Raw genomic sequence first — 72,089 nt, forward strand, 5'->3', positions numbered from 1 at the left:
ATTTCGCTTCACATTACTATTTTTCGTGATAGTTGTTTCGAACGCGACTGCGATCTTGATATAACAGTCATTATATTATTATCCGGCTGTTATTTGAATCCCTGAACAATTTAAGATTTATCAATAGTTATCATTATTTTAGATAATTTTATTTTTATAGTTTACTTATTTTATTAATTTAATCATGTCAAATAAATAAGAAAGTAAAAAGTGAATAACAAATAAAAATAAAATTACTGTCAAAATACGTACATCTCCTATTAAATGCTAGCCGATCAAATATAGTAAAATAAACCTTTTCAGTCCATATAATCACAACTTTTATAAAATTCAGGGTAAGTTATGTATTTAGTCATCCAATTATTACTTTGGTTCTATTTTGGTCACTCATATTTTTTTGCATCATATCTAATTTTACATTTTGATTCAATTTTGGTCACCTTTGTTTAAAAAAACAGAACTACTGATGTAACAAATTTTCTCATTTTTCAGTGATGATGTGATATTATTTTGTGGTAACACATCATTATCAAGTTATAGTTCTTAATAGTGGATGACCAAAACAGAACTAAAGCATAACTTTAGGTATAATTTTGAAAAAAATAGTTAAGTGACTAAAAATGAAATAAAGTGATAGTTGAGTGATTAAATATTAGGGATGGCAACGGGTCATGTTTTTGTTCAATCCAACCCGACCCAAAAATATGTATACTCCATCTGAACCCGACTCGACCTGAAAAATATATATCCTCTACCGACTCCGACTCGAATTTTTAGAGTATAAATAAGGGCTTAATTAAAAATAATAATTTAAAAAAAAAATCACATTATTATCCTCAGATGAGGTCCTCACCCTCTACTCGAACTCGACCCCACCCCTTAAAAAATTCAACCTGACCTAACTTGAACTCGATTTTTTTAAAAATACCCTATAAGATCGATTCGAGTCAAAACCCACCGAGTTAAATCGTCATCCTACTAAATATGTAGTTTACCGAAAATTTTATTATCAATTTTATCCGGCATCTAAAAGAAAAGATCTGCAAAATCAAATGGGCTAATACCCAAATAGTCCAATTGGCCTGGACTCAATGTTAATTGGGCCCAAATGATGAAGGTGGCGGCTTTATTTATTTGTAAATCAGTTAACGATAAGCCTGTCATCCTCCTCCTCCAACCTTTCCATCTCTTTGTGCTTCATCTTCTTCCAAATGGCAACAATGAGTTTCAGTTTGGTGGGTGCATTTAGGGATCTTTCTTTGTCATCAAGCTCCAATTCGTCGTTTTTGAAAGGCGAAGTGGGTAGCTCGATTCCCAAAACGGCAACCGTTTCCTTCCCGACCAAATCCCCGTTCCCTCTCACCATCGAATCGGCGCACAAAAAGGGAGCCGGTAGCACTAAAAACGGCCGCGATTCCAAGGGTCAACGGCTCGGCGTCAAAATCTACGGCGACCAGGTGGCCAAACCCGGCGCTATCATCGTCAGGCAACGTGGAACCAAGGTTCAATTTTTCTTTCGCTTATTTAATTGTGTTTTTCGGTTTTTTATAGGGAATTTTTAGCTTCAAATTGCTGGAAAAAAGGTTATTTCTTGATTTTCTTTAGAACTAAAAGAGAAGAGAACAAATTAATTCTGTAATTATTACTTCTGAGACTCTCATTTGAGGAGAAAACGAGTTCGAGCATAAAGACAAGTCAAAAGCTTACAAATTAGGTTAAACAATGGCTTTAATTTGACATAATTTGCTTCTCCTACTATCATGAATGTTATGTCTTAGTCTAAAAATCTCTGAGACTGTAAAAAGAAACTAGTTGACAAATAGAACACTTTTGATGGTGTTGATGATTTGGGCTAAGGAATCAAGTTGAAAATAGTAAAGGGACAGAAACCATAATTTGATCTATAAATCACAACATTCCTAGCTTGATTTGAGTAACCATTGGGAAGTTTTTTGTTGCTTGTTTCAGTTTCATTCAGGGAAAAATGTGGGGCTTGGAAAGGATCATACAATCTTTTCATTGATTGATGGGCTTGTGAAATTTGAGAAGTTTGGACCTGACAAGCAGAAGGTTTCGAATTCATATCCATTCATGTCATATCATAGCATTCCTCAAGCTTTGTATGAATTCTGGGTTTTATTTGATCTGCAGATTAGTGTCTACCCACGAGTCCTTCAGCCTGAGAATCCTAACAGCTACAGAGCAAGGAAGAGGGAGTACTTCAGGATGCGCCGCGAACGGATGAAGGCGAAAAAGGAAGGAATTCTACTTAGACCAGAACTTGTGCTCGCTTCCGCCGATGATGATGCTACCGATGGTAATCCTGTTTGCTGATCGACTCTGTGAAACTATATCTATCTTGTACCTTGTCTTTGTTTTGCAATCAGAACTTACAGATTGGTGCCAGGAAAGTGTACAAACTTGATGTGTCCAATTTGGCAATTTTAATGTCCAGTTTCATTTGTCATCTTTCTCTGTTCCTGGCAACTGGTTTTAGTTTCCCTCTCTTGAGATGATGATGTTTAGTAACTATTGATTAGAGGTGTTCATGATCAGCTCAACGAATTGATTATATCGGGTTGTGTAATTTTGAACACCCCTGCATAATCACATTGGTATCATTTACATAGAATCACCTTATGGAATGAAACTGACACTTTGAACTTAAGAAATGTTCTTTAAATATTATTAATACAAGCAGTGAACCAGGTTACAGAGCAAAGAACTGGTTTTAGAATAGGCTTACAGTATTCGTGGAAGAACCCTCCTATATCACTCGATCTTGTCCTCGACATCAAGTGCAAGATCTCTTCCTTGACATTAAGTGTGAGATTTTCCGTAAAGACGAGCAAAAACAGTCTTAGTACGGTACACAAGTATCATGCTTAAACCAGCTGCAATGATGCAGAATCCTGACATTATCATGGAACTCAGAAAGAAGCATATAGAGCCTTCGCACTTTGGCGGTTCATCTACGCCAAACATTCCGGATAAAATCGACCCCGGAATCCGTGGCTGCATATGATGTTGATGAGCTTGTTTCTCGGCTTCTCGGTCATAGATACTGCTGGCAATTAGACTTGAGAAGATAAGTGTACCTGCCGGATTCGCCAGATTGAGGAAATTGTAGAGAGCCCCAAACTTTTTCAAGCCAAATAACTCAGAGGCAGTAGCTGGCACAATTGCCCAGTGAGCACCGTAGCAAAGCCCGATCAACATAGTACCAATATACATTGCTCCAGGCCATCCCATGGCAAAGAAGACATGGCCAACGGCCATAACGAGCTGCGCAGCAGCGATGGCTGCCGGTCTTGGATAAGCATGATCCCTATACAGTAATGTCATGCCGAAAATGAATCAAAATCAGTATTGAAATTGAAGCATGGAGCTATCAGCATACAGGGACAAATAATTTCAGTCTGTATACCTCACGATGATCTCCGAGAAGGAACCTCCGCCGACCCGACCGAGAAAGTTCCAAATGCTAATTACAGACACATATATATGAGCATTATCATACCCCAAAGATTGGCTCATCTGACCAAGATTATCTATCACTGTCAACCCTGATCCTGAACCCAATAGAAGAGATAACATGATAAGCCAAAAGTCTGCTGTGATCAAAGCCTGCATCAAGGTAAAGTCCTCCCCGGCCCTAGGACCTCGAGTCCTCTTGGCACCTACTTCCTCGGGCATTTCATCTGCAACCTCACTGCATACTACTTCATGTTCTCGAGCATTCCGATCAGAGTTTCCATCTTCTCGCTGCTCGGTCTTAGGTAGAAGAACCTCTTGGTCAGGATCACTAGGCTCTTTGCGAAAACTTAACATGATGGGAATGAAAATAAGAACAAACAAAATCACAGTAAAAGCTGTTACTAAACTGTGGTTCAAGGTACCAACATCTTCAAGAATCATGATCCCCATCAAGTAAGCAGCCAAGAGGAGGCACACACTATAAATAACTGCAAAACTCAAACCATCTGATGGGTACACTTGTTTGTGACCTTCAACAGATCTGATAATGAACATAAAAGCAACAACCACCATTGATGGTCCAAGTGCAAGCATGAGTATCAAAGATGATTGATCTCGGAAATTAATGGTAGTGTATATCTGAGTCAAAACTGCACCACTCAAAGCAGAAAATCCCTTTAGAATTCCCACCACTGGACCCCTGCTCTTGGGGAAATTTTGCACACAGGAAACCAGAACAGCCGTGTTGAAGTAGGTCTGGCCATTGGCTCCCACAAATAACAAGGCGCACATCTGCATACCGAGACTGCTTATTGAAGATATTGGAATAAAATGCTATTTTTTTTAATTAAACTGGATTATTAAAAGATAATATATATTTAGAATTTTATTAGCTAAATGACAATGAACGCAGACACTCGCCCACACCTGTCGACACCCTACAACTACAGCTACTTGAATTTGAAACCTATAGGAAAAACTTGTCACTGGGCTAGAGTTTCATCTAGCTGATCCGTGCAGCTTAGATGCTTTCTCGATTGAATTGATGTTTAAGTCGGCCTTCACCATGTCCTTGTAATGAGGACTTAAGCTCATCAAGTGATGAAACTCACTAAAGTTGAACAATATGCGGAAGCGAACACTACCAGGGCTATGAAAACCGCCAAGAGAAGCAACAAAACAAAGAAATTAAGAAACATAGAACAAATAGAAAGCTTACAGTAAATGCTTGAAATTTTACTTAAAAAGTGGTACTATCTATGAATTGGTACTATCTACCATAACTTCTTCCCTACAGTAACGCTATACGAATCCAAATGCTCAAAAAAAAAAAAAGGTAAGAATCTTGTAGATTCAAAGAATTAAACAAAGGAAAAGCAATCAATAGGAAAAAAAAAAGAACTTTGAGATGATACTCACAGCCCACAGAGGCAAAACTGGAGCTCTCCCAGAAACAATCAACCAAAGGCCACCATAACCAACAAGATTGTGCAAAGCACCGACGAACAGAACACCCCAAAAAGGCAAAATCTCAGACAAGCTCCCGGCTAAAAACCCAACACAGGCTCCAAGATCTTTGGCCACACCCAACCGGGAAAGCTGCCTTTGATTATAATTCAAAGCAGCTTTGATCACAGGCGATATGCTACCAAATAGAAATCCAGGTCCAGTGAAGGATTGTATCCACATCGCAACAACAAAAACCAGCCATCTGTTGTTCATAAAAGCCTGAAACTTTTCTTTCAGTCCACCCATTTTGCAGCTCTGTGAAAACAGGGTTGATGCTTCTCAGCTTTAGAATGGTGGGCATATGGAAAATAATATTATACTGGAATATAATGTATTTTTGTCGTCAGCGATGACAATGTGCGGTTCCTACTCTTTGGCAAAGTTTGCTGACAACTAGAGACGAGCCAGGTTTATACGTTTGGTTCCTACAAAGTGACCCTCTGATTATATATTACTTTCTTGAGTAATTTAATTATTAAAAATTATAAAATGATTAATTAATTATTTATTATATTTTAAATTCTTTTACTCTCGTTAGATGGATGTTAATTTTTGTCTGAGATATGATAAAATCTAATCCTAAAGCTCAAATGATTATCATATATCAGAGAATAGATTAACATGTAGCTCAGATTGCTTTCATATTTTAACAAAAAGACGAGTATGAAATATAATGAATAATCGGATGATTAATTTTGTAACTTTTAATAGTCGATGGACTTAACAAAACAACGTCTTATAGTCAGAAGACTATTTTATAAATTTTAATAGTCGAAGAACTCAATAAAATAATGACTTATAGTCGGAGAACCATTTTTTTTATTTTATCTTATTTTATAATCATTCTAAACTATTTAGAAAAGAGTTAAGGGCTTAATTGTTAATTAAAAAATAAAACATAGTTTTAAACTTATTTAATTCTAAAATCAATAAATATAAAATATTAAAAAATAATAATTTATTGTTTAATTTTAAAATTAACAATAAAATAAGAAATTTGAAATAAAAATTGAGGGTCAGTGTTTGATATAATGTCAAATTTTTCTTCTTAAAAATCTAAGTATTCAATTAAATGTTTGATTAATTGTTTACGGGAGAACGTTTAATTTCTTTTATTTAATTAACATCATTCAATAAAATAATTTTATTTAATTAATATCATATAATAAAATAATTTTATATAAATAATACCATTTAATTAGAAATAATACGTGTAATTATCTTATTGATTAAAAGATGAAGAAAATATTAATTGAAACTCTAAAAATCTCAAATTAAGGTATGTTGGAAAGTAAGTCCAATGTTTAACCACTATACTAAATTAAGATATAATATATTTTGGATAAAAATAATATTTAGATTAAATTATTTTTAAATTAATTACAGATATTTATAATATATAATAATTAAAATTATTATTATAAAATATTATAAGAATATATTTAAGTTATAATTAATATAATTATATATATATATAATTAATAATTTTTAGGAGATTAAATAAATAATTAAAATATTTGTTGTCAGTTAATTCCAATGATATTAGTTAAATAAAAATCAGCCAATATATTTATTAGTATGACGATAATTAAATAAAAAATATTTATTGATGCACTATTCGAACAATTTTTTTCCAACTGCATTATTGCAAAAAATCAGCCAATATATTTATTAGTATGATGATAATTAAATAAAAAATATTTATTGATGCGATATTGTATCACATAAGTAACTGAATATATGTGAATGATATCAATAATAAATATTAGGCAAAAGGATACTTAAGTCCCTCGTACTTTTCAAAAGGAACAAATGTGGCCCTCCACTTTTTTTTTGCACCCAATGTGGCCCTCCAAGTTAGAAAAAACTCAATTTAGTCCTTTGACCAACGTTTTCTGTCTTTGACTAACGGCTCCGTTAATTAGTGCTGACGTGGAACGTGAACCAAACTAACATCCTATTTTTTTCCTCTTAATTTGGCTCTCTAACCGAAGAAAATAACTCAATCTAGCCCTCCAACTCAAGAAAATAACTCAAACCTCCTATTTTTTTCTCTTCTATTTTGGTCACTAAACTTTAAAAGTTTTCAATTTAATCACTCAACTTTTGAATTACTGTTGTTTTAATCATCATGATTTATTCTATTAATATTTATGTATGATGTGTCATTTATTATTCTTATTTTATTAATATATGATTAAAATAATATTAATTAAATTAAAATTTTAAAATTATATTGAAACTGAGCTTGACGGTGTAAGGATGGAAATTTAACATGAGCTTGACGGTTTTTGACTTGATCCAATTAATTTCAAAATTTTAATATATATTCAGATTAGTTCAAGTCTTTTTAAGGATGAGGCGGATTGATTCCGAGTTTAAGGTTAAATTTTTTAGACTCGATCTGATATAATATTATAATTATCTTTCATATATTTGAAGATAATTACAATAATACTCCTTTATATATATATATATTTTCGATTGCACCTTTATTTTATTTAATAAAAATAACTTATACGAGCGTTAAATAGGAGATTTTTTTTAAAATTAAGCTCGAGTGGATCAAAAACTCAATGACCATCTCTACTCTCACCTACCTCATGGTTAGGTACATGTTGAGAGGTAGCCATTGCTAGAGAAGCTATCACATGAAAATCCCTAGCCCCTAATTTTGATTCTTTTGCAATTAGCCCATGAAATCTATATTATGATCATTGACAAGTTCAAGTCACCAATTAATTGAGTGACAATTCAATACCAAATTTATTGAAATGGCTTGTTTCTTAAATAATAATTATATTTTTATATTTTTATCTAATTTTTAAATAAAAAATTAAAAAATATTCATTCAAGAATGAAATTCATGCTTATTATAATTTTTTTACCATGCAATTTAAACATTTTAAATATTATATAAAAATATATTTAAATTTTTATTAAAATTATATTAATTGAAAATCTGAATTATAAAAAACTCTACCCTTACCATCTTAGAGTAATATAAGATTTTCTACAACTATACTACACCACAAGCTTAATAGTATAAATATTAGGGTAAACTATGCATTTAGTACCTAAACTATAAGTTTTGGTATATTTCAGTATCTAAACTTTCAATTTTTTCAGAACCATACCTAATGTTTAGTTTTCATTTTCATTTCAATATCCCGCCATTAAAAACTTAAGCTATCAGTTTTGATATTTGGGTAAACTATGCATTTAGTACCTAAGCTATCAGTTTTGGTATATTTTAGTATTTAAACTTTCATTTTTTTCAGAACCACGACGAACGTTTAGTTTTCATTTTCATTTCAATATCATGCCATTAAAAACTTAATGCGTTTATGACTTAAGCTATCAATTTTGGTCCGTATTAGTGTCCAAACTTTCATTTTAAAAAACTTAGCGTTGAATTTTTAACAAGGGTACTAAAATGAAATAAAAAACTAAAATTTTTAACGGCGAGTTATTAAAACAAAATAAAAGCTAAACTTTAGTTGTAGTTTTGAAAAAATTGAAAGTTTAAGTATTAAAACGGGCTAAAACTGATAGTTTAAGTACTAAACGCGTAGTTTACTCTAAATATTTTTCCATTTACCTACTTTTTCATATTGAATAGAAAATTCATACCTAGTTGAGTAAGCTGCCCGTCCTCTTGATGTTACATTTTACCCAATTTCTTATGATAAAAACAAAATTTGTTTATTTATTCATTAAATTATATAGTTGATTTTATTCAGATTATTGAATAATTTTTTATTAATTAATTAAGTCATTAGCGTTTTGTTTTGGTATTAATCAAATTGTCAGTTGATAACTGATTAGCAAAATAACTGACGTATTAATTTTTAAATTATATAATAATATGTTTAGTCTTTATTATTTACATATTCTATTAATTTAATTTTAATTTTAATCTTAAATAAATCAATAAATTTATTATTTTAAGTTTAAAATTACATCTATTTAATATATTGACAGTTTATGAGTGTATAAACCCAGATCGATCCAGATTAATCAGGAAAAAGCGTTGAAACTGGAGGACAACATAAACAAATATAAATTGTTTGAGGTAAATAATATGATATGTCCTCAAACTATGATATTGATTTTAATTTGATCTTTAAACTTCAAACATTTCAATTTCATCCCTAAATTACGACTCTTATTCTAAATTAATCCTCAAACTTTTGAACATTTAAACTTCATTCCCAAACTATGTCTTATTCTAAATTGGTCCCCAAACTTTTGAATCTTCTAATTTCATCCTCAAATTTAGCCAAATATATAATCAATTTCAACCATTGTTAACCTAAATTTTATTTATTTTCAAAAATATGATAATATAACTTGGTTTAATGATTTTATTGAAAAAGTATGTGGTTAATATATACGTATAATGAGAGATGGATGAGTCTTCCAATGAGGATTTTCTCTTACAATCCGGACCGACCCGTGTCGCACACATAGCTTTGGTGGATGAGTCTTCCAAAGAGGATTTTCTTCATACACAAGTACTCAAACTCGAAACATATTTCAAACTTAACGATATTAAGTTGCTTACCACTTAACCAACCTCGTTCGTATCAACTAAACAAATTATTTGCATTTAACCGAGTTTCCCTGACACCACCATTATAATCACTATTTCAACATAATCTTCATTTTTACACAGTTGAACGTTTCTCTTACAATGACAAACAGCCATGAAAAGTAAAACAACAGTGAATGGCATAATTAAGAGGCCTACCATTTGTAGGGATTAGTTAACATGTATGTGAACACCGATGGCCATGATCAAGATGGTGTATATGCAGAAATAAATGACTGCATGAACCAAGATGGCTATCCCACTCGTGCACATGTTCCCGAACTCCACCACCCTTATCCTCGACGGCAACTGGAACATCATCCCCGGCGACAGCACGATGAACAATGCCACCGCGACCACCACCGGTCCCCAATCCGCATTCATTTCTCTATTTCTCCCCCACCTCCCCTCTCTCGATCGAAATTCTCTTATAGTGTCTGGTTTCTAGGGTTTAGGGTTTTCTTGGTGGCTAAGGAGGTTGATTAAACTTTGTGACAAAGAAGAGATAAGGTCATGAGGTATGCAAATGTTAGTGGGTTTTGCTTTACGGAAAACGAACCAAATTCTTTTGCTTCCATTAACTTGTAATAATTGCTTCATTTTCATGGCTTCTTTTGGTTTGCTTTATTGCCTCTTTTTCTCTAAAGATTTATGTATACGTAATCGAAGAGATAAATGGAATACGTCTGCACGAGGAAAGTTGAGCTCTTTGCTTTATTAAATTAAAATGGTTCAGTTTGACTGAGGATTTTTCTTGTTCACCCTTGATTATGAAGTACATTGCTATATCTGGAAAGACAGTTTACAGGTAAAGGCCTCACAGAAAAAAGTGACACTTCAAAAAGACCATGAATATATCTCCGGTTACCGAAAAATTCACATCAACTCCTCCAGTTGCCTACTTTCGGACCAGCTCTTCACTCCAACTGAACCACCATTCTTGCATAGGATATGAAATTAGGTAATCGTTCAAGTTTCAGTCGGATCCTATCATGTCAAATCAAATCGGATACAGATCGTGTCAGGTCAATTGGATGGTTCAACTCGGATCAGATCGTGTCCTACTCAAATTAGTTCGGGTCATTTTCAGGTTGATTTGACATCGGATTCAGTTCGGCTTTGGATCAGGTTGATTTTAGTTCGGATTGATGTCAGTTCAGGTCAAACGGTTTGAGTCGGAAGTAGTTAAATACTTTTAATTCTGGTTCGGATGAACTTCAGTCGGATCTCGTTCAGATCAGGTCACATCATTGACAGACAAAATTCATGTCGGATCTTTCTGGATATGGATTGAGTTCAGGTCGGGTCATTTTTGGGTTAATTATTTTTTATATTTCATGAACGAAAAATTGTAATTGTATATGATTTGGAGTAAATTACAAAAAATATAAATAATTATAGGTTAATTTTAATAAAAATATAATTTTAAGGACTAAATTGAATAAACATAAAATTACAAATAATAATTTAAATAAATTAAACAAAACACGAGGATGAGAGATCAAATCGAAGTAATTATAAAATTTTAAGTTGAAATTAATATAAAAATGGACAAAATTGAATACATTTAAAAAGATGGTGAAAAGTTTAAAGGGTTTGGAGATTATGATATAATTTATAGAGTTTGAAATGAAGTTTATTATTTGATTTATTGGGTTTGAAGTAAGATATAAAAATATAAATAAGTATGGGCCAATTTCATATAAAAAATATAATTTTAAGGACTAAATTGAACAAATATGAAATTATAAGTTAAGATTTAAATAAATTAAACAACATACATGGATCAAATCGAACTAATTGTAACACGTGAAGCTGAAATTAATATAAAAATGGACCGAATTGCATTCATTTCAAAAGTTGAGTAACAAAAGTTTATAAGGTTTTGGATTTTATAATATAAGTTTAAGGACTAAATTGATTAAATAAGAATTACAAACTATAATTTAAATAAATTATACAACATTCTAACTATGTATTTTGTAATACAAATAGGCTTCTATTAATAAAATGTACTTGTATTTATTTCAATATATACATATGCTTTTATATATATATATATAAAAGCATATGTATATATTGAAATAAATACAAGTACATTTTATTAATAGAAGCCTATTTGTATTACAAAATACATAGTTAGAATGTATACATGACAATATATATATATATCTCATTAAAAATAAGTGACTAAAATAAAATATTTTAAAATTAAGATTCACATTTAATGACTATAGTTAGAATGTATACATGACTAAATTGCATTGAATTGAAAATTCAATAATAAATTTACAATTAAACCATGATTGAAGTGAGAAGTCAAAAACCAAATAACAAAATAGAAAATCATTAATTGTTGGAGGAGAGCAGGCCTAATAAACCGAAAACATTTTATTGGACACTAAAACCAATACCACGAATTACCACTTCTAAATTCCCAAAAAAATAATTTTCCCTCTAATTTTTTTTCTTTTAATCAATTTTCCCTTTAAAAAAATATTTATTTTAAAATTTTCAATCTCAAATAAATTAATCTTATATATATATATATATTAAAATTTAAGTTAAATTATATTTAAATTATTAATTAATTATTACATAAAATTAAATTAACTTATAAATATTTATTAATTTTATATAATCTAATAAAATAATATTCAATAAATAAATTATTTATTGAAATTAAATAATTTATTATTATTAAGATATATAATATAAGGATTATAATGAATATAGAAAGTAAATTATTAATTTAAATTATCATAACTAACAATTTGTTTTATCTTTTTAAAATGTGATCATATTAATTATCATAGTTTATTATAAATTCAAGATCTCACAACTTCATCAATTGTAACTTATAAGTTAGGTAAATATCACACCAGTTTAATAACAAGTCGGATCATTTACAGATTGAGTTAATTACAGGTCAAGTTCATAGCAGGCCAGGTTGCTAACAGGTAGAGGAATACCAGTTATTTACCAGGTTATTCTCGGGTTCAAGTTCATTTCAGTTAGATGCATGTCGAGTTCAGTTATCATATTATCAGTTCAATTTAGGTTCATGTCATTCTCAAATCGGGTGTAGGTCGGGTTCATATCTACAATTTCCAGGTCCAACTCGGGTTCAGGTAAACACCAGTTCGGACTCGAGTCAGTTTCGGATCAATACCGCTCAGGTCACAAACAGTTTTGACTCGAGTTGGTTTTAATCAGTTTTATAGGCCGGATCCACTTTTTACGATCCTATTCTTGCATACAGGGATGAACCTAGGCAAGGCGAGTGGGGAGGTCGCCCCATAAAAATTTGGATAAATTATGCATTTAGTACTTAAATGATCAGTTTCGGTTCGTTTTAGTACCTAAACTTTCAATCTCTTCAAAATCATACCTAAAGTTTAGTTTTTGTTTTATTTTAGTACCCTACAGTTAAAAACTTTAGTTTTTGTTTCATTTTAGTAACCCGTTCAAAATTTAACGTTAAGTTTTGAAAACATTGAAAGTTTAGGTATTAAAACATAATAAAATTGATAGCTTATGTATTAAATGCGTTAAGTTTTTCACGACAAGAATTAAAATGAAACAAAAACTAAACTTGACGTATGATTTAGAAAAAAATGAAAGCACGAGTACTAAAACAAACCAAAAATGATACTTTAGGTACTAAGCACATTAAATTTTTAATGGCGGATACCAAAATGAAATAAAAACTAAACTTTAGGTATGATTTTGAATTTTTTTTAAAGTTTAGGTACTAAAATAGATCAAAACTGATAGTTTAGGTACTAAATGCATAGTTTACTAAAAGTTTCAAATTTCTATATATTTTAGATTTTGTTTTTATTTTCTATTGAAAATTTGTTTTGGTACACCTAAAATATGATCGTTTGTTCTTCCAAGGGATCCATTGCCTACTTTCAAACTACCTCCAATAAATTCATGCTTATAAATGCCTGAAAAGAGGAGAGGGTTAATAAAAGATTACTTAAAAGTTAAAAAGGTGTCCAACGTATGTTTTTTTTTCAGTTTAGTGTCTAACGTTTTTTCGTTCCAGTTTGGTGTCTAACGTTTCATTTCGTAACTCAGTTTGGGTCAGGCCTTGACGGACCGTTAAGCGACACATGTCACAACATGGTAATTTTAAAAATTTTATAATTAAAAATTAAAAGTATATATATATATATATATAAAAGAAAACACAAATTTTGAAATAAACCCAAAACTTTGGAAACCTTCATTTCAACCTCTAAAACAACATTGACCACCACCTTTTACCATCGACGAAGACCTGACCTCCCCTCCCCTCGGCGACCAAACCCCCCATGAAATTGAGATTGATTGACATTTGATCGATGATGAATCAACATTTTATAACCCACAAACCCTAGGATGAAAAATCGCAATCCTACACAATTTCGATGGTTGATCAGTCACAATTTCATAGGGGTTTAGGTCGCCGGGGGAGGGGAGGTCGGGTGGACCTTTGTTGACAGCAAAAGGCGGTGGTCGACATAGGTTTAGTGATTGAAATGAAGGTTTTCAAAGTTTTGAGTTTATTTCAAAATTTGTGTTTTCTTTTTAATATATATATATATATATATATATATATAATTTTAATTTTTTAATTTTAAATAAAATTTTTAAAATTACTAAGTTATGACACGTGTCACTTAACAATCAAACTTAATGATCTATCACGACCTGACCCAAACTGAGTTACGAAATTAAACGTTAGTCACTAAACTAGAACGAAAAAATGTTAGACCCCAAACTAAAAAAAAAAGGCATACGTTAGGCACTTTTTTGACGTTTAAGCCATAAGAGATTTATTGGTTTTTGCCTGAGTTGGATTAGTTTAGGCTTTTATGGGAAGCGTCAACTATCGGTCAACGCTTGTCCCATCAAACTCTGTCAAGTAAATCGATTTAATATGTCATATTAACCTTCTGTCGATAGGGTAATAGTTATTAGCGATCGAGTGATTAATTTATTATAAAACGATAATATTAATAACATTTTCATCACTTTTAAAACTTCAATATTTGAATAATAAACTTATTCATACTTTACTCACTATTTATATAGCTTACCTTAAATTCTACTTAATTCAATAAATGGCTTTTTTAAGCTTTAGTTATAAAACAATTGCTTAAATTATATATATTTTTAAACAGGTTTCCAATTTTTTTTAAATCATTCAGGTTTTTTATGTTACAAACGCTACCACTTTAGGTGCATGGGCTGTAACTACTGTTAAAATCTACTGTTAAGTGACATGTCACATTCCAGTAATTTTAAAAATTTTATTTAAAAGTAAAAAAAATAAGTTATATTAAAAACACACAAAATTTGAAATGACCCCAAAAATTTTAAAACCCTCATTTCAACACCTAAATCTACGCCGCTCGCCGCCCTTTGCCATTGATGAAGCTTCACCAACCTCACCTCCCCCGACGATCAATAACCCTAACAACCAATCAGCAACAAATATGGCGACAAATGACTAGGAAGATGGCATGGTGATCGCGTGTAAACATATAGTGCTATGGCACGCCAATCTGTGCAATTATGCACAATCGATGCAAGTAATACTGTGATGAGTGAATATCGTCTTCACAGGGATTAGAGGTATTTTAAAAGCAAATTATAGCAAATAAGGGTTGTCACAAACTAAATTTAAAACTAAATATCTAAGTATAATAGTATAAACAAATGAAAGTATAGTTGCGACAGATGGTATATATAAAGGAATTATGGAATGCTGCGGCAAAAATGGAGTGAAATTATTGTGGTGAAAGATTGATTGAATTGTAAATGTATGCTGAGACAAGAATTTAAACAAAATGAAAAAGTATGCTAAAGCAGGAAAATAATTGAACATTGGAAAATGAGATAAGGCTGACAACCTCACACAATCAAGCTTCTATGGAGGTAAATGGTATGGATTTGCTATGGCAATAATATTCTATGCTAAGGATGATCTCTGTTTTTATGAGTATGCTGCCCAACATGATTTTCTAAAAATGCTCCTCCACTCTCTCAAGCAAGGAACTTGATAAAACTAATGCTACGACAATACCTCTCAGTGTAAATTGCTACACTAGCCTATCGACTAAGTCATATCCCTTTTAGTCGAATAAAACCCTCTCTTTATCTCTAAGGTGAGTAAGAACCTCCCCATCCCGGTTTGACTCCCTTGTTCACGTAGATCTAACCTAGCTCTCTCGATACTAGGTATCTATACTTAGAAAATGACAATCTCTCAAAAGCTCTTACAAGACTACAACGCATAAAGTTAAAAACAGTGAGGAAAACAACATTTAAAATGTAAAAACATCCATTCATCCATTAACACAAAATAAAATCATCCAACACAAATCCAACACCAAATAAATAAGTTCATGGTGTGGCTAAGTTCATCTAAGAATATACAAGTTTAGTACAAGCCCAAATAAGATAGAAAAATAAAGCACAAAGAGAAAAAAAAACTCCTAAAATGAGTTGTTTCCGTGATTTAGCTCAATCACCATGCACCACCTTAGGAAGCTAGCCTCTCTCAAGATCTAGCTGTTACCTCCCTTGAAGCTCGACTATGGAGGACACCGTAAAAAGGGGATGAAAAGGAATAAGAAGATGGAAATGAGCAACCTCCTTTCTCTAGGTTACCTCCTAAAGCTTTCCAAAAGCCCTTCTTAAAATGTAGGACACCTTAGGTATTTATAGAGGGAATATTTCTAGGGTTTTAGGCCCAAAATTCCCTTTGTACTCTAAGTGACACCCTTATCACGTGAATGGATAGTTATTTGTGGCAGGTAGTCACAAATTTGAAGCAGGGGTGGTGAGGCATGTGTGGCTAGACGACAGCTAAACAAAGATATTTTTGCTATTTTGTCTTTTCTGCTCCAGATCTGCTAGCCATCTTTTGCTACGGCAAGTCTTTCAGCTTTCCATCTCCAGATTGCTACAACAGTAATTTCTCCAACATGCCTCAGTAGCCACGTTTTCTCCTTAAGTTTTCATCGTCTGCTCAACACAACAAAAACAAGATTTTTCCCTCAGCAACACCGATTTTCAATAAATTCGTGCTACAATAATATTTTACCACCAAATGCAACCATATGACCTAAATGCAATATAAATGCTATGATATGGGCTTTAAAACAAACAATAACCTAAGTAAAAAGGCACAAAATACAACCTTTTTACGGGGTTATCATAGGGACAACGTTGGCAATTGTGGTTGTGACCGAAAAAGGCGACGAGGGCGGGTTAGGATTAGGGATTTAGGTTTATTTTTGTAATTTAAGAGAAATTACGATTATATATATATATATATATATATATATATATATATATATATATATATATATATATATATATATATATATATATATATATATATTATTTTTAAAAAAAAATCAAAATTACCAGAATGTGACACATGCCCCTTAACGGAAAAAATTAACGACAGTTACGGCCCAGACACCTAAAATGGTAACTTTGTAACATTAGGCACCATGATTATTCAAAAAAAAGTTTGAACACTTACTTTTGAAAAACCGATATAGTTTGGGTACTTATTTTATAATAATCATTTTAAAACTGAAATAGGGTATATAAAATCAAATTACCTTCACATGAATTACCACAGCAATCTTCAATGGAAGTCCTTCACTTCTATACATCCACAAAATGAAAATCTTCAAGAACATAGAAAATGTCAAAAAGGAATCTTTATTGCAACTACTGCAATTTTTTTTTTACTCTTTGAAAAGTCTAGCACTGGATCTTAACTGAGCACTAATCCTAATTAACAGGGTAATTATAAAGGCTTCTCCATTATCGTCTAGTGAGTTTCTTGAAGCTTAACTTGTTCAGAGTTGTTTGGTTCAAGCTTGAAACGTTCTTGAACCAAAGAAATGTAAGTTGCAGCTTTGATGTCAACAGCTTCGTCACCAGCAACCCCAAAGAAGGTGTCGATTTGGCTTAAATTTTCTCTCTTCTTATCAGCAGGTACGAAAAACGAAACCTGCTTCGGTTGCGAAACGTTGTAGTCCCGGTGAACCCGAAGGCTGAACGGAGCTGTCGTGGCGGAAGCCTGGTTCGGCATCACACTCGTGGCTGAACCAGGCTTCGCTGCTCGGTACAACGGGGTCAGCTTCGCCTTGAGGAACCCTCGGCGCTTCCTGATGGACTCCATCTTAATACCTCTGTATCGTTGCTATTCAGATCAATTGATCAAATGATGTGTACTATCGCAGCATAAGAGTAGGGTGACTATATATAAGCATAATGTTAAAATTTATTCTTAATATTTTGATAAAATAATTACTTTAATTGTTTTTTTCTTTTTGAAGAACATTAATATCTTAGGTTTCATTTTGGAGGGAAATGCCTCTGGTTGGATTGAATCCGTTAATTTACTAGCACCCAATATTTCCCGTTGATGTGACAAATTCTATATGTCCAAAGTAATGATATGATATGTATCACATTATCACCTGTGTAGATGTGACATGTGTCACAAAATCACTTATATACATATGGCTTCTGAAATATTATCACTTTAAATTCATAAAACTTAAAACGTCAATGATAAGCGTTTACCGTTAATCGACCAACGTTTTTTTATCTCATCAGAAACAATTTTACCTCGAAATAAACGGCGAATCAAAATACTCAAAAAAGAAAAAGTTAAAACGATTATTTTATCAAACATTATAAGTATTTTTTTTTTTGTCATACTACATCATATATATATATATATATATATATATAAGATTCCGTTGTAAAATATCTTTTATAATTATTAGAGGGAATCAGCATAAAGGGAAAAAGTAGTGGATTCTAGCAAGTAAGAAAATATTCCTTGTCCCTGATTTGTTCATGTTATGGCCTTTTAGGGGCCCCTTTTAATCTATGGTAGATGATAGTTCTTCTCCTTTATCTCTTTTTTTTATTTATTTGGATAAGCGAATACGAATCTTCAAAGAATGTGTGGAGGGTCATAATCGATTATTAGACGACGATTCATCGGTACTTATATACTCTGTCTCCATAGGGAGGAAGAGGAGAGAATGTGTGGAAGGTCGGTCATGCTCTAGTATTGATTAAGATGATTTATAGTAACCTTTATTGTTGGTATCAGATGTAAAACTACGATAATAATCATGATTGCTGGTCTCTTAGTACATACGACCGACTGACACTAGATTTAACTCTGATGAATCATGTGAGTTTGTTAAAGATAAACATATCAAAAAAGTATAAAGTTCATGAGACTCTTTGTCCGAAGACGTTCTCCCGATACTTAACTATGAAGAAATTCTCCGAAATCTTACGTACGAGGAGTGATTTTGTAAAGAAGATCCGAAGAAAGTATAGCACAATTAATTACCGTAATGACCTTTCGACATGGGATATATGCTCTATGCAGACATGGACTAAACAGTGAAATAAAAGTTTCCACGTTTTTGGAAGTACATGTATGGATAAGGTATACATACATTCTATCTTTTAACTTGATTGAGGCACCTAAGCAACTTGCAGTGGGGCTTAGATTCTTCATCTTTAACCTATAGATATGTACCTTTTTTTTTTCACTTCCTTTCTGGTTTGTTTGGTATAAGAGAAAATCTAACTTTGAAATCTTGTCTTCATGAAAAAGAAACTCACATTGCTGTTAAATTGTATCTCTTAAAAATTAAAATAACTTGTTATGCCTTCTAGTAGGGTTAATGACTTAATGTCACGACATGGATCGGGTTGGGTCGGGTTTCCGGTCAACTTGATCCGACTCGGCCCGAAAATTATATACCCTCCACTCGACCGAACCCGACCCAAAAATCATACACTCTCCACCTGATCCAAACCCGACCCGTTCTTTTGAGATAAAATCCGAACCCGATCCGATCCAAAATAATATATTTATAAAAATATTACTTTTATTCAATAAAAATAGGGATTTAATTAAAAAATAATATATAAAGGGGTCTTATTGCAATTATCCGTAAATATACAAGTTAAAATTTCATTTTTGGGGTCAGGGAGGATCGAATATTTTTCACCTGAAATTCGAACCCGACTCGACCCAAACATAATCTCTAACGGTTTGAGTCGGGTCAGAACCCGTCAGGTTCGAGTCGTGTCGTTTCATGTTCAAAACAATAAAAACTTATTAACTAATTAATCTAAAATATTGAAAGGAAAAAAGTTTAATTTAATTTATGGCTTAATACAAAAGTAAGTGTTCAAATAATATCTTTTGCTAACATTAGGTGCTTAAAGAATTTTTTACTTAAAAGTATGTGTTTAACGTTCTCAACATTATAAATTTGAGTGTCTACGTCGTAAAAAACCATTAATTAACACATGTCACATTGATGTTAATTTAAGGATGGATCGAGGAAGTTTTAAAATTACCTATATTTTAGATTTTTTATCTATTTTCTATTGTAAATATATTTTTACTCCCGAAAATTTCTAAATTTATGCCGTTTTTAAAATTTTTAAAATTCACTTTCTAATATAAAATTCTACGACCGTGAATACATTTACCGGAGATACATAGATATCCGCAGAAAAGTACAAAGACATATATGTATATGATAAAGGTGTGGCGGGCGACGGAAAATTTTGTCCAAGCTAAAGAGATTGGAGCTTCATCAACCGAGGATTGTTTTGAGCCCCAAAATTAAAAAAAAAACTCTATAAAATCAAATCGAATCGAGACTCATCAGATTCGGATATTTTGACCACCGCTGGTATTTGTAGACTAATGGCGATTTTACTTGAACTGATCTCAATTTCACACGTATTTAAGGGAATTTTATTTATGTGTAAACTCCCTTACCCATTGAATATGGTAATAGGGTTTTGTTGTTGTTATTTATGTGTAAACTAGGCCATTAGTCCTAGAAAAAATAAGAAGAGAACTACATAAACGATCGCATACGAGGCCTGGTTAAAGACTGAGCACCATCGACGAATACAGTAGTCCCGGTCATATATCATGAACCATCGCCGATTAAGTACACGACGGTCGAAGCCAGGTCGTGTTTAACATCCAGCCATCTCTTCAATGGCACTGCGTCGTTCACCAATTCCTCTGCCCTTTCCTTCCCCACCCACATCGGATATTCATCTTCCTCGTGCAACCCACGAGCGATTGCATTGACCCTGATCTTGTGTTCCCCGATCTCCAAAGCTGTTAACTGTCAAACAAGCAGCAAAAATTGTGCACCAGGCACGAAGGTGCCAACATCCCAGTTGGTTGTGTTTGAATCGTTTCGGATTACTAACTCGGATATTGATCTTTGTTGATGAGAGCAAATGAGTTACGTAAACCGTTGACGAAGAGAATAATGGTTGCGTAACACTAGTGCATGCTTATGTCAGATATAAGATTATGATTGTTGTTCATAAACCAACAGAGTATATAAAGATGTTGTATGAGAGAGAATATTTTTAAAGGTTTAGATGTACGGAGATCAATCTGACAGAATAGACATGTAGATGATACAATAATATTCGTTCAAGTCATTTTCGAATTCGGGTTTAAATGAATACGAGCAAACTGGATTGAGTCATTGTTATCGAATTTACTTACTCTTGTTAACTGCTGCACCGCTGCCAAACACGATCCATAAGCAGCAGCTCCTCGATGAAGTCCTCTTTCAGCACCGAGTATTGTGGTCACGAACACGATCGAACCACCCGATTTACGGTCCCGCATTCGCTTGGCAACGGCATTTAGTAGAAAAATTGCAGCCGTGAAATTTGTTCTTATGATCTTTTCCAACTCTTCTCCACGTAATTCCAGATGATCTTGCATCTTTCCTGTATCAGAAACCAAGATGTTCGGTTAAGGACAGAGTCAAGATTTCAACTTGAGGGGGCGAAGTATAGTTTTATAAAAATTAGGGGGCAATTTCATAATTATCCCATAAATACTTAAATTTTATATATATAAATCAAATGTATTTTTTTTGAAATTTTATATCGGCATGAATGTTGAATCGAATACATATATATATTTAAGGGTACACTACAGAATTGATTATTTTCGTTTAAGTTTTCTACATTCTTCGTCATTGAATTCAAAAAAATATAATATTTTGTCACTTTTGTTTTTTATTTAATTAAGATGCGGATCATCTCCAAAGTTGTCTTGACCAGTGAGGGATGATTGAGCAGAAAGACATGCACAATAGCTCCCTGAAATCAGGGTTTAAAGATTAGGAACACAAGACGTGCACTAAAAGTAAGTTTGATGAGTTGAGTGCAATGGACTCTAATGAACAATGCATTATTTAGTGGGATCAGAGGATTCGATTATCGTATTCAACTGCGCTGATCCGATCTCGTGACGATTTTCATGTGACTCGTGCATGGATTGTGGATTGTTTCGAGAAAGTCGGAATACCAATCGTGAAATCCTTGAAAGGTTCAAGATATTGAAGAACATATCGAAAGAGAATCTCAAACACTTAACATTCCCAAAAAAATTCGAAAGACCTAAGAAGAACGTCTCTGAAAGAAGGATATTGAAGATTTAGATCTAAAAAAATCATGAATTGTTGACCTGACTTATGATAGGTTTATGTGACCTACTAAAATTAAATTCACTGTCACCTGGTAATATTCACCTAGCCTGCAAGTTTGAGGGTAGTCATGATAGTTATACGTCTGACACTTGCTCCAAAAGTCACTATAAAACCTCTTGACCAAAGATCGAAAGAAGAGATACGACCTAGATGAAACCAGCTCATCTTCACTTATTTCTCTATTACCTCATCATGAAGGTAGAGAATATTGATACCGACCAATGACTGTTTTTTAATTAGATAAACCGTCTATAACTACAGTAAATCATTTGATAATATCAACCATATTGATTCTAAATTAAGACCTTCCAAATTAGATGAAAACATGGAAGAACCTCACACTTTACCACTGTCTTGATTGTAACTTTATAGTCTGGTCCAAACAGAAATTAGGTCACAACTCTAACATGTTTTAGTCGATGGAAGATCGCCACTTGGATGCTTTCCTGTGCTGCAGGCTGCGATACATTAACGCATCCCACAAATACCTTCGGAAGTTGAAGCTAGATGAAGAAGAAGATGTTATTAGCATCCTACAAAAGCCACCCAAACACCTATAATTGCGATATCATAGTCCGTTGTGTTGAATGCTTAGCTTCAATCAATTTCCCCACACTGAAGGGATAACTTCACTCTTTGCACTTCAATCAGCAGGTGGTGAATTACATACACGTATATGATGACAACTAACACTGCTGTTTTCTTTTGCCGATTGTGGTTGCTATATATAAATAAATGAGTCGATGGTGATGAACAGAGATGGACGTGATATTTTATATTAAAATGACATCGTTTTGGTGTGACTATTCTGATGATGAAAACGATATCGTTTGATACATTGAAATTTAGGGGTGTACCGATTTTGTCATTAAACTTTTAGATAATTTATTTTATTTGGCACTGCACTTTCTAGCCATCGCCGATAGCCAATCACCATCCTGTATCAATAGTTTTTTGAGGCAAAATCGATATCAAAATGTATTTCACTTGTCACTCGTCTCATATGATTAAATTTTGACGGAGTACACTCAAAATCGACGAAAATCGAAATTGAATGAAAAAATCTCACTTTTAGATGTTTGAAGACTTTCTTAGATTTACTAGATTTGGAGTATTTGTTTGAAAATCTGAACGGTGAAGAGTATTATTTTAAAAAGACGAATAATATAGTTCAAAACTAACCTCATCGGACGATCATTGAAAGAGATTAGATTATTAATACATCAAACTTTTAAATGAATTTCCGTTGATTTTTCAGTGGGTTTCGTAGAAAATCAATAGTAAGAGAAGAAAGATTAATAAAATACGAATACTTTGATGCTAATCTTATCTTAAAATATAATCAATGATGGACGGTGTTTTACTGTCGACGGCGACCTAAAAATGCAGTTCAGCTTGTTGCAACAGCCACTGCACATTGCCTTAGTCTTCTACCTTTTCCTTCAACTTTGGTATGTATGTCCTTGTTAGAACTTCTATGAGGATCATAATACTAAATTACGATTGCAGCTGCAATGTTGCGGTTACGGATTTTACAAACGTTATGGCGTGATTTTTTTTAAATAACTATGTTTTTATGTTACGGATGCTATTTGCGATGCCACGGTAAGTCGATAACCTTAAAAAACATTACGATAGAATCGTTGCACTACGATGCGACAATTAATAGGATGCTTACGACCCAACTGTTGCTTCTCCCCTTGTTTATCTGAAACAATCTGGGGATCCTTGCCATCACCTGCCTTGTTCTCTCCCTTGGTAAAAGGGCCGTAGGGTGGGGTAAATTAGATCAGAGAAGGTGAGCGGAAAAGTCCTAGACTTTCGTGAGTTTTCACTGTTTTTGGCATGAAATGTGAAAGACAAACTATTTATTATAAGACCCAAATCCGACAGCACACCCAAAGATGTCAAAAATATTATCTTGGTTTTGCGAGAATGTTTAAGGAACGACAGTCTAATTTAAAATTAAAAAACGATAGATAATATGTGCAACCAAAAATATTATAAAATGTATAACGTTTTTTATTGACAACCGAAAATGTTAAAGAGTTAACATTTTAGATTATACTTCCAACCGAAAATATTATGTTTTCTTATAACATTTTCGATTATGCCTATTTTATATTGTTTCTTAGTCTTACATGGGTTTTTACTCTTTTTTTCTTACTCTATTGGACGGTATTTGAGTAACATTTCTGATATGATAGCAACTTTAACTGCCAATTTCAGCTCCCATTCTTTACCCAGATTGGTGGATATTTCCATACCTTTCTCTTTACATGCTCCTTTCTATTGCAGCATGCAGATATATTGGTTCCATGAACGTCTCTTGTAAGGGACTCAATTGCCCACGTGGATCAATCAGTTTTGGACAACTGATTTCTTGCTTCTAACCCACTCTAGGGTAATCTGTCTAAGGCCCTCGTATACGCAGAAAGTCCTCACTGAAAGACTCATTTACACAGATCAGGTGTAAGACGTGACTGTCCGAATTCGTCAGGATAAAACCCTAGAAAACCAGAAGAAAAACAAAAAAAGACTAATCAATTTATTTATACACAATTAATCATGTTTAAAGCCCGGAGAGTCTTTTCTTTAGTTTCAACTTTCAGTTACAAAAACTTGCCATATAAATATATATATATATGTATAGGTTAGTATTCCATCGAATCGAGTCAAAAATTTTTAAATTAGTTTGGTTTAAGTTCATAATTGACATTACTATCACTTCATACCATACTGGTTCTCATATGTTCCCTAATACGGTTAATACCCCCACCAAAGTATAGAGCAATTCAAATTTCTCAACACTTTTGGACAATAGTCACACCCCTCAACAAAAATAGTGTCAATCTCGTTAAATGATCGACATTTAATGAGATTGACACTCGTTTTCTCGATCATACGATCTCGAACGAAATATTTAATCTGTCCCTTCATAGCAAGACAAAAACCTTTATAATCAATTAATTGCCTATGCTTCTCAAAAATAATCTATAGGGGTTAAAAGATTTACAGGGAATGTACATAGTAAGTGTGGTTTGTTGTCAATCGTCAAGGCGTTGGATCTCACCCATCATTATACGGTTGCATGTGACTTTGAAACCTAATAGAGCAGGATCAATCTGTCTTCCTTTCTTCCCTTTCTTCTTGCCGTGTCCGGCCTGTAGAACGCCGTCTGATGGTTCCAAGCAAGTGTTGTTAGCCGCCTCAGTCCCGCGAAGCACCGGCTTCTTTAGAATCTCCATGAATGAAGCTTCGGACACTGCAGCATCATTGCATGATGATGTCCTCCTAAAATGGACAGCTTTCTGCCCCGATGCCCGAGTTTCTACGCACCTCATTGCTCCTAGATTTGCCGCCGTCTCCTGTCTTCCTTCGGTCAATAAAACACAAGATATCACCGTTAAATAATTAAGATTTTTAAAATAAATACTACCACTTATAATCACTGTTAATAAAAATAATAATTTTTTAAAATTATATTCGATTATGAGTAACTTCGATAAATTTTTTAAATGATCATTAAAGAGTTTTTGGATGTTAAATAATACTAATGTTATTGATCTCTATTTAGTGGCGGAGGTAGGTTTTGGTCAGAATGGACATTCAAATTCAAATTTTTATGTTAATTGTTTATTTTAGTGATAGTGTCCACCTTAAAATTTTACTTGTGCACTTCCTATACGTAAAATATATGCCATTAATATATATATACACACACACATGTGTGTGTCTAGCCTAAAATATTTTTGAATCCGTCAATGTCTCTATCAATCAGAGATTGCTATCACAATTATTTCAATGTTATTGTCTAATCAGATATATGTATCGATTTAAAGTAATTGATATCAATTATAAATAGAAAAAATTAGGTTAAGAGGTCGTTTTCTCTACAAAACTTGATTTAAATTAGACAATTTAATAAATTAGATACCAATAATTAATTAAAAAAATGTGATCAATATTTATGCACATCTTTACCAGAATCATTGTCAACTACATACAATTTTAATAAAATCATTAACAATTATACACACCCCCAACTTGTAGGGTAGATCGTGCCCTAATTTAACACATAGAAGAGAGAAATCTTACTCACTTTTTTTTTATTGAACGAAGATTACAAAATAATATCAGCTCTAAGTATTTTTACTTATTTGACAATGAACTTTTAATCATCCTTACAATCGTTAGTGCTCGAACTCATTACTTTTAAGAACAACAACGATTCCTTTAATTATTCAATTAGTTTGGTTTATGCATATCTTACTCGCTTTTGGGGCAATCACCCATCAACACATTCCTAAATCCCATTTTAAATAAAGTATTATTACGCACGAACTAATCAACCTCTGTGGTAAAAGAATTGTTGTTATTCCTTGAGGTATCGAGTTCGAACACTAAGAATGTCATGGCCGTGAGCATTCAATGTCAGATCGTCGAGAGCCGTCTTTGAACCAATACTACCTTGTATTTACTCAGATTAATATAAAAATAAAGCGTTATTACATGAACCTAAGGAAAACATGAAGTACATATATCAAGCGAAAGCGGCTAACTTAGGTATAGGAAGGTCATGCAAGCACATATTATCAAGGGAAGTATAATTGTAGTCAGGATAAAGCTGTGTAAAATCGACACCGGAATGTTGTCCGGGAAAGGCAAGGCTACAAGTACACAAAATTAACTCATTATTTACATATATCCATATATGTAATAAGATGAGGCTGTTGGCTTACTCTCGGAGAGCTTTACAAGTTCCTTCTCAGGAACATGTACTCTTTTCAAGGTCCGGCCAGTCTTTTTTTTCCCATGCCGATATCAGTTCCAACTGAGAAGCGATGTTACCCGGCAGCCTGTAGATGATTATGCGGTTCACCGCCCTCGGGTCCGTCGATGCTTTTATGGTATAGGCTGCAACATCTTCCTCGTAGTTGAATACAACTGTATGCAAAGATAGACGCATGAATTTATGTTAAAGTGCGTGAAGTTAAGAAATTATAGGGTAAAATATACAAATGGTCCCCGACTATAGTGCAATACTTTGTTGAGTAATCTAACTATTAAAAATTACAAAATGGTCCCTCAATTATTGGGTGTTGTTTTGTAGAATCTCTTAACTATTAAAAGTTACAAAATGGTCACCCGACTATTCATATATTCTAAGCTCGTCCTTTTTCGTTAAAAAAATTGATGACAGACTGAGTTGGGCAATAACATGTTGACGGAGACATGATACTCGTTTGAGATTTCGAGATCATATTTTATCATTTCACAGTCAGCAGGTTAACGTCCATCTCTGATTGTATACATGCATGCGTGTTAAAGTAACGACTAGCAACACACATGAAGATGAATTATTGGTGCTTTACCCTTGGCTTCACCAGTTCCATAAACCACAACTTGAGAAGGATTATGGTGAGGATGAAGAAGATAATCAACAAAATAGGCTGCAAATGAATTTCCGGCGACGAAAGTGAACGAGAGACCGGCTTCCTCCGCCCTTCTGATCTTCCTTTTGTTGGAAAGTAGAGCTTCAAATGGTGGAAGTGCACTTGTTGACCTGTTCGCTTCATTTCCATATTCTGATGGCACGAACCTCTGCAATTTACCACACTTTTTAATTCATGGTTCACTTCCCATCTTATATTAACAAAAAGCATAATATAAAAAACAAACCCTTAATATTTCACTAACTAAACATTTTTATCTCTATTATTTTTATCAAGTATCTTAGTTCCAACATTTTATTTTAGAACAAAAATACTCTAAACATTTGATCCATAACGTTTCATTTTAGAGCAAAAAAGTCATTAACATTTGATTATGGTCTCTATTCTTTTTAGAACATTTTATTTTAAGGTAAAAAGGTCATAAACGTTTGACGAAATAGTCACTTCAGTCTCTATTTTTAGAGCATTTTGAACCCTAAAATTTTATTTTAGAGGGGAAATACCTATATTTCGAACTGTTGATGGTTTGTTGAATAACTACTTTCTTCTATTGAGGGGGTCTTTTTTCTCTAATATAAAACGTTCAGAGGTTAAAATGCTCGAAGAAAAAGATTAAAATAATTATTTAATCAAATGATAAGAATTTTTTAGCATTATAATTTAGCAGAAGTGCTCAGCCTTCTTACCTTAATTGTGCCAGCCTCTTTGATGGCACTTATTATTTTGAGTTGGTCAAGGTGTTGTGGGACTGCTAGCGTGGAAATGACAACCTCAACTTGTTTAAGCGTTGAAACTAGTTTCTCATGCTCATCAAGTTCTCCCTGTACGTGATTATAACATAAACCAGATAAAAAGGATCAACATATTAGGAAATTTTATGGTCCTTTTTTGTGTGCAAAATCAAGAATAGAGGGGGGAAATTCATTAATCAACTTCAGTGGTTGAAGAGAATATTATTTTTCTTTAAAATTCAGGATTCGACTAGCTATGTGTAGGGATGGGTATGGAACCCAAACTCGATGGGTTCCAATCCGCCCTATTCGGTGGAGTTTTTAAATAAAATTCAAAGTCGGGTTGAATTGGGCTATGTCGGGTTTTTTAGGGATATGTTCGGCTTAGATTTTTGTTTAGAGTGAAAAATACTCAACTTGATCTGATCCAAGAAATAATACAATTAGACCTTTTATATTCATGGATAATTATAATAATGTCTCCCTATATATTATTATTTCTAATTAAATCCCTATTTTTACCATTCGGGTCGAGTAGAATTTCAAGTGCATGCTGTATATTTTTTGGGTTGTGTTGGATTGGACGAAAACCCGACCCAGTCGAGACCATTCTATCCCTAGCTGTGTCTACATGGTAGTGGCGGAACATAAGCAAGGCTAGTGGGGCCATGGCCCCCAAAATTTAAAAATTATAATTTAAACCTTTTAAATTTTCAAAAAATTAATTTGGTGTCTCAAAATTTTTAAAAATTCAGATTAAACTTTAAAATTTTAATATTCTTAATTAAATCCCCTCCCATATTTAAAAAAAAAATTATTAAGTTCTCAAATTTTCAAAAATTTTAGTTCGACGCTAATCCTTTTGGAAAAAAATAAATTAAATCCTTCAAAATTTTTGAAAATTTTAATTTAAACTTCCAAATATTTTAAAGTTTTACGTTGATACCCAAACTTTATCATCAAGTTCCGCCACGACTACATGGTGTGCATTATTGATGGCTAAGAAAGATTAAATAAAAGAATAGGGGGAAAGAGATACATAGAAGATGGTGACTCCCATGGATTGAAATTGCTGGAGAAGAAGAGACTTGGAAGAGTGTGGGTGGAGAGGACTTATTATCAAAGATTGAAGGATTGAAGGGTAAAGTAGTCTTTTGACATGAAATGAATTTTAAATTCATTTTATGTTATTATAACATGTGGGAAACAGAAAGAAAATGGAAAGAAAAAGCCTATAGAGTTCTCTCCTCATCTTCTTTTCTCCCTTTTCCACCGTGAACTTTATTCTAAGGTGAGAAAATTTTTAAGTTGGTTATTTCTTGTAATTGCGAATTGGATTTTAGTTTTGGGTGGTATAGAAGCTTAAGGGAGCTTAAAGATGAATAGAAGCTAAGGGATTGAGGAATAAATGGTGAATTAGTAAAATGCGTTTTTAAAGGAATTGGTGAAATTTGATTAGTAATTGGATTTTAAAGGTATATTTGACTTGTCAAAAGTTTGAATAAGGTATTTGAAGTATTAAAAATGATTGGAAACATGTTTGAAGAATGGGTATGATTTTTAGCTTTAAGTATTCTATGGAGAATTTTAGATGTTAAAGGGAAGTTAATTGATTTAAGTTGGTTGGGATAAATGTTAATGAGTTTAAAGGCATGAATGGAGTTAATAGTAAGAGATTTAAGTGAATTTTGGGTAAAATTCGAATTGAAATAAGTGAATTCTGGGTAAGGGTATCGGTAATGAAGAACAGTACTGATACTATAAGGTTAAATTGAAGGAAATTGTATGAATCGGATGAATAATATAAATATTGATTGAAGTAGTATCAATACTGATGTGAAGGTATTGATACCAATAGTAAGGTACTGATACTGTAATTGAAGATGAAATTCCAGAATGTTATAATGGTATCGATACTGAAGTAGGTATCGGTACCATAGAAGAGAAGTACCGGTAGTGTGTGTAGAGTACCGATATTATTCAGTCTGAAATTTTAAATTAGGTGTTTCATTTTGTTTATGTAAATATTGATTGGTTAGTAGTTAATTGAGTTTCGGTACTCATTTTTTTATAGATCGAAAGCAAGTTCTGAAAGACTCGAAGTAGTAAAAAGATTGAGCGAAAGAGAAAAGAATTTTTTGCTTAAGACTTAAGTGAGGCAAAAGTGAGTGCAACTTATTTATTTTATATAAGATATGAGGACAGCTTGCGATAAGCCAACCTCGAAGGTTTTTGATCGAAAACAATTTTATTTATTTTATGCAATACCTTTATGATGTTTTATATAAATTATATTTCCGAAGTATTGTTTTGATTTTATTAGTATGTGAATATGTTATATGTGAATATGTTCTACGTGAAAATGTTCTATGTGAATATGTTTTTTGTGAATGTGTTTTATGTGAATAAATGATACTTTGAATAATGTAATGTGAAATAATTATATGGTTAAAGCCCAATGTATATGTTAGGAGAATTAGAGGTATAGTTGGCATGCCAAGAGTCGAGGGTTCTATGCGGTCCTTCGGGACAAATCTATGTGGCACTTTGGTGCATATTCTACGTGCACTTCGATGCAAATTCTACGCGGCAGTTTTGACTGCAATTACAGTGCATAACCTCAAATTACTCATATACCTTGAGTTCTCAGTGATATGTGTTTGGCTAATAAAACAAATTGATATGAATTGAACAATGTATAACAGTATATGTCATTTTCATGAAGTGTATATTGGTTTCCTTATTCAATGTTTTCTCTGAAATGTTTAAGCAAGTGTTTTTAATGTTTTATTTTACTTATTTATGTCTCACTAAGTCAACGACTTAGCGTGTGAGTGTTTTCACACATAGGTTCAAAGAGATCAGAAGAATAAAGCTAGGAAAGGACAACATACACTTTGAAGACGATCAGATCTGATCGATTTGAACTATAGGTGCTTCTTGTTATTTTGAAATTTTGTTGGCATATACATAAATGTTTAAATTGCAACTGCTCTGATCCATTTTGTAACTATATTATTTAAAGTTTATGTAAATATATTAAGTGTTTATTTTCATTGGAAAATATGAATTTTCAATATTAACTTTTTTATGAGGGTTTCACCACTAAAATAAAAGTCAAAGTCAAAGTTTAAATTTTAAACGGATTTTCAAAGAGTCAAAGCTTCGAAAAGTCAATGTGACACCTCAGATTCGTATCCGGGTCGGATATGGATTGGGAGTGTTACAGAGAAATTCATGAAAAGATTCATAATGTATATTTTTACATGTCTATATGACGAACAATACATGCATAAGGTCGAGCTTTTGCTCTTAATAGATTCATATCCTAGGGTTTAGATGATCCTAGTGAGAAGGACATGATCAATCTACCAACGAGAACGATGAGTTTCAATACTTTTAATGAGTTCATTGCTCAATATTTGGATAATCTGAGACAAGCATGATAAGTTTACCGAATCTTAAAATCGAGAAGTTGAACTTATAAAACACTCTTAATGATTCCATAGATCATAATTCGAAAGGTCTATACTGAGATAGACTTGATGAAATCACCTTCCACGAAAGACTTTGGGTTATCTTTCTAGAGCATTTTCGTAGATCTCTCATGTCAACTCACACGTGTTGACTCGTAGATTTGATACATTACAATCGAACAAATTCATAGAAAACATGGTTATTAAATGTTGGTTGAACCTGAAAATACAGTGCAATAGAGGAGATGATCATAGATAAATCCATGGAGATAAAGCTTTGCCCTTTTGGCTTTAGCTTCCACTGTTTCTTGTGGAGCTTAGATAATCCAATGGCATTGTTTTAGCAGGTTAAAACGAGAGATAAAACAGGTCTTCACTTGTCATTTCCATGCAGACAATGCTAATTTCGTCCATCTCTTCTTATTTCTTCCCATTGATATATCCATTAATGAATTAAGACTTAGTCTTAAAACATTAAACTAAACCTCGTTTGGCTCATCTAGGGTTAAAATAATGCTTCTTTTTAGGCATATACTTGCATATATTCAGGGAACAACCGAGAGGGTGTTGAGATGTGGTCGCACCCCTTAAAAATTATAATATAACTTCTTAAGTTTGCATCTCCTGACGCAAATTTTTGTATCCATGTTTGTGTAAGGGTAGATGCATGGACAAATGCATAATTTTATGTTGAGCGACGAATTTATAAAAATTTAAAGGCGAAAATAGTTTATCAATAAAAAATATAAAGAAAATACTTAAACTATATGAGAATTTGAAATCTTCAAGGGCAATAGCTCTTGTCAGTCTCCCTCGACTCATCCTTGGGTAGGAGTGAGCAAAACTTGTCTCGAGTTGAAAAAAATGAATTTTTCGTCTCGATGCTAAAAAACTTGGTTAGACTTGTAATTTCATAAATTCGACTCGACTCAACTTGATAAAATTCAAATTTGAGTCGAGTTATAAAATAGAACTCGAATAACTCAAAAATTTTAGTAATTAGTGGATTATTTTCAAGTTCGAGTCGAGTATTTCAACTATGCATGATATATGTATATCACATATAAAAAATATAATATATATATATGTATATTGTATATGATTATAGAAAACCGTTTAAATTAGAATCAAATAATATCATAGAAACTCGAACAATTCAACTCAAATCGAATTGCATTTTATAAAATCGACTAAACTCAAAAATTTTACCATTGAAATAATGTACTGGAAAGATATTCCCCATCTAGGCATTGTTATAATACGAGTGAGACAATGATTAAACGGTGGTTTTAAGGAGAAAGGTAAAGAAATGGAAGAGAAAAAAGTGCATAAAGGAATCCCCAAAGGGGACAAAGGCAAGATTTAGTGTTAATTTAAAACAAAAATTGACATGCAAAATGGATTTGTTTATATGAAAATGTTATGAGAGGAGAGAGAAGCCGCCTAAGGCGGAAAGGGCTTGGGACAAACGCTTCGTTCCTTTGGCAAATCCAAGGGATAGGCGGCGCCTACGACGCCCCACCCGACGGCCCTGCCTATGTTCCCTTCCTTGTCTTTTCCTCCCGATTTTTAAGATTTTTTTTGGATTTAAGGGTCACTTTTGTCTCTATAGTAGATCTAATTTATCATTTTCGTATCTATCGTATTTTCTTATAAATTTAGCCTTAAAAATTATTTAATTACATCATTCTATACTCTCTCTCCTAACTTAAAACCCTAAATTATAAACCAAATTAGTATTTGGGGTTAAAGGTTTATGGTTTAAAGGTAATGAATTTATGGTTTAGGATTTAGGATTTATAATTTAGGGTTTTAAGTTGGGGGTAGGATATAGAATAATGCAATTGAGTAACTTTGAGAGTTAAATTGTTGCGAAAATACGATAGGGGTGAATCGGGTCTACTACAGTGGCAAAAGTTACCCTTTTGTCTTTTTTTCTGACTAATTCGAATCAACTCATGTCACATATCCGATTTTGGCGAGTGAGTCTCTTAAGAATTTTTTTGCATACACAAGAACTTGAACTCGAGACTTGCAATATTATCACCTACAATACTATCACCAATTACTTCGATACACGTCTTTTTCATCTGCGAGTGTGTATGTGTTGTTAATAACTAAGACAATTCTGAATAAATATTATCTTATAATTATTCTAAAATATTAAAAAAAACAGAACGTACATTATATGATTTAAGATTTAATTATGTCAAATCTTCAAGAATAGAATATTGGGTTTATGAAAATGTATATAAATTCATTAATTTTGGCAAAAACGAACATATTTGTGAAAGCGTACATAAATTCATTATTGTTGGTAGAAACTAAGGTAGAATTTTATGTTAGGGACAAACTTCTTCTAAAATTTTAGTAGTGGCTAACTTATAAAATTTTAGGAGGAGAAAATAGATTATCAATAGAAAATACAAAGAAAATATCTAAAAATATGATAACTTTAAATTTTCATGGAGGCAACTACCCCGACCTCTCTCATCTCAGTCCATCTCTAATTGTTGGAGATCGCCTCTTTTAAGAAGATAGGTTTTCTCTCTCCGACTAAGAAAAAAATACAAGTTAACCTACTTGGGGACCACTACTTCTCTATAAATGGAATATTAGATCAGTCTTTTAAGAATTAATAATTCTACCACTGATCAAATTATAAATACAATTTATGATATCTACACTTCGTTTCCATGACACTTTAATACCTATGATAAGCGATTGCAACGGATCGTGTTGGGTCGAGTTTTTTGCCAACCTGACCAGATTCAAGAAATAAACATCCTTCACCCGAGCCTAACTTAGAAAGTATATCCCCTCCACCTAATTGACATGACTCGAGAAGCATATTTCCTCCCCCTGAACTCGACTTGATCTAATAAAAATATTTTTTATTAGATAAAATATGAACCTAATTGAAAAAAAAAACTCCAAAAGGAGGGAGATTAGCAATTATCCTTAAATTTATAGAAGAAAAATCACGGATCAAATTGGGACATATATTGTTTACCGTAAACTCAAACCCGATACGATCTGAACTCGATTTTTTTAATTAAAAAATTAACCCTATCGAGTCATGTCAGAATTCATCGAGTTCAAGTTAAATTGTCATTTCTATCTATGGCACGTGTAAGATTATTGATCGCATAATTTTATGTCATACTTCGTAATAACATTATAAATTACACATATACACCCATAATTACGAGAAAAAATATTTTTAGAAAAACCAATTACAGAAAAACAAACCTACCCTCAGAAAACGATATAATTTATGTCACTATTACAATGGATGAAAAACAGCTAAGCCACCCTCGATAGTGTTAAAGTAACAATTTTTGCTCATTATAATGCTAATAACGAAGAGCATCCTCGTTTGTGTAAAAGTTAAAAAAGAATTTACACATCCCTTTGTCATTTATGCAAATTTTGCAGTCCTTTTCACAAGACTATGCATTGTTTCAAGTCCTTTTCAAGCAAATAAAAATTTGTCATCGTTCCAGGCAGTTTCAGATTCACACACTCAGTCCAGCTCTACTAATTCTAATTGTAGCCACATTGTCATTTTGGTCCCTCTACTATGTTCAAATTTGATGTCCAGTCCTTGTACTTTAATTTCACCTAATTCAGTCATCTACCTTAATTATTATCCAAGACTATTATCTATTGCATTCAAAGTGTTGATGTAGATTGTTCTTAAATACTAGAATGGGCCGAGGGGATGCTGGGGTACAATCGAACTCCTGAAAATTTTAAATTTACGTATACTTTATATATATATTTTGTATTTTTTTTATTGATTATGTAATTTTGTATCCTTTTAAAATTTGTAATTTTGCGTCCTCTAAATTTCTAAAAACTTCCTGGATCCACAACTACTTACATAAAATCTTGGATTTGTCCTGGATTAAAAACAACCTTCCAAAACACACAAAATCATCTAAGAAAGATGAGTTGGAAGGGTTCTAACTATTTGAGATTACTTGATGACATTATAAGAATAGATGGACCAAACTACGCCAAATTAAAGTATATTAGCTAAATTCTAAATTTAAGAATAATGGAAGGACCAAAACCATAATTTGACCCTAAATCATATACACTAAGAAAGGGTTCAATTGTTCTTGGGATAAAGCAACTTTTAGCCCCTTAACTTGGCAGCATTTCCCAACTTGTTCCCTAAATTTTTTCATCCACATCAGTCCTTGAACTTTGCATTTTTTTTTTTCATTTTCAGTTCATTAGGTCAACCAAAACTCTACGTTTCGGGACTAAGTTGGACCCAAAAAGGTTTACGGATCAAGTTCAAGGGGTTAAAAGTTGCTTCACCCCATTATTCGTCGATAACAATTCACTGAGTGAAGTTAGGGTTGAGTAAAACTCGATTCGACTCGAAAAATTAATTTTTTCGTCTCGACTTGAATTGAATTCAAGTTGTAAATTTTATAAACTCAACTCGACTCGAAAATTTTCAAGCTTAAATTGATTTGTAAAATACAACTCAAATAATTCAAAATTTTTAGTAATTAGTCAATTGATTTTCAAGTTTGAATCGAGTCATTCGACTCTATATGATATATGTAGATCACATATGAAAAATTAGGAAGAAATATAATCTATTGTATATGGTTATAAAAAATCATTTAAATTAAAATCAAATAATATCATAATATTATAAATATTTATAAATAAATTTAAATAGAAACTCAAAAATTCGACTCGACTCGACTCAACTCAAAAATAAACTTCAAGTCAACTTCGAGTTATAAATAGGGATGAGCACAACATCCAAACCCAACGATTCCGACCCGACCCTATGGGGTTGGATTTTTATAAATAAAAAAATCAGGTTTGGGTCGGGTTCGGATTTAAGGTGAAGAATATCCGACCCGACCCGAAAAATGTAATTTTACTTTATATATTTAGAAATATTTATAATAAGACCCCTCTATATATTATTTTTCAATTAAATCCTTATTTTTTGTTGAATAAAAGTATTTTTAGAAATATATTATTTCGGGTTGGGTTCGGGTTTTATCTTAAAATAATAGGTCGGGTAGAGGGTGTATAATTTTTTTGGGTCGGGTTCGGATTGGGTTGACCAGAAATCTAACTCCAACCCGACCTATGCCCATCCCTAATTATAAAATAGTACTCGTCAACTCGAAAAACTCAAAAAAAAAATACTCGACTTCATCGAACGCTGACCCAATTGAAGTAACCCTGATGCAGGGGGATCCGAGACAGATGATGTTGAGCTGTCAGATTGCACGTTGATGGCGCTGAGATACCATGAGTTGGCAGATCAGCGCAAAGGCGGGAATTGATTGTGACATGTTCCTCATTGGGGTCGTTTTGAGTATGTTTCAGTCTTTTGGCCATAACTTTGGCTACAGGTGTCAGAATCGCGCATAAGACCCCAATCCGGAAAGCTCTTTTCGACGCGCACGCTCTCCACATGAGCTACGCTCCATGTGGCCTTTTTTTCAACCTCAAATTCTGCCGTTTTCCCCTCCGAATCACTAGATTTAGTTATTTTTACTATTTATGGTAATATTTCGATTGTTAATTAGGAAGTCAATTTAAATCCGATTTAGGCCGGATTTTTGGGAGATTGCTTATTTTATTTCGAATTTCAATTTAGAGTGATTTTCGGGATTTTGCTATTTTTGGCAAAATTCGAATAAAGACGATTTTTTTGCTATAACAGTCCGGCTTGTGGACTGCTTTTTGCATTGTTTGATTTTATAATATTTTATTAAACCCTAGAGACTTTTTTTCTCTGGTTTTTGGGCGAATTTTCTCTTGTGAATCGTCTGTCGGAACTAGCCTACAGGATAATCACTATTCTGTCTGGCGTCAAACCCCAAATGACAAATTGGTCCCCTAGAAAAGCCAGCCAAACTTGATTTGATCAAAAACCTCCAATCACATGAATTCGGCTTAAAATTTGTCTCGAGTCCATCCCACTTTGTAGGACCATATGGACAATGAGACAAATCCCTGTTTGAAATAAGAAGAGAGAAAAGCCGTCTCTCATTCCATTTAACAGCACCCTTTAACTGCTAAATCCACAGCAATTTCGGGATACTTGATCAACAAGTACCACAAAGCATGCTCAATTCTCTTTGTGGTAGCATGGGCTCCATCAAGAGTGAAAACTCAAGTGAGTCGATAGCCGAGTCAAAGAAAAATGGTCCGTCTTCTGAAATGGAGCAGACCAGCTTAACCCCACCAAGCCTCAACTTCCCCGCTGTGAAATTCGAGTTGGACGGCGATGTCGAGGTTCAGTCACCGGATAGTTCCCTGTGGGAAACTTTCTTCTCCGATCATTTCGATTCCGATTTCATGGTGTCGTCTCCGGTGAGGAACTTGCCGTCTCCACAAGTGTCGAACTACAACTTCAATGGTGTTATGGGAATGCAAGGGCAGAGCATGTTAGGGTGTTCACCGCCTCGGTTTTCCGTCTCAGTTGGGGTCATATAGCAGCAGCAGCAGCAAGGGGAAAGGGCAGAGCCCACTGCATAGAGTGTTCAACTCGTCTAACGATCAGTTCATGCAGGTTGAGAGCCTTTCACTGCCTGCCATTGAAGAATTCTTGGATGATTATCGAAAGGATGGTTTTGATGATCAGTACCCAATAAGCAGGATTTCGGGTATCGGGACTTCAAATAACATGTTCGAAATGCCGACTACGGTTCCATCAATGTTGGACTGCATCCCCATGGAGAATTCTTCGACGTTTTGTGGGTCGGTGAGCGAAACGACGTCGTCTCGGTTGGACCAGGAGCAACACTATCAGGTCTCAAGGCAGGATTTCGGGTATCGGGACTTCAAATAACATGTTCGAAATGCCGACTACGGTTCCATCAATGTTGGACTGCATCCCCATGGAGAATTCTTCGACGTTTTGTGGGTCGGTGAGCGAAACGACGTCGTCTCGGTTGGACCAGGAGCAACACTATCAGGTCTCAAGGGCACCATTATCCCAACAACTGCAGCAAGAGAAGCAACAAGAGAAGCAAATATCAGTATCAACCGAACAACAGCAGCACCAGAGCCTTGGCCATACCTTGATGGTTCCCATCCCTGTTGGCCCTGAGCAGGTACTTTGATCCCTAGCTATTCTTTTCCTCTCGTTTAATCATCGATTATTCGACATAATTCGACTTTTATAATTCGATCATCGATTCGAATTTTGCATTATAGGAGCAAGATAGTGGACTTCAATTGGTTCACCTGCTGCTTGCATGTGCTGAAGCAGTAGCCAAAGAGGATTACTTGTTAGCAAGAAAATATATACATCACCTCAACCGAGTGGTAACTCCTCTCGGGGACTCCATGCAAAGAGTTGCCTCTTGCTTCACCGAAGCCCTAAGTGCTCGGCTTGCCGCCACCATAACCACCAATCCGAGCACCTCCGGTGCTCTGAAACCGTACCCTCCTTTCCCATCAAACTCCTTGGAAGTCCTCAAGATTTACCAAATTGTTTACCAAGCATGTCCATACGTAAAGTTTGCACATTTCACTGCTAATCAAGCCATCTTCGAGGCCTTCGAAGCCGAAGAACGTGTTCATGTGATCGACTTAGATATCCTCCAAGGCTATCAGTGGCCGGCTTTCATGCAAGCTTTGGCTGCTCGACCGAGCGGAGCTCCATTTCTAAGGATAACCGGAGTTGGACCCTGTATGGATGCCATTAAAGAGACGGGACGATGCTTGACCGAACTAGCTCACTCGCTCCACATCCCGTTTGAGTTCCACCCGATCGGGGAAAAACTCGAAGACATAAAGCCCCATATGTTCAACAGGAGAGTCGGTGAGGCTCTCGCCGTGAATGCCGTTAACACGCTCCACCGAGTCCCCGGGAGCTCCCTTGGGAACCTATTGGCAATGATCCGTAACCAAGCGCCTAACATAGTAACTCTCGTCGAACAAGAAGCAAGCCATAACGGACCTTACTTCTTAGGCCGTTTCCTGGAGGCCCTGCACTATTATTCAGCCATATTCGACTCATTGGACGCCACTTTCCCACCGGATTCCGCCCAGAGAGCCAAAGTAGAGCAGTACATATTTGCGCCGGAGATAAGGAACATTGTGGCGTGTGAAGGCGGCGAGAGGATAGAAAGGCACGAGAGGCTTGACAAATGGAGGAAATTAATGGAAGGAAAAGGGTTCCAAGGGGTTCCCTTAAGTGCAAATGCAGTGACTCAGTCCAAGATCTTGCTGAGTTTATATTCTTGTGATGGTTATCGACTCACTGAAGATAAAGGCTGCTTACTTTTGAGGTGGCAAGATAGAGCAATTCTTGCAGCTTCTGCGTGGCGATGTTGAATCCGGTACTGTAATAGTACCCGTTATTGTATGACCATGATATTCGTTCACAATTAATGCAATAGTGCTCGATATATCCGTAATCGTGATAAACTCAATCGAAAACACAACCGCAACTGAAAACTTAAATCATCTTCATCCCTTTTCTGTTTCACATCACATCACATGTATGTTTCTTTTTTTCCAGGTATTTTAACTTGTTATCAGTAATTACAATATCTTCTTCCAAATGGTTAATTCGTCTTGAATAAAGTTAGGCTCCATTTTTCCTTATTTCTCTATTTATTTATCTGTACGTACGTATACTTGTGTTATGATTTGTTTCTTTTGAAAATCTCACATTTGGTATTCATAAATTCGCACATGTAATATTTGTTCAAAGATAAGTCTTAATCATCTCATATTGAACGCTCATATTCCTGATCGGTATATGTAATATATGTTCAAATATAACTCTTAACCATCTAATATTGAACGCTCACATCCCTAATGCTCGAATTCAACCTTAAGAAATAACAATTTTCTTATTACTGAGGTCGCTTGATTCACGCTATAAGTCAAGATTAAAGCATGGGATTAGTCAAGATTGAAGCATGTAGAATAGATCTCTAATTTGAGACTAAAATCTTAATTTGACTTAATATACTAAAAAGTGTTTCAATAATTTAAATGCTTCATTCTCTTTCTATATCAATAATTATATAAAAATGACAAGTTTGAGAGTTTTCCAAATAATAATACATTTATAATGTGCACGTGATGTTATAGTACGTGGCCGTGGCACCCAACCAGAGTTTCTAAACAACAATGTTTCGTTTTGAACTTGAATGAAGTTCTATAGCAGAGAATCCGGTGCAGTCGGCACAGATGACGGTTGGTTGTAAAAGCCTTCAGAGCCTTGGAAACTCTGGTAAGAATTGTTAGTTAATGATGTCGGAAATGGGGAGACGCCAGTCATCGCACCCCCAACAGTTGAATAACCGGGCTGCTGTGATGGGGCCATCCCATAGTTATATGCTGCACCGTTTACTGATCCAGCACGTGGCATGTACTGGGACACAGCATATGGTGCAATCGCCGGTGGCACTGGCAAAGCAGGAGGAGACGATGATGGAGGAGGTGGTGGCAGCACTTTGTTTGGAGCTAACAGCTGGGTGGTGACCGCAGCATTCTGAGATGGCGTGGCCTCTTCTCAGAAGGGCAATCACCAGAAGATTCTTTCATGGGATTTCTAATGACACCCTCAGAAGTGAGGGAAGAGAGGACATAAGAAAGCATCTCGGCCGAGGATGTTGAAGCAGTTAGCTTTGCTGCCACTGCAGCTGCTGCAGATTTCCCAGGATCTTCCTTGATGTGGCCGGAATTATCGGGAAAAGATACTTGCCAGGCACACATAACAGGAGCTGATTGTTCCGTAGACGCCGGAATAAAACTTTGAGGTGCAATGGACGTGTGAGATTCCTTTGAACTTTGCTCGTATACTAACTCGGGATTGTCACAATTTAATAACTGTCTGCATATATTACCCGCCTGTTCCGATCGGGACTGTGCAGCCCGTTAAACGTAACGAATTGAAGTTGCAATAATGTTAACTGATATAGAGATATAGAAGAGAATAGTTCATAATTTCGACAATTATACTTAAAAAGATCTGATTATCAACCCTGAAGCTGAGAACGAACTTGCTCCTTGAATTCCTGACAATAAAAGTAAGTCAGTATTATGTTAACATTACCACAACGTTGCTCTAAAGGGACTAGTCTAAGTAACCTGCTCCCGAAGAGCCTCTCTCAAATGTTAGACAAGGCTAACTCTTGACGATGCAACAGCCGTTAGCTGCTCGATACAGTCTCTTAATACAGCATACCGACTTTGCACCTCCTCCACAAGTGCCGATCCACGGAACTGCCCTGTTCAAAGAAACTGGACATTTTAGGTGGGGAAGCATCCTAATTTGTATTGCATAACAGTCTTGAGATGTTCCAAATGTTGATCAAACAACATTTTTTTTAAGGAGCAGCTAAAGGTATAATCCCTGTATGCTAACAACAGTGAGCAATGCTGGTCATACCTGAATCGGCATTGGTACTAATTTCCTTATCTACTTTCTCTATACAACTAATCGCATTCCCACATTTTCTGAATATAAAATCTTCATCCGTCTGACTACTGTAAAGAGCATTATAGCCTGAAACTATTTTGTCCACTGCATTTACAACAGGCTGTTTCTGCTAGCTGTTTCTGCTAGCAAGTATAAGTATATATAGAAGAAACGACATTAGGCCATGGCACAAACATATAAATGCATAAAAAATGCAATCGGAATGGAACTTATCTCACCAGCTTGAGGCTTATGTGCCAGTCATTTCGATTATTACTTTCTGATTGTCTGCCAAAAAGCTCTTCCTTAAGAATTTGTCCTCGAGAACCAAATACTTTTCTCTCTTCCCATATACTGATCTGCATTTCAAACAGCAAAAAGAAGAGTAATATGTCATGCTAAAATTCAGAGCAACCATTCTGAGACACTATGACACTACATATTTAAAGCAAACCTATGTTTTTTGAAAGAAAAGAATATAACAACCGACCACAGTGCAGCAATAAAATGAAAATAGAATAACAGGCATTGTCCAATTACTGTGACATGCCATTAACAGCAATTCAATTATCACGAATTACGCATGTCAACCACCGAAATAAACACCAAGCCAGTTCACTAGATCTAGAAAAAGTCAAGTAATAAAAATAGAACTAGAGTGGCTGTGATACACATTCAACCCATCACATAGATTGGAATGAGAGCACACAAAAGCAAGACCTGTATGAAAGTTAAGGTGACTATACCAGACGCAGTGCAGCATTCCTTTCAAACTCATCCCCGCTTTTAATCACATCACGAAGAGCATCAGGAAGAACCTTCCAAAACTCACCAACAAATTCCGAACCCTTGCGCCTGCTATTCTGCAAAATGTCATTGGCAAGATAGAGGAAGGCCAATCTCTGCTCGCGTAGAGAGCAATGAAATTGTCTGTCCCAAGTTTCAACAACCTGTTTTGCCTTATTCATATGGAAAATGCACCAATGTGATAAAACTTACTGAGTTAAGGGTGCAAAAAATAAACTTCAGAAGTTCATTTGTTGTAACTTACATGGCAACTAGATGGTGATATCAAACAGGCATCAGCAGTAAGTTATGCTTAAGAAGTAATAAAACAAGTATATGCTCAACTACGACGCATGACAATGTGACGAAAACACCTCCCATAATGAAAGCAAAACCAGCCAAAAAAGAACTGTCATAAATATGCAAAAAAGAATGTAGTACACAATCATTTTTAGGAAGGATACTCTCTATGCTTGCTTGGGAATTATTGAGCTTGGCTAGCTTTTCTACCAAGATTTGGGGATTAAATGAACTGTCCATTGTTGCTATCGATGGCCGACAGACGATAACAAACAGGGCAGACCTTCAAAATGCAACCATTCGAATCGAGCTGCTGCAAGATAAAGGACAAGTGAACAACAGTTATTTGCATTTAACTGGATAAATTATATTAAATTGCAAGCCCCAATACAAATTAATCAAAGGTTTCTAATCCTGAAATTAATCAAAACTTACTCCTTTTCTTCCTTGGAATTAATCAAAATTATCTTCGTACTACTTATCAGAACACGTTATTATTATTTCTCAGCTCTTTTATCAGTTCACTAGTCAGGGAATATTATGGAATAATGATAATTAAACGAAACTGTAAAAAAAAATTGAATCCGAGCCTCCTTTACAAAAAAAAAATGGGAATTTAAACTATTATGCTTAAAGAAATGCAGACGAACTTAAAGCAAGAATTAGTCATGAAACAATTAAAAGATAAAATTAACGGCGACAAAACATTGAGAAAACCCCAGCAAAAAAATGGATGAGAATAAAAAGAGAGACCGAACCAGTAAGAGGCGAAGGCGAGAATCAAACAAGTTGGTGGATAGCTGTGGTCATGGAGAGGGGTTGGGATTAGGGTTTAGTTGTGAAATTAGGGTTTATGTGCTTTGCTTTGGTCTTTGAGGAGACGATAGAAGTGATGGTTGCAGTGCAGGGTTGGGATTTGGGATTTAGGATTTACGGTGCGTTTGGTTCACGTAATGAAAGATTATTAGTGAAAATGTAAGATTATCATGGAATAGAATTACTGAGAATGTTGTATTTTGTGTTTGGTTGGTTTAACAGGAATGTAAGATTATCGTGTTTGGTTAAAAGAATAAAAGATTATTAGAATGTATATTTGATCAAAATTGTCCTTATTATATATATATATTTTTTAACAAGTTAAAAAATATTTATATATTTTATTTAAAAAATTTAAATTTATATAATTTATATAATTTTTTTTACAAAATTGAAAATATAAAAAGGTTTAATGAAAGGGTAAAATTTTATTTTAACCCTTGAATTTCATATAAAATTTTAATTATAGAATTTTTTTGTAAATCTAAAATAGTTTAAGGATAAATTTGTAATTTAACATTCGTATAATTTTTATTATTTAATGACAGAAAAATGACATTTAAAAAAAATTAAGGGCATTTTAGTCCAAAACGTCAGGAATCCAACAATACCTAAGGAAATGAAAGTAATGACATTCCCGGTAATATACCTTAAAAAATATACTATTGGTAATCTTACATTACCGGGAATAAGATTCCCGGGCTAACCAAACGAGGGAATGTGGATTTCATTCCCATGGGAATCCAATATTCTCCCATCCAAACACCGCCTAAAAAATACACACTATTGGTAATCTTACATTATCGGGAATAATATCCTGGGCTAACCAAACGGGGGAATGTGAATTTCATTCCCATGGGAATCCAACATTCTCCTATCCAAACACCCCCTTATGGTACTATCTGCTTACTTACTCTCTATTTAAAATATTAGGGTAAATTACATCATCAGCCCATTAATTTTTTCTGTTCTTTTTCTAGACTTTTTTCCGATTTTTCACATACTTATTATTTTTATTAAGAAATATTAGGGATAGTAATTTTTTTCTTTTTCTTTTTCTTTTGTGAATTGGAAAGAACTTAATGCATTAGGCTAAGATTGAAAAGATATTAGACTTTTATCTTCTTCTCTTTATTATTCATTTCTATTTTTTTTTAGTAAAGTACACAAATGGTCCTCTGATTATAGGATATTATTTTATTAAGTCTCTCAACTATTAAAAGTTATAAAATAATTCTTCGATTATAGAATATTACTTTATTAAGTCCCTCAACTATTAAAAGTTACAAAATGGTCACCTGATTATTTATTATGTTCCAAAGTCATCCTTTTCGTTAAAGGATTAGCAGTCATCTAAGTTGGACGATAGCATGATGACTGAGATATGATAGTTGTTTGAAATTCTGAGATCAGATTTTATCATATCACAAACAATAAGTTAACGTTCAACTCAGATTACCATCAATTTTTTAAAGAAAAAGGACGAGTTTGGAACATAATGAATAGTATGGTGACCATTATGTAACTTTTAATAGTCAAGGGACTTAACAAAGTAACACTCTATAATCGAAGGACTATTCTTTTAACTTTTAGTAATCGAGTGGCTTAATAAAGCATTACCCTATAATTGAGGGACCATTTGTGTATTTTACCCTTATTTTTTTATTCTCCTTCCAATTATATTATGTGTTTCAACTTTGGCATAATATTAAAATTAACGTTTAAAGTTTATTAAAATGATCATTTTAGTCTCTATATTTTTAGTATTTTAGCCCCAATGTTTCATTATGCTCCTTCATGGATCCAACCCATTCGTTAACAAATGATTAACTCACGAAAAATAGGAACTTTTTACCCTAAAATAAAACATTAAATGGCCAAAATACTCTAAATTAAGATTTTTTTGGGGTCCTAAAACAAGATGCTGGAGGCTAAAATGCTCTAAAAAATAATAAAAGACGGAAAAAGAATAAACCAACCTTAAGATTTTTGTAGAATGATCTAACATTTAACTACTAAATCATACTACAATTGTCATATTTTTATCAAAACTAATATTTCGATTAAATTGTGTGATCACCTTATTGATCAATTAAAATTAAATCAAAATGTCTATCGGAAAGGAAATTATATAACGTTAGTGATGATTTTATTAAAATGTATAATGTTAGTGATGATTTTACTAAAATATATAACGGTATTAAAATATTTAGTGATTACAATGAATAATATAGTAATAATTTGGTGACTAATAATATAATTTATCCTAAAATATATTACGTTTTGTAAATTCCCAAATTACCCTTACATTGAGGGAGTATTTTCTCTGTTAATTTCAAGTAAACATCCTCAAAACATAAGCTAAATTTCAATCTAGTCCTGAAATTTGAAACATTTTGAAAATGATATAATTCAATCCCAAATTGATTTAATATAATTCTTTCTAATGCACTTTTAAAATATAAATAGTTTTAAACATATAGTATATGATATAAACTTTAACCTCAAAATTAAATAATTAAACGAACCCAAGAGCTACATCCACGTCTCTCTCTTGTACGTGTTGTGGTAGTTCCGGAGCTCCGACGATGTTTTACGGCACCATGTGTCTCTCGTTGCTTGGTGGAGCTCCGCCGAGGCTTTGATCTTCTGCAAAACATTTAACGCCCGATTGTTCATCAGGAAAATGCAGCTCAAGGCCGTGTCTTTGTAAAGCTTGGATTTTGCTTCGACAGCTGAATCCAATAGTTCAAGGATTCTCAAAACTTGTCCCACAAATGGTGAGTGATCGTCTTCTTCCTTGTCTTTCTCTCTGTCAGCGTCGTGATTCCATGGCCTGCTTGCTCCTTTGGAATGGTTCTAGAAAACTTGCTCTATATATGGTTTCTCTATACTCATCGCATGCATACTTGACGTAATTCATGGTGTAGCGAGTCAAGGGATGAACGGCTCGGCCAGGAACCAGGGTTTATCCGGTGTCGGATTGGATTGCATTTTCAAGGTCACAGAAGATGCAAATGGCGGTCTCTCCAATCAGACAACGAGTCCGGCTTCTTTCGTTCCGGAGCAACTGGGAACATTCTTTAGCTACCATGCCGTCGATGGCGGAAAGGTTATTGCGCAACTTCTCCTATATGTCCAGCAATTTGAAGAGTTTCTCCGTCGAGCGCTTGACGGTGGCGACCGCTTCCCATTGAGAAGCTGGATAAACACGCGGCTAACGAGCTTGCTGAAGAGGGCGGAGGATAAGGAAATGTAATCGGAGAAAATGGTTTCGACAAGCTTACGCTCGCCGGAGAAGTAGAGGTTAACACATTGTTTAAACGCCGTGATCCATGGAGGAATCTCCTTCTCCAAAGCTTCCCATTGCATCTTTTGAGCATCGTCAATTCTGATCTTCTGGTATCCAAGCTTGTTCAAGGATTCTTCAATTATGTTCCTCCTGGTAATCATGTAAGCCTCGCAGCATTCAGATTCATATCCTCCGAAGATCATCTCCTTCGCAATCCTATTCAAGGTGATCAACACTCGATGAGAATAGCCCGGATAGTTTTGTTCTTAGCCGGAATGAAGAAGAAGATCGGCCGATTGATATTCGCCGGACTGATCCGAAGCCTCGGATTCTACCATGAGAGACATGAATTCATCCTCCAAATAACACATAGCTCGCTGCTGGATCTTACCGATTCGGTTGATCAAAGCACGGTGATCGGAACCGGAATCTGACAAATTCCTGTACAATTTTGATATCTGGTTCACAAGTTCAAGAAACTAGCCATCGTCCTCGACGACCGATTCATGGCTACATATTTTTTCATCGACAAGATCGAGATACTTGTCGACGAAGTCGGGAATTTCGATTTGGACGGGCAGTCGTGACAATAAATTGTCGATATCCTGGGAGGCTTCATCCAGGGCATATTTGGCCTGGGGATCTCCTTTGTGATCTTTGATCTCCTGGGTTTCTTTCTCTGGTTTGAGCTTTGGCCGTCTTCCATGGCTGAAAATCCTTAGAGGGAAGATTTGAGTGAGTACTTTTTTCATGGTTTTGTCGGAAGGAGAATTGATATGGTCGTAGGTGGCAGTAATGTACGGAGGGTTAACGAGGAAATGCTCACGTGGTCAGCTTTAATATACACATAAAAAAATTATAGATTTTATTATTATTTAAATAATAAAATAGATAAAAAATAATCAAAAATATTATTATTTCTATCAGTTTTGTTATTATTAGATATTTTACTGGTTTTAATAATATATCTTGTAAAACAATACCCAAAATATTATTTTTTTATCAAGTTTTTATACCGCGTTTACCAATATTTATAATTAATAATAATAACAAAAACGATAACACCTTTTTTTAGCCGTATATTAAATCTGTCGCACTGTAGAACTTTCGCGTTAACCACATCACTTTGTAAGTATATATCCTAACATATATTATAGGGTAAATTGCACGTTTAGTACCTAAATGTGTAAGTTTATCCTAACCTAAATTATAATCTAAATTAAAATATATTAATTTTATAAAGTATTTTTAATTTATATTAAAAAATTTAAAAATCAATAAAAAAGAAAAAAGTAATAGAAAATAAAATAATTGCAATATAAAATATAGAATGTAATAAAACTACATTTATATAATATAAATGTATTTTCTTGATTTTTTGTAATATATGTTATAAAAATTAAAAGTTTAATGAAGAGAGGATATAAGATAAATTAAAAATGTTATAAGAATATATTTATATTATAAATATATTTTAATTGATGTTATAAATTATATTATAAATGTTTATATAATATTTTATTATTTATGTATTAATTAGTATATTTTTATTAATTAGTACATTTTAATTGATGTTATAAATTATATTATAAATATATTTTAATTGATGTTAAAAAATTAAAATCTTAAAAGTATATTTTGCATTTTTTACTCGCAAAATATTTTTGCTCTTAAAATTTTATCGATGTATATTTTTTAATATAAGATCTTGTGTCTGTCTTTAAATGTGTAAACATATAATATTTGTCATATTATTTTTTGTCACATTTATATTTGATCATATTGTATATATGTTTCTTTTATATTTTATATAATTTATTTATTCTAATTTCATTTTAAATTTATCTATCTAAAAGATTAAAAGAAATCCTAGCCACTTTCTTTCTCTTCCTCTCTTATTTTTTTTTTAATTTTTTATAATTTGTGTTAATTTTATTGATCAGTTCGATTTTTCTTCTTTAATTTTGTTTAACCAGCGGCGAAATTAATTTTGATGCTGACTGTTGCCCGTCGGTTATCTTTTTTTCTTTGTTTTTAGTTTTTTAATAAGAATAATTATGTTTTTGTAACATGCTCTATGTCTTTATAACACATTTATATATACTTTTGTGTCACGTTTTTCCTCTGTCTTTTGGTAGTTTACGGTTTTTTGTCGTGGTTTTTTTTTTTTCTAAGGGTTGGATTTGACATCGTAAATCAAAATGTCTCTTATTTGTTATCATGATGGCTCTTATTTGTTATCACGATGATCTTCCATGCTTTGAACTTTAGGATTAATTTGGATATGCGTTTTACGTTCGTGGAAAATTTTCTCATGTCACTTGCCTTTTATTTACGATTTGTCAGTGGTCTTTCAGTAGCTCCAATCTCTTTTGTGGTTCGTTTACCGATGCAATCAGATTTATTCGTGTCTTTATTTTATTCGAGCTTTTTGATTAGGTTTTTTAGTATTTTCCTTCTTTGGTCCTTATGTGATCTAAATGACTAGTTTTTATCTCAATAGTAATAGAAAAATGTCATAATTATATTTTAGATTTACAGTTATACTTGTAAATCTTCGGTGTAATTTTTGATATTTTATAATTTCAATAAAACTAACGACTTTTTATAAAAAAAAATTATCTATCTAAAATATGTTTATAAAAGTAATTAATATATTTAATTATCTAAATCCCCTGCACGGCTACAAAATATAGTAATTATAAAAAGAAGTGTAAACTAAGTCAACGGTTACTAATGTTTGGGTTAGAGTTTGTTTTTATCACGAATGTTTGAAAAATCATAAATCGGTCATTAATGTTATCATTTGTTTTAAAAATGATCACTAATATTATCGTTTGTTACAAAATGATTAATCGACGTTAACCGCCATTAACAAACCGTTATTGCAGTAATTCTTCTTCTTCTTCTTCTTCTTCTTCTTCTTTCTTCTTCTTCTTCTTCTTCTTCTTCTTCTTCTCACCCATTACACAAGGCTTTATCAACACCATTCAAAGGTTTAATATGTCGCACAAGTCTTCAGGTTGGGTATATAACATTAAATTCTCAACAAGTACAATCAACTAAAAAAGGAATTATTCCATAAAAAAACAGGATTAAAGCTGACGATTTAAAACAAAACCTAAACTCCGAGAAAAAAAAGAGAGAAATGAAGGCTAATCAGTAATGCATGACATAACAATTATACTCGAGTACTCAACAACAACATCGATCCCCGGTTGCAGGATCAGAACGATGAGTTTTAGCCTGAACGTATCCTCTAGCAAACCGGGAAAGTCCACTCCGATCACCGGCATCTCCCTCACCTTGGAGAACATAGTGTTCCTCCCCAGTATCGTTATAGTGCTGCCATTGTATTTACCTTCCATGAAAGCGAAATTCATGGCCATCAACAGCCCAACTTTCTGCTGAGACGCCGCGGAGTAAAACCCCTGTGCTCTCCCCACCATTTTCGAGCTGATCATCGTTAAAGGGTCGTCTATTACGCTGATCATCCCGAACGTCGTCAACGAGTTCTTTGACGGCATAACCACGGGGACCGCCGTTGGGTTTCGCCCCCCACGATGTCGTGCCAGTAAAGCTTGAAGTGGCTTAGCTTTTCCATCTTGTTAAGCCCCAAAAGCTTCCTGTTCACGGGAATAGAAACGGTGAAGAAGAAGAATAAGAAGATGATGAAAAGTCTAGCCATGATTCTGCGGTGGGAATTTCAGAAGACCCTACTGTAATGGAGTATTTGCTGGGTTGTTTTCATGTCCTCCACTTAATGATTTATATAGTATAGTGATTAAGCAAGCTTCTAGAAATTATATTTTTATATTGTTTTTTATGTTTATTTCTAATTACCAACCCCATTAACGTTAAATCCACTTGTTTTTGTGCATGGGCATTAGGTAATTGCATGGGTGGTAATTTATATAGGAGGAGGAGGAGGAGGAGGAGGAGGAGGAGGAGGAGGAGGAGGAGGAGGAGGAGGAGGAGGAGGAGGAGGAGGAGGAGGAGGAGGAGGAGGAGGAGGAGAACGATTTGTTAACGTCAAGTGACTATTTTATAACTAACGATAACGTTAGTGACCATTTTGTAAGAAATGATAACATTAGTGATTAATTTGTGACTTTTCAAACATCAATAGTGAAAACGAACACTAACCCAAACATTAGTGACCATTGGCGTAGTTTACCCAAAGAAGAAAAAAACCATTTTTTAATTATTTAATATTTGGATAAGGTACACAAGTGATCACGAGTATAAAGTACTAATTTATTAAGTCTATTAACTATTAAAAGTTATAAATGATCCTCTAATTATATGATATTATTTTGTTGAATCCTTCAACTATTAAAAATTATAAAATGATCACCCAACATTATATTCCAAACTCATATTTTTCCGTTAAAAAATTGACGATATTATGAGATAAATATTAATGTACTGACTATAATATAATAAAATCCGATCATATAACTCAAATAGGTGGGTGACCATTTTGTAATTTTTAATAGTCGAATGATTTAACAAAGCAACATTCTTAGAGGAAAATTTTATAATTTTTAATGGTTGAAGGACTTAATAAATTAATATCTTATTGTTGGGGACCACTTGTGTACTTTACCCTTAATATTTTGGAAAAGGGTTTGGCCCTGGGCACCGAAGCAATCGTGTAATTAGTCCACAAATCTTCACTTTTGAAGGAGCAAATCCAATCGCACTGTCAAACTTCACTTCAGCACCTAGAAAAATGATGAGGTACGGCGTTTCAAGGCGGAGGCGGGCTCTGGTACGCTGGTTTCTGATTCTCTGCGCAGCTTTTACTTCCATAACCTGGCTCATGCTCACACTAAGATCCCTCGACGCACCGCCGATTACCACCACAACCGCCGCCAACGGAGCCATGCTTGATTTGCCTGCCCAGCTGGAGCTCCGGGAGCTTAAAAGAGACGCGTCTTTGTCTTCGGCCGAGGCACCCGTTCAAGCTCGGGCCAAGACCTGTGCTACGGTGGAGGAAATGGGCAAGGGTTTTAAAGGGAGGATCGTGAAGGAGACTCTTAGAGTTGGAAGAGTTATTCAAGCTCACTTTTCTAGAAATGGTAATCTTTTGAATGTATATTCCTTTTGATTGAAGGAAATTTAACTCGGATGTATTTTTTTTTATACTTTCAGGCGCTCCAAGAATACGTGAACTTCCTCCGGAGCGGTTCTGTAGACATGGGTTTGTGATCGGAAAAAGCATCGGAAGGTGGTTTTGGGAACGAAATGTACAAGCTATTAACCGCCCCTGCCTTGAGTGTAATGCCGAACCGGTTGCTGATCATTGGGCAAGCCAGGCATATTATTGGTTCTTTCTCAATCCTATCCGTTTTGTGTTTTAAATGTTCTTATTTGTAGGGCTGTAAACGAGCCTAGTGGAGATCGAGTATTGGTGAGTTCGAAAAACTTGTCAGCTTGAAGTTTTCAAACTCGATTTGAACTCGAAATTAAAAATTGAAGCTGGATTCAAGCTTGAAAAAACTTGAACTCAGAACATTCTCGGATTAACTCGATTGACTCACGAATTCGAGCTTAGTTCAAGCTATAATTGTTAATATTATTATTAATTTGATTTAGAAAATTAAAATTTTAATATATTATCTTTTCAAGTTGTCGTCGATTTTTTCGAGTCGGTATCAAGTAGTTCTCTTCAGCTCGTTAATAACTCAAGTCAAGCTCGAACTTGAGTCGAGTTCATTTGATTCTAGTGTTGACCGAGTTTTGACTGAGACGAACTCAAATAACTTGCGATTTGTTACAGCCCTATTTATTTTTCTAATGCTTTACAAAACGTTTTACATGTCATTGCAGTTATGCCTGTCGTGCTTTTCTTGTGTTCATTTATGTTTTTTTCACTTGTCTTTGTTCAGGGGTAAATCAGTGTTTTTTCAGGCTTTTCATCGTATGCTTAGTTAAATCAGTGTCTTGATCTTTATTTCTTCGTATGCTTAGTTAAATCAGTGTTTTTTCAGGCTTTTCCATGGAATATAAGGGTTTAAGTTTTGAGGCTTAGTTGAGATAAAGTTTTGGGTCTGTGAAAGATGGATGGATGTTTCTTCAATTGATTTTGGATATGTTCTGATGGAAACTGGTTAAATATGCTTTGAATTTCCAAGATTTCTGAATTTTGATGTTAATCATGGTGGAATGATATGCCTTCACATAATCAAGAGTTGATTCAGTAGGATCAAAAGGCAGTGGACAGACCGGCCAACTTGAACTTTTAAAATTTTAGGAAGATGAATATGAACTTTTAAAATTCTAGGGGGTGAGAAAACAGAATTTCAATAGAAAATGTAAAGAAAAAATCTAAAATATATGATAATTTTAAATTTTCAGGAAGCCTCGACCCGCCCTTGGTCCATCTTTGACTGCAGGCTTAGGAAGAGAAGCTGCACTGTTGGTTCATTCCTGACTGTAGAATTAAGAAGAGAATCCGTCCCCTCGGTCCATCCCTGACTGCAGGCTTAAGAAGGGAACCATCTGCTGCAACTGATGAGCCTAATTATGGCAACATGGCTCACACTTGATAGTGCAAGGAGGATTTGAGGCAAGCCTAAAGATTTCAGACTTCATAGTCAATTTTTCACTGGTGAGGTACTCAGGGGCACAGTAACCATGTGTTACATGAAGGAGCTGAATGCCTCACCGGTGGAAAATTGAGTACGAATTCTGATATCTTTAGGGGTGGTCCTATTGGATCTGATTACTGGACATAAAGCTCGCGATGACAACCGTGCTCGTGAAGAACGATTCCTTGTTGATTAGGTAATACTTTGATTATGTACTATTTAGCCGCACCTGGTGATTTGGATCATTCAAATCTTTCTTAGTTGATGGCTGAAAACACAGAAGAATCCGAGTTCCAGTTGAAGATACTTTGGAGCAAATGATTATGTAGATATATTTAGAAAATTTTGTAGGCGCGATCGATGTTGAGAGACGGAATGAACATTTCGAACGTAAAGGATCCATTGCTGAGAGGTCACTTCTCCAAGTCAAGCATGAAGAAGGCCCTAGAGGTGTCCTTCCTATGCATTCTTAGAAAATGCTAATTGCAGACCCTCTATTAGTGATACAATGCTTGCTCTTGTTTACTTGACTTCCCATCCATATGGCGCACATGAAGCAGCTAAAAGGGTTAGCGTGAAAGTGCCCGAGAACGAAGAGTCTCCCACGGAAACAACCAGGATGTTAGAAAGGGATTCCAACAGAGAGCGAGCCGTTGCCGAGGCCCGCCAAGATGTTGGGGGAGCGTCGGACGGATAAACGAAATCAGAGCTCGGGAAATGCTTCACATGCGTCAAACTGTTGTTAGATGTTGATAAAAATTACAAAAGTGAAAAAAAGGTCCCACCGGGAGTCGAACCCAGGTCGCTGGATTCAAAGTCCAGAGTGCTAACACTACACCATGGAACCATTTGTTGCCTTGCAAAATGTATAAATTTTCAACTGTGTAAATATCAACAACAATGCTTTCTTCTTTTACCATTACAAAAAAATAATAATAAATAAAAATAATAATAATAATTTAATTCGAATTTTATAATTGGATTTGACTAAAAAACATTTTAAATAAAATTTGAATAATAAAGTATGATTAACTCAAAAAATTTTATTGACTAACTCAAATGTTCACTCCTAATTTTTCCTACTAATAATTCTTTTGTCATTTTAAGTAATCTTAACTAGGGATAGGCATGGGACCTGAACCAGAAGTGTTCTGATCTGACCTGATCGGGGGGTTTTTCTAAAAAAAATTGAGTTCGGGTCGAGTTTTTTAAATGTGATGTTCGGGTCGAGTTCGGGTTTAGGGTGAAAAATACCCGACCCAAAAAAAAATATAATTTTACCTTATATATTAAGGTATAATTATAATAATATCCCTCTATATATTATTTTCAATTAAGTCATTGTTTTTAGTGAATAAAAATAATATTTTTTATTATTATTTCGGGTCGGGTTTGGTTTTTAAGTTATATATCGGTCGGGGGTTAGGTGAAATCTTGTTTCATGGGGTCGGGTCGGATCTCGGGTGGAGGGGTCATAGTTCTCGGGTCGGGTGGACAAAAAAATCTGACCCAACCCGACCCATACCTAATCTTGACTAAATTCAAATCGCATCCTTCTCTAATATTAAAAAATATTTGTAAAACTTAAATTGAAAATAATATCTATGTAACTTTAAATTTTATTTTTTAACAATAAATTTATTATTTTATAATTTAATTCTTTATTTATATTTTATTTCATTTTTTATTATAATTTTATTTTTGTAAAATCTTTCTTCCTATCATTCCTGGATTATTTTATACTCTCATCTATTTTTTCTCAAATTAAAAAAATTATAAATATACTTTTAGTTTTAGATTAATTTATCAAAATTTAAAAAATACAAAAGTTATAGGTAAAAGGGTACTAAATGCCTAATTAATGTGACCCTTGAATTCTTTTTACACTCGATGTGACCCTCAAACATAGAAAAATAACCTAATCCATCTCTTACATTATTTGGTATCCATTTACCAAATATATATGTAAATGATTAAAAAAAGTCATTAATTTAAATCAATTACATCATAACATTAATAAGGGTAAAATACATGAATTATCCTTAATGTTTGAGTAAGTTTTCGTTTTTCCTACTAAAGTTTCAAAAGTAACAAATTAGTCAAACATTATCGATTTATGATAAAACGGTCACTTGACGTTAATAGTCATTACTAGGTTAACGAAATGCTGATGTGGACGTTAAAGTGACTTATAGGACAACGTTAATAGTCCTTTGACCTCACTCTGCAATCCTTTTCCCCGACATGGAGGGTTCCGAGTTGCAAATCTATTACCTTGCTTAGCGGGAGGCACATAAATTACATTAGCTGCAGTCCCCACATCTCTCTTTTCGTATCTCTAAGTTTATGGTATTTGTTTCTCAATGATCAGTTTAAGCTATTTTGGGAGAGACTTAAATCATTCTTTATGGAAACTTGAATGTGAATGTTGGATAGCTGCTTTATTCCTATCCTTGAAGTCTCGGATCAGGGCCGTGGCAGGGTTTTCGGGGCCTTGTACAATTCTTATAAATGGGCCTCTATTTTTTAGATATATTCGATTTCGGGGCAACAATAGTGGCGTTTTCTTGACAAACGCCGCAATAGATCCATCTATAATGGTATTTTATCAAGCCGCAATAATGGCGTTTTTTAAAAAAAACGTCGCAATAGGTCCATTTATAGTGGCGTTTATTGGTAAAATGCCACTATATATATATTTTTTTGGGGCCCATTTTTTGGAGGGCCTGCGGGTCGCGCAGTTCGCGCCGCCCCAGCCACGACCCTGTCTCGGATGAAAGTTGGGATTTCAAGAGCATGCTTGACCGTCCTTCGTGTTCTGAGCGACTAAAGGCATGGTAATGAAAGTGAGGCGGGTCTCTTGAAATCGGATCGGCGGTCCCTCCAACATATGTTAAGGAGGAGAATCCTTTTATATCGGTCCGGCTAAGTCGGCTCTTGACTTTCTTACTGTCCTATTTCTTGCTGAGGGGCTCCCAATTGTCTAATACGAACACAAAGCTCTTCGACCTCCCCGTAAACCTGCTCTGAGGCCAACACATAGTAAGTAGTACCTTGGGTCCCAGTCAAAGGAGTTCCAGTTTCTTGCCTTCTTCCCCCTTGGAGACCAAGGCATAGTTCTTCCTGTGCAACCATAGCAGAGTATACCCTTTTTATGTTTGAAATGAGCACGTTTAATTCCCTGCTAAATAAACTATTTTTAATATATTTGCATCACTGTATGGATTCCAACCCATATTTTCAAGGGTTAGAATATAAACTTCGTTTGAAGATCTATGGGTTGACCTTAGTCTTTTGACCTACACCGATTTCGTCATTGTTGTCGTCATGGCCATCATACGTTCGGGTGAGGAGTCAACGCGTTCACTTCCAAGTGAGTAGTGCATCTCAGTTTTATCATATCGGCAACAACAATGATGTGCTGAGCCGATACGTGAAGCTTCAGATCTTCCACAATTAAAACTGCTGCAAGCTTCGCTTCAACTCGTTGCCGTAGGAAGGTTGGATGACAAGATGCTTCTTGTCGACATAAACTTGTTGGAAAGTAAGCTTCATTTCTCTCTTCGGAACCTGCCCAAAGCCAAGGCATCTCTATCGGCTGAAAGGACAACAGTTGATGCAATTTACGTGCCACCGCTCAATAGGGTAATATAGACTTGCAACTGGAAAATCTTCCATGCCGAGGAAAAGAATTTTAAAGTGAGGTCCACGGTGGTCAAAATGGTTGTCCATGTGATCAAACTTGCCATATAAGTCACATCAGCATTCCGTTAACCTAGCAACGACACTTAACGATGTGTGACTATTTTATTATAAATCGATAACGTTAGTGATTAATTTATTTTTCATGCATTCTTTCAAACTTTAATGAGAAAAAAAGAAAACTTAATCATATTCCAATTGTCTTTTTAGTCATTGTTCCAAGGGACGATGCTATGAATTTCACGGGGGAAGGAAGGAGGGTGCAATCTGAGTAGAGGTGCATAAAAAATTCGAATATTCGATTTGCGTAAAAAATATCTGAAATTGGATTTGGGAAAAATCGTTTTTTTTAACCGGATAGTATAACTGGTTTGGGAAAAAATTGGGCAACCGGATTTTTTACCGGATTAAAAACCGGTTTGAAAAAAAACCGGATAAAAAACTGGTTTTTTATCCGGAAAAAAATCCGGTCTGGGGTTTAAAAAATTGGATGACCTGATTTTTACTGGATTAAAAACCGAATTTTTTTCAAACCGAAACCAGTTACATCATCCGGTCCTCCAAACCGATTTTTTAACTTAGTAAAAACAATTTTTTAATTTACTCACTGAATTTTATAGATTTAACCATTTTGTGACTTACTCTGTCATTATTTATTTAGTGTTGTGATGATATATCATTTTTATTATTATTTAATATAAAATAATTAAAAATATGACAATTAAATTACACCGTTCCTCACTAAAATTTACTATCTCTCCCATTTTGTTCATCCAATTATAAAACAAAAAAGTAGAGATAAAATGGGGGGAAGAAGAGGATTCGAAATGACGTCGTTTTAGTGTATATTTGATTTTTTCAAAACAACATCGTTTTGATGCTTGTATCTTGTCATAATACAATTAAAAAGTTAACGACAGATAGGGCCGGCTCTGGGCAGGGGCACCCACCCAGGGCCCATAATTTTAATTTATATTAATTTATCATATTTTAATAAATTAAATTAAAAATAGGGCCATAAATATTAATATATTATTTTTTTAATTAATGCAAGAGGACCTATAAACTTGTTTTTTATTGACTTATTGTTCTCATCATAACGTTAAAAATTATATTAATATACTAAATTAAAAGCATGGTCCATAAATATTAATAAACTAAATTAGAAGCAGGGTCCATAAACTTATTTCTTATTGACTTATTGTTCTCATCATAACGTTAAAAACTAAATTAATCATAATGTCAATTTTGAAAACTATAGAAATAAGGGGTTTGAAGCTAGTATAGATATTGCTAAAAGTCTTGCATTAGCTATGAACATAGAGCCAATTTTTTCGACTAAGCGTCGTATTTTTAGAAAAAGACAATTTGATAAGAATGATCATGATGAAGAAATGCAATCAACAGAGGAGTCTTTTAAAGTTAATTATTTTTTTTTTTGTTGATATGACGGTTGCTTCTTTGAAAGATTGATTTGAGCAGTTAAAGATTTTTAAAAATTATTTTGGATTTTTAATTGATTCTACAAGGTTGAAGTCATTGGATGACAATAAATTAAAAGAATGTTGTAGTAATTTTAAGATTATTTTTCTCATAATAATTTGTCGGATGTTGATGCAGATGATTTTTATTCTGAAATGAAAGTGTTGCAATTGACTTTGCCAATGTATTCATGTCACGCTTGAAGTTCTTGAGTTTGTTAAAGCTAGAGATTGTTATCCTAATGTTTCAATTGCTTATCGAATCTTATTAACAATGATGATAACGGTAGCATCCGCAGAAAGAAGTTTTTCAAAGCTGAAATTATTGAAGAGTTACTTGAGGTCAATAATGTCACAAGAATATTGAATGGGCTAGATATGTTATATATTAGAAAAATATGTTGGAAAACATTGATTTTGACACTATCATCATGATTTTGCATCAAAAAATGCTCGAAAGTAATGTTTTTATAAGTATTTATATGCTTAAATATGCTTTTTGACATTTTGATATTGTAATGAGTTAATATTTATTTAATTTAATAAAAAAATTAAAATTTTATATTACATATTTTTCAATATTTTTTAAAATTATGGCCCAATTTTAATTTTGCCCCGGGTCAAGAAAAAGTCAGAACCGACCCTGACGACAGAGTGAGTAAAATGATTCAATAAACGAGTTAAAAATCAAAAAATACAGTGAGTAAAATCCAACTTAAAATTGTTAAAGATGTTGTTTTGTTTGCTAATGAAGACACTAATGGGGTAATTTGTGATTTTAGACTTGAAATTATTAGTTACGTGAATAAATTTCTACAAAAAGAAAAAGAGAACCCCCAACCAGCGTCCTCTTTCCTCCGCGTTGTTCGAAAAAAGTTCATGCCTTGTCGCCGATTCCTCCACCACTCGCTCTAACTCAGTTAACCCATCCTGCCTTGACTCAGTGCAACCACGGGTTTCCATTTCTATGCTTAAAAGCTCCTTCCTTTCTTCTTTTTCTCCTCAAATATCATCTTTTAAAGTGAGCTTTTTGTTGTTATTCTGAGAGTTAAAAAGAGATGTATGTGGTGCCGCCACCCCAAAGACCGGATCCGGGTTCCATCGGCGGCGGGTCGGGTGATTTACGGGTTTACCAATCTTGGAAAGGTAGCAATGTAAGCTTTTTTGTTCTGTCTCCTTTTTTTTAGCCTTATAAATCCCTCATTTTCCTCTTTCTATCCTATCCATGTACTGATTTTCATTACAAGTAATGGTTTAAAATACATTGAATTATGATTTCTTTTTCGCCGTTTGCAGAAATTTTATTTCAAGGGAGGTTTATATTTGGACCAGATGTAAGATCATTAGGGCTGACTATTTTACTTATAGTAGCTCCAGTCTCCATTTTCTGTGTATTTGTTGTCAGCAAATTGATGGATGATTATTCTGATCACTGGGGTATTTCAATCATGGCTGTTGCTGTTGTCTTCACGGTTTATGTAAGTCTCTCAAAGGTTTCCATGTTTTTGAATGAGTTGTTACATTCAGGATTTAATTTGCGGTTGCAGCCGAGTTTTTGGTCGAGTTGTGTTTACTTGAGTGCAGACACACCGGACTGCTACTGCGGGTATCGCGGTCGTGCAATAAAGGGTTTGGACGGTACCGTTACTACAATATAGCGGCCGCTATTCCCGATAGCAGACTGCTATTTAGATCCCTGGTTACATTTGAAAAGCTTCTTATTAAATGTTAGGAAGATTATGGTACTATGGTGTCCTACTGAGTTGGGATTCTAGGAGGATGAACTGTGAATTTTCTTTCCTTTCACATTTTTCCCCATTAAGTGTTAGTTCATGATGGTGGTAGACTCCCTTTAGTTTGTTGGCTAAGGTATATAGACTAGAATTTGTAATTTTCTATGATCGTAGCTTATAAGATCTCTTTTTCTTTGCCTATTCTCATGGCGGTTTAATGTATCATTAAATAGTGGGATTGCGGTATCGATCGAGATTACATTTATGAATGTTACAAGAATGTGATGGAATTCTAGCATATAAGTAAAATAAGATTGTGCCATTTCAATTCTACAATGTTTTGGAGGATCTGTGTGATTTTGTTAGGCATTTATTGGAGTTTTGGACAATCTATGTGATTTCTCTAAGACAGATATTGAAGCTCGTAAATGTTTTTTTTTCGTCTTTCAGGATTTAGTTCTTCTATTGCTACATCTGGAAGAGACCCCGGTATCATTCGCGCAATGCACACCCTCCGGAGCCAGAAAGTTTTGATGGAAATGCAGATGTTGGCTCTGGTCAAACTCCACAGTTACGACTGCCACGCATTAAAGAAGTGGAGGTCAACGGAATCACCGTGAAGATCAAATATTGTGACACTTGCATGCTTTATAGGCCTCCTCGCTGCTCACACTGTAGAACGCTTTGATCACCACTGTCCTTGGGTTGGCCAATGTATTGGACTGGTATGTCACCATTTTCTTTAGGCTGCAAGACATGAATCCTAACCATGGCTTGTGGCTGTAAGATTTTCATATTACAAATGGATGGAAATCGAAATTGCTGTAAATGTGACATTTTTCTGATTTTCGTTTTTGTACCTTAGCTCATCTAACGTCTTTTATTGTTTGCAGCGAAATTATCGGTTCTCTTCATGTTTGTCTTCTCAACAACCCTTCTGTTATATTTGTTTTTGATTTGCTGGGCCTACGTTCGAAGGATCATGGAATCAGAAGAGACAACGATTTGGAGAGCGATTGATTAAAACCCCAGCTTCCATTGTTTTAATAGTTTACACTTTCATCGCAATGTGGTTCGTTGGTGGTTTGAGTGCCTTCCATTTGTATCTGATCAGTACAAATCAGGCAAGATACTTTTCCTTGGCTCGTCATAATAATGTTGCAGAGCCCGTTAATTTGTTAGATAAGTGTAACACTTTGTGTTTCTTGATTTTGCAGACATATGAGAATTTCAGATATCGATACGATCGTAGAGCAAACCCTTATAACAAAGGAGTGGTTGAGAACTTCAAGGAGATATTTTGCTCCTGCATTCCATTATCGAAGAACAATTTCAGGGCAAAGGTGCCCAGGGAACCCGTGTTACCAACACGACCCGGTGGCTGAGTTATGATCCGAATATGAGGAAGGCCGTGGACGACATAGAAATGGTAGGAAGACGGTGTGGCGATATTGGTGCTGGCACCGATCATTGTGAAGGGCAACTCGCGAGTGACCGATTAAACGTCAAGGAGGGTGAATTAGGAGAATTATCTCCGGATATCAGAACTACAGTGGATGACACTGGCGAGCGTGGTGGTATACATCCCGGCGGTCTAGTTGGGGTAGAAAAAGCGGTCGATGGGACATGTCACCGAGGTTCTTGCTTTGGCAGCTAGAGTGAGCGAACCGAATCGAGCCGTTGGAAGTAGCAGCAGCAACAATTTGACAACCGAAAACCGCCGAACATGACCTATGCTGTGTGATATCTGATGTACTGCTAAGATTCTTTTTCTTGTTTCAGTCATGTGTATTACGGGGACATTTGTTTCTGGGTTTGCCAGGGTGTTTGGAAAGTGTTGGTTTGGCCCTTTGCGCTTTGAGGAAGAAATGGTGTGTTGTACCTTGTACGAGAGTGTTTTTTTTTTTTTTTGAATTTTGACTCTTTTTTTGTATTTTAGAGTTATAATGCTCATTTCACCTCTGTTTTCTGTATTTTTTTTATTTGATTATGAGTCATGTTGATAATAATATTTGGGGTAGCGGTTATAGATGGTTCACTCTTTTTGATTTGAACTGTAGAGAGTTGCGGTTGGAGATTTATGATGGATTTGCAAACGGTTCTTAGTCGTATGGTTTTTAACGATTTCTTGAGGTTGAAGAAAATGATCTCGAAGACCCTCTCTTAATCTTGGTTGAGAGGTTTTATAACAATTTTTAGTGTCAATGTCAGAATTAGGGTTATGATAGCTGCTTACGATTGTCTGACATAGATTTACTCTGACATATTACGTGAACTTGTCAGTAATCTGGTGAAGGGAGGATGACCGGTAATAGAGCATAAGACTTTAGAGTCGGTGATCAGTAGAAGATACCTTGAGAGGACTCTTCTTGATCGGAAACTTCAACTTTTGGTGGAATTATTTTTTGAGAAAGATCGGAACGAGGTATAACGTATTAACTCTTTGTAATAAGTCTATATCATTATTTTTCAGGGTGAAGTACACAAATAGTCCCCAACGATAGAGTATTGTTTTATTAAGTCCCTCGGCTATTAAAAGTCACAAAATGGTCCTCTGAATATAGAGTATTGTTTTGTTGAGTCTCTCAACTATTAAAAGTTATAAAATGTCACCGGACTATTCAGTATGTTCAAAACTCGTCCTTTTCCGTTAAAAAAATTGACGATATTCTGAGCTGAATGTTAACCTGCTGACTATGATATGATAAAATTTGATCCCAGAATCTCGAACTTAGTCATCATGTTAGAGTCCAACTTAGACAATCGTCAATTTTTAACCGAAAAGGAAGAGTTTTGAACATAATGAATGGTCGAGTGACCATTTTGTAACTTTTAATAGTCAAATGACATAATAAAGCAACATTCTATAGTCGGGACTTATTTTGCAACCTTCAATTGTTGAGGGACTTAATAAAGCAATATCCTATAGTCTGGGGACCATTGTGAACTTTACCCTATTTCTTAATTAACACCCCCGGATTAAATCGATTATTTTAAGTATTGTGGTTTACAAGGCAAATTGGTTTTCATATGTTATATTAATGCTGGTTTTGGTTGTACCGGACAACAACTAAAGGAAAAACAAGAATGCATTGGAAGGCTGGCTTGACTAACAAGTAACGTGAAATTCAACCTCTTGAACCTCATTGTGGTTATGTAGGAAATCCCCATATTTTCGTTGGATTCTCTCCTTATATTTCCGTAGTTTCCATGGGAAAATATTATACATACGTTGACAAGAAGGGCATACATAGTAGGCATTAAATCATCTCTCCCCCGGCTCGATGGGTTGCGGTATTTCAAGGCCGAAGGTCCGAACAGCCTCGGCATGTCTTCGAAACAATGACGGAGCTGTTGCGGATGATGTCGTCTTGGTGTTACCTACAGAGCATGGTATGCCTATGGAGGAGATGGATTCAGAGGGCAAGGAAGGGCCCGAAGACGAACTCGAGAGAGACGATATCATCGAGTTCCCTCGATCGCCGAGTTTCAAGGTATTTTGCACTCATGAAAACACCCAAGGTGATGATAATGCAGAAGAGGTAGAGAAGGGCAAGCAACAGTGTGATGCAGAGAATGACAACAAGGCATGCAATTAGTTTATTGGAAATTATAGACTTAATGCATAGAAACTCAATTATTATTATTATTAATATTATTATTATTATTCTGAAATGAAACTCAACTATTAGCTATTGAAGAATAACTGAGGTTCTTATTTGGTTTGTTTGCAGCAGGGATCAAGTGATGGAACGAGGAAGAGAGATACAGCAAGGAAAGCATTCATGAGGGTTAAGCAAAAGTTACAAGTGTTTTAGGAGTAGAAGTTTTATCATGTTAAAAATGTCGAATGTTTAAGGATGCTTTAAATCGCACGCCGCACGAACCAAATGACCTTAGTGGTTAAAGAATTGTTGTCTTATGTGGACGGGGTGGGAAGATATTGTAGTTATTCCTTAAGGTCACTGGGTTCAAGCATCACGTACGTAGGAGTATAAGCGTTTAATGTCAAATGATTCAAAATCTTTAAGCATATAGTACTATATTGTATTTACCCATATTAATAAAAAAATGCTTTAAAGAAAATGAAGTGTTATTTGTGTTAATAACTTACTAACTAATAATTTAATAAAAATAGAAGATAAAATTATCTTAAATTAAATTAAAATAACTAGATTTCGACTTTAGCGTAGGACAAGTACCAAAACTATTATTAAATAAACAAGGGACCAAAACCACAATTGTACCCTTATATTTCATATCATATCTAAGATTAGTCGGAATTAACATTTATACAAGTCACATTGCATAGGAACACATGGTAACAACTCTAGTAGGATTTGAGAACGAATTTGGTTACAAAGAGTACTCATTAGGGATGTTCATTGCCGAGTACTTGTATGTTTTGGTATCTGTGTTGTCGAATATCCGATTTTTCGAATATCACAAAAATCGATCCTATCTCGGTTATTAAATTTGAGTACTCGCATTTTCGGATCACATTTTTCGGATATCCCGAAAAAGCCACTCCATCAGCAAAACTTTGGAAGAAATAAATCCCAAGATTAGTTTGATCACCATCTACAAAACCTAGCTTGAGGTAGAGTATTTAAATCAGAGAATCTGATTTACATGGAAACTAAATTCAATGATTTTGTGTTTTTTTTTTCAAATGTATTGTTAATTTTAAATAAAAAATTTATATTACCTAAATATGATGAATTTCCTTTAATGGCAATTACGGTCCAAACACCTAAAGTAATAACGTTAGACACCTGAATGATTCAAAAAAATAAAATTTTGGGCACCTATTTAGGAAAAATGATATAGTTTTAGCCCTTATTTTATAGTTAAGCCCTTATTCCAGCTTTCTGTCTTTATTCTGTATCCTACTTTTGCTCCTAATAGTTTCCTTATGTGGTTATAAATGTGATGTGTTTCTTCAACCTTGATCTGCAAATCTGAAGAGAAGCTTTGCCTTTGTTCTTCGACATGTAATTATACAGCCCGGATCGGGAAACGTTCTCGAGCTTCAAATCTCGAACGTTGGGACTTCGTCGGTGAAGCCATGTGTGGCCTGGTATAACAACCGAGGCAACAAATTCCTGTAGGGGTCTTCTTCTCTTTTTTCCTTCAAGTAGGCTATGCAGTTCTCAACCTCTGACTTCACATGCAAATACAGTTCCTGAGATTTCTCCCTGCTTCTTAGCTCATTTTTCATCCTTCAGAAAACATACACAACAGTATTGTGTCATCAATCATATTGCAATTGAAGATCATTATTCAACCAATAGTGCGGAACGAAAGTACCTTCTGTTTCGATAGGTTTCCCGAAATAATAATAAAATCGGCCAGGCAATTTCGGAATAATTCCGGGAGGTGGACATCTTGGTTAGATACCTCACCGTTTGCATCAGTCCTACCATTCCAAGCTTGTAAGGATACCAGAAAGAGAATGAGTAGCAATTATGGAAAACTTCAAATGCAAGGTATGTCTCAGAGAAATCATGGTACCTCAATCGCTCAACCTCTTCTGAGAGTTCTTTTATGAACGTCCTCAACGAGGAATTTGCATCTGTCGTTGTAATCGAAAACTAACTGACAACAGTAATCCGTATGAACAAAATATATGTATATATATATACCAAAAGAGAAAAGAACGGAAAGAAAAGGATGGTACACAGTGTTTCATATGCAAGCAGATTATCCATGTCTGTCTCATACCTCAAATTTAAATTGCATCATGCAAAATATGCAGACATTTAGGAACCCTTAGATTTATGCTATTTATTTATCTCGATTTTGCTTACGACATCTTCCTTAATGTACAACGATTGCCAAGACTACAAGCATACGCATGCATACATTTACATCCAAAATGCCAGCTTTAATATAAGCTCAGATATGGAGGTACACATCGACAAGGACCAATCAAAGAACTGGTCAATTAAAAGTGCACCAGAAGACTGAATGTTTCATGTGCTCCAAAACAATATGGTACAGTAGGAAAAAAATTGGCTCACCTCACCGATATCATCCTCCCCTACCACACCAAAAGGTACAATTTTGGCTTCAAATCTAGATGCCATCCTCACAAACTCCGATTGTTCTGGCCAGAATAACTTGTATTCTTCACCCTGGAAAAATTTTAAAAAGAAAAAACAACATGTACGGTTAAACATTCCTGAGTATGGGTTGGATTTAAAACATGGAGAAAGACACTAAGGAAAGATAGAGAAGCAAGAAGTCTATCTACCCATCACTAGGGCTGTAAAAGTCGAGCTCGAGTATTGCTAAGCTCGACTCAACTCGAAAAGTATATAACTGAGCTCGGCTTACGAGCGTAAAATTGTCAAGCTCGATTTGAACTCGAAATAAAAAATTAAAGCTCGACTCAACTCGAAGCTCACGAGCTTAAAATTTCAAGCTCACGAGCTTGTCGAGTCGGGTTCAAGTAGCTCGCTATGGCTCGTTAAGAATTCGAGTCGAGCTCGAGTTCAAGCTCAAGTCGAGTCCATTCGATTCGAGAGTTGACCGATCTTTAACAGAGTCGATCTCGAATAGCTCGCGATCTGTTCATCTCATTTACAGCCCCACCCATCACTGTCACTAATTTTTAACTCATAACAAAGGCATGGAACTTGTGTCAAATATGGAGCAGCCTGAACTTCTGTTAAGATGAACATTTGAACAATTTTTCAGATGGAAAATGTCCTTCTGAAGTGTTATATTACCTTCCTATGAAGAGCCTCACGAACGCCTCCAGGATACAGTAAGACATGAGATTTTGAAGACAGAAGTTTGTAGAAGTTGGGTCCAGAGACAGGAACTGAACCCATTAGTCTATATATGTCGAATGATGCTAGATCAGGCATTTTGCCTTCTTTCAATCTATTAAACATCATTGGATGGGCTATCCCTCGCAAAAGAATATTTCTCTCCATCATAAACCGAAACACTAGGGGAGCTAGTTCAAATCCCAGCAACATGTGATAGCCGACTAACAAGACTGGACCCTCTGAGGGGATTCCAGCCAGGCCCCTCACGACTTTGCCATCCTCTAAAGTTGACAGCAACACGGGACTAGTAACAGAAAGTATCGTTCTACGAATAACAATATTTTGAGACAATAGTATCAGATGTTGATGTGCTGGCACGACTAACAAAATCTGCTATAATTGGGAACTACCAATGTGATCTAGTCCACTTCAAGTAAAAGCATATGTATCAGCAGGATGAAGAAGGTAAAACTTTACCAACGAACACTTTTACATACCTGAGACAAACAAAATGTCATTTTTTCCGGTTTGAGTTCATGATTTATCCTGTTAATGCAATTTGCATAAAAGTGTCCATATAGGAGGATAATTATTTACCTCTGTGATTCATATATTTTCTTGAATTCATAAGGTGTGGGTGGCATGTAATCTGACACATAGTCAAGGTATTTTCCACGGCGATAGAAGCTAGCACCCTTGATAGTTGTTACCAAATCAAAATCTTCTTCCTGCAATGAATGAGAACAACTATGATGCATAATAGAATGGGTTGTGAAACCATATTTCAAGAAATTTAAAGATTCTGCGTTACTATGTAAACAAATGATACTTAGCATAGAGTCATCTGAGTTAGTTATCATTTAATCTCTTTCTTACCCAAATTTCTATCAAAATCATTTTCATGCTGCTAATTAGTTACAAAGCATAAGAGAGAGAGAGAGAGAGATAAGAGTCCTACTAAGAAGAGAAAATGACCGCTTTCTTCAAACGTACGTATCTCACATTTAGGCAACCTGCGGTACAGTCTTTGGGCTTCCTCTTGACTGGGAAACAACTTATCCTTTCCACTAATGAAAAATAGAAAATATCAACCATCATCACATTAAGGTTCATAAATTAGGTGAGAGTATTAACAAAAAAGATCAATGGATAGAGCTGTTGACTAAGGACCTGCAAAGCAACAATGCTTGAGCTTTTACAGCATGGAGGTGTGAATTGGCAGTCGCAGAAGCAGATTTAAGCATTTGCAGCTTCCAGACAAGTGCTTCCCCAGGTAATATGTCAGCCAGAACCTGATACTTAAATTGTCAATTCTTTTGGCAAGAAATTGGAAACATATTAGGAGAATTGTATTGCGTTAGTGTCAAACTACACGAGGCTATCATCTTTTTACAAATGACCTCAAACATACAAGTGTCTTCAAACTATCATTTTCCATATATGTTTTTGCAACAAAATGATTTAGCTGAAGACTACAACAAGAAATGTAAACTGAAATAGCATTAACGTTTCATGAAATAATCTTACAGTGAGGTAAGATGAGATTGCAACCAGGTCCCGTGTTAGCTCTCCAATGGTTTGGTGTGGCATAAGTCCCTTCACCATATTTTCCAAGACCATTCTCAGAGGATCACCTAAATAGATAGCACTGCTCATATCTCACCAACATTCTTAATTATTTATGATCAGCAATAACAAGAATAAATCTACGGAACGTGATGCTATAATATCATTGTTGTACATGTTTTCAACAAGAAGTTAATAACATTCTGCTTTTAAGGCTATTAGACTAAATAGAACGAGTTCTACACCTCAACCTCAGGTAAGTAGCAAGGCCAACAAAACGGAAATTTAAGAACAAATTCCAAACCTGATGCCAAGTTCATCATGTAAGGTAGGTGCGGCAAAAGTTGACTGGGCATGAATTGCAGCAAAGGTATTAGAGATTGTAATTGTGACTGGCTAAATGATGTAGCTGCAAACAGAACCGAAATACAATGATCATCACTCTTTAGCCAGTTTTCTGGTATGAAATACATCTTATCTTAAAGTATGATATCATAACTCTGTCGCATACCCTTCTTACTAGTCCCTTATAAGTAAAATCTGTTATGTTCAGGTCCCAATAACAATCCTTTTTTATTGTCAACATGATTATAACAGCATAGGTTTGCACCTGGATTAGCCAAAATTAGCATGAGATCAACGTCAGGGTTACGAGCAGCAACGTCTAAGGCAATGCATGCTCCAAGAGACTCCCCAACAATATAATTGGTCGGTTTGGTGATCTCTTGCACTCGGACCTTACCGTTCCTTCAACCAGCTTCACTAGATCTATGGAAGGAAAATAACAATAGAAGTTAATAAAGATGAAACAGGATTAAGACAGGCTACTGAAAATTTATTTCTTTAACTTTTTTTTCTGATTTAATATTCATAAAGAGACTTTTTGATCAACTTGGCATTAGCTTTTTTTGCTTTGTACTTCGTGAGAAAGCAAACCCTGAACCATTTGCAAGTTAATTACCAAAGCAGTTAAAATCATGAATAAAAAAAATCATAGTAGAGAGTAGTAGATAACATTTACTATTTACTTTGTAAGATTTATCATATAAGTAATGGTTAATATTTGCTTTTATACTATCTTTAAAAGGGTAAAATATAAAGTACACAAGGACTACATGTTTTTAACATATGCATGATAGCAAATGAGTATAGAACAAAAAAACAAAAAGGATGCTATTATTACCTGTAAACGATGTTTTATCCGTAACTGGAATATGCAAACACCACATATCGAAAATCCTTCATTCAATATTAGAAAATAAATAAATTCAAATTCTATTCAAACTTGAGAAAAAAGGAATAAATTCTACTGAAAAGAAGAGTAATATGTTCACTTACTTTCCAAGTTTACGATGATGTTTAATGAGTCCAAGCCCCATGCCATCTATCCCTGTGTTTGGTAAATTCCAAATATAAATTTCGTTTCCAAAAGTTGATAGCTTTGAAGTTAGTATATAAATGGTCCCATGATACATGATAATAAGGTGGTGTTTTGTTGAGTCCTAGATTATTAAAAGTTACAAAACCGAACTCCAATTATAGTGTTCCTTTGTTGAGTATCTCGATAATTAAAAATTACAAAACGATCAACTAATTATTCATACGTTCAAAACTTGTTCATTTTAAAAAAATTTGACCTAGACTCAACATATGAATATTTGAACGAGACTCGACAACAATCGGAAAATCATTATATAACTTATAATAGTTGGTAGATTCAACAAACCAGTACCCTATAGTCGGAATCATTTGTATTAATTATCCTAAAATAAATAATTAATCGAAAAAGAATTTGAATTTGAAGGTAGACACCTACATCCATCATTTTTCTAAAAGATTGAACAGAAATCGAAATCGAACCAGGCAAAAAGAGGAGGAGAGGAGAATCACTAGCGTGGGACCCGCCCTCCAAAGGAGTAAACCACCGTGGCGGCCCCGTCTTTGATTCAATCATCAAACCTTTACACACTTCCAAATAATCTATCAACGTTTCTCCCTTCTCATCGGGAATTTCGTCCGGATTGGAGTAGATATTTGACACGAACTCGTTTGTTTCCTTCCTCTTCTTCTTTTTCGAATCCAACAATCTTCCGTTCTGCGTCGTGACCCTCGCCGGCGACGAGCTCTGGTCTGCAGATACTGCCATCGGCCGGTATAATCTTACACACCGGTACCTCCCCGAACTAGCGTGCGTTGACTTCACAAACGGGGTGGAGAGGACGGGAGAAGATCCGGGTGTCGCCATGAAGACGTATTACTACTGTTAGCTCTCTGATTGAAGCAGCAGTCGAAATGTGAAATTTTATAAGGATTAAACAATGATTAATATAAAAATAAGTGTCTAAATTATATTCAAAATTAAGTTACAGTACTTAATTTTTTTTTGTTAAAATTAGGTATTTAATATTTTTTTATTATATTTTTAGGTGATTATCATTAAAAAAAATTATTAAGTGATACATGTTATTTAACGATTCTTTTAAACTGTAGGCATCTAAAAGTATAACGAAGAAAATAACAAAAACTTATTTTCAACAAAAAATTCTTTAAGGACTAAAAATTAATTTTAGATATAGTTTAAATACTTATTTTTATATTAATCCATTAAACAAAGGATTAAACAAGAGTTAAGACAAAGGAGCTATAAACTAGGTGTACGCATCTGTATGTATAAGCTGATTCTATTTGTGTTTACTACAATAATCATGTTGCCTTATATAATAAAATGTCCAAATGAAGAAAGTTAATATTT

General features: G+C 34.4%; 4 protein-coding genes, 1 non-coding gene and 8 pseudogenes across 5 annotated transcripts; 4 read left to right on the forward strand and 9 right to left on the reverse strand.

Moving 5' to 3' along the window:
* Window positions 1–1,178: 1,178 nt before the first annotated feature.
* LOC120123578 (50S ribosomal protein L27, chloroplastic-like) lies at window positions 1,179–2,465 on the forward strand. The gene is made up of 3 exons (XM_039142425.1): window positions 1,179–1,502; window positions 1,969–2,070; window positions 2,152–2,465. Exons 1-3 carry the CDS (start codon window positions 1,212–1,214, stop codon window positions 2,332–2,334), a joined length of 576 nt encoding a protein of 191 aa, XP_038998356.1. The 5' UTR covers window positions 1,179–1,211; the 3' UTR covers window positions 2,335–2,465.
* Window positions 2,466–2,640: 175 nt separating this feature from the next.
* LOC120123573 (protein NUCLEAR FUSION DEFECTIVE 4-like) lies at window positions 2,641–5,336 on the reverse strand. The gene is made up of 3 exons (XM_039142421.1): window positions 4,897–5,336; window positions 3,428–4,269; window positions 2,641–3,328 (listed from the first exon to the last, which is right to left on the reverse strand). Exons 1-3 carry the CDS (start codon window positions 5,230–5,232, stop codon window positions 2,821–2,823), a joined length of 1,686 nt encoding a protein of 561 aa, XP_038998352.1. The 5' UTR covers window positions 5,233–5,336; the 3' UTR covers window positions 2,641–2,820.
* Window positions 5,337–9,524: 4,188 nt separating this feature from the next.
* On the reverse strand, window positions 9,525–9,987 carry LOC120123579. The gene has a single exon (XM_039142426.1). It carries the CDS (start codon window positions 9,962–9,964, stop codon window positions 9,752–9,754), a length of 213 nt encoding a protein of 70 aa, XP_038998357.1. The 5' UTR covers window positions 9,965–9,987; the 3' UTR covers window positions 9,525–9,751.
* A 10,527-nt stretch (window positions 9,988–20,514) lies between these two features.
* On the reverse strand, window positions 20,515–21,413 carry LOC120123701 (annotated as a pseudogene).
* A 5,315-nt stretch (window positions 21,414–26,728) lies between these two features.
* On the reverse strand, window positions 26,729–32,113 carry LOC120123702 (annotated as a pseudogene).
* Window positions 32,114–37,989: 5,876 nt separating this feature from the next.
* LOC120123703 lies at window positions 37,990–40,185 on the forward strand (annotated as a pseudogene).
* A 761-nt stretch (window positions 40,186–40,946) lies between these two features.
* On the reverse strand, window positions 40,947–43,613 carry LOC120123619 (annotated as a pseudogene).
* Window positions 43,614–46,556: 2,943 nt separating this feature from the next.
* On the reverse strand, window positions 46,557–48,232 carry LOC120123704 (annotated as a pseudogene).
* Window positions 48,233–50,607: 2,375 nt separating this feature from the next.
* Window positions 50,608–51,151, reverse strand: LOC120123665 (annotated as a pseudogene).
* A 1,012-nt stretch (window positions 51,152–52,163) lies between these two features.
* LOC120123612 lies at window positions 52,164–54,837 on the forward strand. The gene is made up of 4 exons (XM_039142464.1): window positions 52,164–52,564; window positions 52,638–52,812; window positions 53,844–54,272; window positions 54,428–54,837. The coding sequence occupies exons 1-3, from the start codon at window positions 52,216–52,218 to the stop codon at window positions 53,917–53,919; spliced, it is 600 nt and encodes a 199-aa protein (XP_038998395.1). The 5' UTR covers window positions 52,164–52,215; the 3' UTR covers window positions 53,920–54,272; window positions 54,428–54,837.
* A 15-nt stretch (window positions 54,838–54,852) lies between these two features.
* Window positions 54,853–54,923, reverse strand: TRNAQ-UUG. The gene has a single exon. It is a non-coding gene; the product is annotated as a tRNA-Gln (tRNA).
* Window positions 54,924–60,068: 5,145 nt separating this feature from the next.
* On the forward strand, window positions 60,069–62,899 carry LOC120123583 (annotated as a pseudogene).
* A 2,879-nt stretch (window positions 62,900–65,778) lies between these two features.
* On the reverse strand, window positions 65,779–71,612 carry LOC120123581 (annotated as a pseudogene).
* Window positions 71,613–72,089: the final 477 nt, after the last annotated feature.

Source organism: Hibiscus syriacus, unplaced genomic scaffold (genome assembly GCF_006381635.1).
Source record: "Hibiscus syriacus cultivar Baekdansim isolate YM2019G1 unplaced genomic scaffold, ASM638163v2 tig00110402_pilon, whole genome shotgun sequence".
NCBI classification, from domain to species: domain Eukaryota; kingdom Viridiplantae; phylum Streptophyta; class Magnoliopsida; order Malvales; family Malvaceae; genus Hibiscus; species Hibiscus syriacus.

What these genes read in the sequence shown, in the direction of transcription:
- LOC120123573 (XM_039142421.1), bottom strand. Translation starts at nt 5,232, where the DNA reads ATGGGTGGACTGAAAGAAAAGTTTCAGGCTTTTATGAACAACAGATGG. An exon ending in CAGTTTTGCCTCTGTGGGCT is followed by an intron (nt 4,270 to 4,896) that starts GTGAGTATCATC and finishes CTCGGTATGCAG; the next exon opens with ATGTGCGCCTTGTTATTTGT. An exon ending in TTCTCGGAGATCATCGTGAG is followed by an intron (nt 3,329 to 3,427) that starts GTATACAGACTG and finishes ATTACTGTATAG; the next exon opens with GGATCATGCTTATCCAAGAC.
- LOC120123612 (XM_039142464.1), top strand. Translation starts at nt 52,216, where the DNA reads ATGATGAGGTACGGCGTTTCAAGGCGGAGGCGGGCTCTGGTACGCTGG. An exon ending in AGCTCACTTTTCTAGAAATG is followed by an intron (nt 52,565 to 52,637) that starts GTAATCTTTTGA and finishes TTATACTTTCAG; the next exon opens with GCGCTCCAAGAATACGTGAA. An exon ending in GCAAGCCAGGCATATTATTG is followed by an intron (nt 52,813 to 53,843) that starts GTTCTTTCTCAA and finishes TTAAATTTTCAG; the next exon opens with GAAGCCTCGACCCGCCCTTG.
- LOC120123578 (XM_039142425.1), top strand. Translation starts at nt 1,212, where the DNA reads ATGGCAACAATGAGTTTCAGTTTGGTGGGTGCATTTAGGGATCTTTCT. An exon ending in TCAGGCAACGTGGAACCAAG is followed by an intron (nt 1,503 to 1,968) that starts GTTCAATTTTTC and finishes TGCTTGTTTCAG; the next exon opens with TTTCATTCAGGGAAAAATGT. An exon ending in TTGGACCTGACAAGCAGAAG is followed by an intron (nt 2,071 to 2,151) that starts GTTTCGAATTCA and finishes TTTGATCTGCAG; the next exon opens with ATTAGTGTCTACCCACGAGT.
- LOC120123579 (XM_039142426.1), bottom strand. Translation starts at nt 9,964, where the DNA reads ATGAATGCGGATTGGGGACCGGTGGTGGTCGCGGTGGCATTGTTCATC.